The sequence below is a fragment of the Dermacentor andersoni genome, chromosome 4 (genome assembly GCF_023375885.2).
Source record: "Dermacentor andersoni chromosome 4, qqDerAnde1_hic_scaffold, whole genome shotgun sequence".
NCBI classification, from domain to species: Eukaryota; Metazoa; Arthropoda; class Arachnida; order Ixodida; family Ixodidae; genus Dermacentor; species Dermacentor andersoni.
The window spans coordinates 173,840,627-173,912,715 of NC_092817.1; the positions used below are offsets into that span (position 1 = coordinate 173,840,627).

Consider the following 72,089-nt stretch of genomic DNA (forward strand, 5'->3'; position numbering starts at 1 on the left):
GGGGTGGAGGAAACGTCCCCAGGTGTTCGACAATCAAGGTCCTGGGCATAGTCATTGGGGCTTACAGCAATGACAGCGCGGAAGCACTAAAACGCATCAAAAAGAGCACCCTCAACTTCACCATGGTCATATCACGGGTCACCAGCGCAAGGAACGGTCTGAAAGAGGACAACCTCATCAAAGCATTTCACGCCTTCCTAATCAACCACGTAACCTACACCGCCCCCTTCCTCAACTGGAGTAAGACGGCCGGAGCTGAACCAAATCGACACATTAATCAGAACGGGATTAGAAAAGGTCCTAAGCCTCCCTAGAAACACTGGCACGGAACGACTCCTCCAACTGGGGCTGCACAACACGGCAACCGAACTCTTTTTGGCACAGAGAAACGCCCAAATTAGTCGGCTCTCACTCCCAAGGGCGGGCACCGAGATCTTACTAGAAGAAGGCATACAGCCCCTCTTCATGCCACCAGAGAAGTCGCAACTATGCAGAAACGCCAAAAGGGCAATAACAGTTGATTCAATCTCAAGCAACATGCACACGACCCCCAACTAAGGGCGGGGAGAAGCGAGAGCCAAGGTAATCCTCGACAACATCAAACGTAAGAAAACGCAAGTCCCCTTCGTCTACGCAGCCAGACACTGGAATCGAGGCGCCTATGCGATCTCCGTGGTGGACACCTATGGCTCGCTCGTCAACGCAGCCACGGTAGTTACCAACTTCACTCATGAAGCAGAAGAAATGTCGATCGCGGTGGCCCTTCGAAGCTGCAAAGGCGTCTCTGTCATTTACTCGGACTCAAGAACAGCCATTAGAACATTCTCGGCGGCCTTCGTCTCTTGGAAAGCAGCTACGGTTGTCAATGAGTTCTTCTTCCAAGAAACGGAAGATAACAATCTCGTGTCCCCACACATCACATGATTCCCGGCAAACATGGGCAACATTTCCGCACGTCCTGACTGTATTCTGAACGAGCGGGCACACCAACTGGCGCGAAAACTCGAATTCCGCGTCTGTGGTCCGCCCCCTCGCTTCGACCCAGCCTGGAGGGAACTAGACAACAAAGAGCCCCTCCTGTCATACCACGAAATCACTTCAAACCATAGGTTAGGACGAAGAATGTTTCCTCCTCCTCACCCAAAGCTCAAAGAAGCACAGGCCGTCACTTAGAGACAGTTGCAGACTAGAACATACATAATACCAACGACATTAAGCAGGATCAATCTAGACCTTCCTACTGAATGCCCACACTGCGGCCACGAATACAACTTCGAACACATGCTCTGGCTGTGCCCTGCCAACGCGGGCATGGACTTGTCTGACCGGTCGTGCTGGGACTCAGCGCTCAGAAGCACAGAGCTCATCGCTCAGCTCAAGGCTGTTCGAGTCCGGCCGTCGCCGGACTCTGTCTACCGGCCACGACCTGGGTGGAGCCGCCGGATCGATTTAATTTTCTCCTCAGGACCTAAATAAAGTTCACACTCACTCACTCTTTCGTTTGGTATAATCACGCATAATCAGTGTGCGCATATCATTATGCAAAAAAGAAGTGAGGCGTACAGACAGGACACAAGAGTAGATAAGTGGACAACACGACCGCCGACTATCAACTGAAGGGAGCACTGAGGTGAAAAAAAAGAAAGACAAAAAACTCATCTGCGCAGATGAGTTTTGTGTCTTCTTTCTTTTTTTTAACTTGTGCGGTTCAAGACTTGTGCGGTTAACTTGAACCGCACAAGATTTGCAGCTAACAACTATTTCTTATTGCCATTAATACATACTAATTTTGAAAAACAAACTGGATATTTCACAGCATTATCCACTTGGAACAGCCTCCCACTAGATGTCAAGCGCTCTTCGTCTTTGGGTGTCTTCAAGAAAACGTTATTCACTTTTCTACTTGATAGCCAAAATAATCCACATATCTAAGCTATTCACTTCACTCCTGCTCATTTCGTTTCCGTTTTTCCTTTTTTCTTAGTTCTTTTTTCTGATTTGTAGCCTTTATAAGTATATTTGGTTTGTTCTGTTGCAAATGCCTTTAACTACTGTTTTAATTCTACGACTACCTATTGATTTTATATTATTTTGCAGTTCACTACATTTACTTTGTATAATCTTCCACTTATTGACTACTGTATTGCTGTTTTATGCTGTGTATTTCCTCTAATAAAGAAAGCAACAAAATCCCTATAAAGAAAGGCGTCAGGCAGGGAGATACGATCTATCCGATGCTATTCACAGCGTGTTTACAGGAGGTATTCAGAGACCTAGAGTGGGAAGAATTGGGGATAAGAGTAAATGGAGAATACCTTAGTAACTTGCGATTCGCTGATGATATTGCCTTGCTTAGTAACTCAGGGGACCAACTGCAATGCATGCTCACTGAACTGGAAAGGCAAAGCCGAAGGGTGGGTCTAAAAATTAATCTGCAGAAAACTAAAGTAATGTTTAACAGTCTCGGAAGGGAACAGCAGTTTACCATAGGTAGTGAGGCAATGGAAGTGGTAAGGGAATACATATACTTAGGACAGGTAGTGACTGCGGATCCGGATCATGAGACTGAAATAATCAGAAGAATAAGAATGGCCTGGGGTGCGTTCGGCAGGCATTCTCAGATCATGAACAGCAGGTTGCCATTATCCCTCAAGAGAAAAGTTTATAACAGCTGTGTCTTACCAGTACTCACGTACGGGGCAGAAACTTGGAGGCTTACGAAAAGGGTTCTACTTAAATTGAGGACGACGCAACGAGCTATGGAAAGAAGAATGATTGGTATAACGTTAAGGGACAAGAAAAGAGCAGATTGGGTGAGGGAACAAGCGTGAGTTAATGTTATCTTAGTTGAAACCAAGAAAAAGAAATGGGCATTGGCAGGACACGTAATGAGGAGGGAGGATAACCGATGGTCATTAAGAGTTACGGAATGGATTCCAAGGGAAGGAGAGTAGCAGAGGGCGGCAGAAAGTTAGGTGGGCGGATGAGATTAAGAAGTTTGCAGGGACAACATGGCCACAATTAGTACATGACCGGGGTAGTTGGAGAAGTATGGGAGAGGCCTTTGCCCTGCAGTGGGCATAACCAGGCTGATGATGATGATGATTTCCTCTAATGTGTATATTTTCTGACAGGAGGTCCCCTTTCAGCCACATGCTCTGGGCCCTCCTTCTGTATACTTGTGTCAGCATGTATGTCTCCTCCTTATTATAGAAATAAACTGAAACTAAAAAAAAAGTTGGCGTCTACTTGCCTTTCTTGTCGATTTACAGCCAACCAGACTGCGCGTGGCTCAAGTTTCTGGGAAACGTGCTCTTGAAGACGCAAAAGTGACCTATTTCTCTGCGTTGCCCGAGAGAGTGAAAATTTGGAGGACGCAGAGTGGAACGCAATACCGTTATCGCACCCCGTTCGCACCGCCTACTCAAACGCGCTACGCCAGCCAAACGTCGCGATCGGCACAGATAGCCGGGCCCCGACGCGCCATGAAGGCGGACGTGATCATGGGGCGAGTGGCGCGCCACGCGTCGGGGCAGCGCCGTACATTGCGAGGAGGGAGTCTTCTGTGCTTGCCGCAAGATGGCTCTGCGTGTGCGCAGAGCGCAGAAGAAATGTAGCGGAAACGTACTTCGCTACATGGTCATAATTACCGATATATACCGCAGTATAACTTTATATGGCACGTTTCTAAGGCAACACCGCATTCACTAGAGGCGATTTTGTCCCGTTTTGATGGAGCGAACTCGTGGCTGAGTTCCTTCCTTTCAAAAGGACAGCCAGTAACACACCATATGATTTGTTTATGTTATTAGGACTTTATTCATTATGGAGAAGTCGAATGATCGACAGACATGCCGAGCCACCTCGCTCCGCAAGGTCTATCTTCCGAGAAGAGACTGCTCAAGTCCGTATTGTGGTGGCTACATATGATCCCGTCCCTGATTGGATTTCACGTCTGGACGCTTGTGTTTGTTTGCCAGAATTTTGAACTGTCATTGGACTGTATACTATCTGTGAATTTGTTTTTTATCTGTTCATATGTAATGTAACTGCATTGGTTTGACAGTACCGATAATTCCATGCAACAAAGAAAGTAAAAGAACTCGTGGCTGAGTGGTAGCGTCTCCGTTTCACACTCCGGAGACCCTGGTTCGATTCCCACCAGCCCATCTTGCAAGATAGTTTTTTATTTATGAAGTGCCTTCTGGTATTTATCGCTCACGGCCAACGCCGCCGACGCCGACGACACTGGCTTTTCTGCGACACGAGCTCCTTAACGCTTTCGCGTTAAACGTAAGCGGAAGGGACCGTGAGCGACGCTAAGCTAGAAAATAAATTATGGCGTCTCGTGCGCCAAAACCACGATCTGTTAATGAGGCACGCCGTAGTGGGGGACTGCGGAGTAATTTTGGTCACCCGGGGTTCTTTAACGTGCACCTAAATCTAAATACGCAGGCGTTCTTGCATTTCGCCCCCATAGAAATGCGGTTGGCGTGGCCGGGATTTCATCCCGCGACCTTGTGCTTAGCAGCGCAACACCAAAGCAACTAAGCAACCACGGTGGATGCTAAGTTAGTCTAATAACAGCATTCAGAACAGTCGTCACGAAAAAAAGTAGGAAGAAAAGCGCGCTTTTTCATCATTGCTCGCAGGTTTTATATGTGCCGGTCGCCTTCTGGTGGTCCCGCTTCTGCTGAGCCTCCAACGTCTTTTTCCGCTCCAGGTCTCGCAGCAAGCAAAGCAGTTCATGATTTCTTTCACGCCCAACCGACGCACACAGGGAACGTAGCAGGAAGCCATTTTCTTGTACTTGAAATACCACGTTCCACCAAGTAAGTCTCTCTTTGAGGCGTTCACGTGACAGAGAGAGACAGACAGACATACTGCTGCACACTGAATTAGGTTGGGCTTGCACTGCAAGTCCAGCAGTGAAGCTGCAGGCCTCCGCATTCGTCAAATCGCCTCATCTGCCAAGAGACGGCGAGAATAAATATCGGGCAGGGCAATTAAAAAATAAACGAAAAATCAGGTATAGGTAAAGCAAGGACAATACTTGAAGAATTGTGTGTTACCTTTTAGGAAGCGCCCGACTGTATTGTTGAGCGGGCACATGTATATGTGCCGCATTAGCTCAGTGGCAGGAACAATATGGTCAGCCGAGAATGGGGATTGCTTCAAACTCTTCTCGGGGTGGGCCTGTGGGAGAGGCAAAATTGGCTTCACTAAAGGCGTAGAAAAGTCTTACTAAAAATATACAAATTCTCAGCAGGGTCTCTTGTTCAAGTCACACAAGTTTCTGCAGGCACTTTCAAGCCCCTGATAAAGCATCTTGAATGACGAAAGCAACGTCTCGTACATCAGGTTGAAATCAACACTCATAACAAGGAGCAGACATTTCTCTCAGCGTGACAAAAAGGAGATGCATGAAAACATACTACGGTAGTATGCAAGAGATCTATATACCGATGTAGGTGCCAAAACCACTTTCTGATTTTGAGGCACGCCATAGTGGAGGACTCCTGAAATTTCGACCACCTGGGGATCTTTAACGTGCACCTAAATCTAAGTACGCGGGTGTTTTCGCATTTCGCCCCCATCGAAATGCGGCCGCCATGGCCGGGATTCGATCCCGCGACATCGTGCTCAGCAGCCCAACACCATAGCCACTGTGCAACCACGACGGGTTGCGAGGTTTCTCTTCGTGAACTACGCTTGGCGAGGGCATGTTGGCTCAAGACAGTATGCGAGGTAACTGCTACTGCGGGCCAGAAACAGCACCCTGACAGCTACGAGGCGCCTCACGATGATGGCATGAATAATATTGTCACCGATACTGCAGGAGTCTCGATGATGCACGAGTAAGAGAGGGCGAGTATTGATTTTTGGGGTCGAACCGAATATAGAGTACTTCTCGAATAACAAACAGCCGTTTCGCCCCATTATTAGAAAACGGTGTTCACAATGTTAAAAAGTGTCTGTCTTTGTATCATATTGCACGTCGTGATGTGTTATTTATTAAAATTTAGAAAAAGAAATTTCGAAATAGTCAGCGAAGGAAAATGAATGGGCGAAGAGACAAATTGTCACACGTTGGAGCAAAACCTACATCCTCCGAATTACGTGTGACGGGGCTTTACGTTGTTACATCATCATCATCATCATCATCATCATCATCATCATCATACTGGTTACGCCCACTGCAGGGCGAAGGCCTCTCCCATACTTCTCCAACTGCCCCGGTCATGTACTAATTGTGGCCATGTTGACCCTCCAAACTTCCTAATCTCATCTGCCCACCTAACTTTCTGTCGCCCCCTGCTACGCTTCCCTTACCTCGGAATCCAGTCCGTAACCCTTAATGACCATCGGTTATCTTCCCTCCTCACCGATGGTCATTAAGGGTTACGGACGTTGTTACGTTGTTACATAGCGAGGGCCTAGACACTGGCAACCTTCATGTCATGGGGTTCAAGCCTACGGGGGTTTATTGGCCCGTTTCCGGCTCCTAAGCTCCCAGTATACGTGACACCGGTGGTTAACAAAAACGTCCCACATCTTCTGGCATGGCGGTGAGCGGATCTTTCTTTAAGGGTGCATTGTCCTGGAAACGGAACCCGTGCCATGCAAATCCCGTCGAACCCTGTCGGTGCAAAAAAAACCCGAAAAAAAGTGGGTGTGGGCTGCTGCCATGGTAGCAATTTACTACGAGGCGTCCCAATACTCCTATTAGGTACACGCTCCTTCGGGTTGGCGAGGAGGACCGCTTTCTAAATATTGAGATCCCATAATGACCGAGAATCTCGCAGGGAACGCGCTTGTGTACCTGCTCTACCCGTATACGTACCCAGTGGTTGCACTCGTGTGCCCCTTACAGTCGCGGCGCATGCTCTACCAGAATGCCATCTGCGCTTGAACAAGGGACGCCCAGAGACCACGCCTGTAAATCGGTATAGGAATCCCTATTGAGATGCGAGCTCCATCAAGTAGCCGCACACCAGGCCGGGGGACATCTCTGCCCATCACAAAAACCCCTGGGATTTGAGGTGACATTGGGATTCGAACCCAGATAAGTAACTCCCGCATACGAGGCGGATGCTCTACTATTTCACTGCCGCTGCGGTCCCAGGGTTAAGAGGAAGCTTAAGCTCGGGGCCAACTTCGCTTTTCCTATACATATACGTATGTAAAACGCAGAAATGCTTTTATGAGACACTCACTGGGTCGAGTTGACTGAAGTTTGCTGCATTTGAGAGAAGTGTATATATTCTAGTGACTCTATAGTAAATGAAATTTCAATGTAAGGCCGGGAATTTCGCACAGAAATTGCCGAAAATTGGTGAATAAAAAAAATTGAAGCACGACGTTTACAAATCCGTAACTATTCACTAAAAATCAGATATAACAGTTCTATAAACTGCAACTGTTGGAGCATCTTAAGAGGACTATTTTGATATATACATATACAGCTTAAGTAAATTAATTACAATGTTTGTAGTGGTTTTGCAAAAAGTTCTGCTTAGAAATTAGGGATACACTTCAGAGGTGTGCACAAAGCATCAACTTTGTTCTCGTATCATAATCAATCATCTATTATATAATCGATCTTCATCTACTGTTAAGTGCGGCTTACAGAATATTGTGATACCGTTCTTTTACTGCTGAGTTATGTGGTTGTAACCTTGATAGTTTTGTTTTTCTATTGTGATATTGAACTATATTTGTATAAAATTTACGGCTTAAACAACAAACTTTGTGACGATCACTTGATTTTACCGTTTTCTTTTTAATGCAACAAAGCTCAACAAATTTGGCGCAGTGGTTGCAGAGAAAAACATATCTATCCGTTCCCATGTATTTTGATAACATCTCCCGAACTAAAGCTTTCTCTTAGCATCGCACTCATACGCATACACCCAAAAGAGGCAGTAAGACAGCCTCCGTGGTAGTTGAATTGGTAAAGTAGAGCACGCATTATGCAGAAGATCTAGGTTCGGATTCCACCTCCAGAAAATTAGAATTTCGTCCACTGTAGTTTCTATTTCCCCTTGTAACATTCTACAGTGAAATTAAATGTAACTGTTAATTTCTCACGTGCTTTCTCTGGCTTCACCATTTCCTGTATATGGGTAAAAGCGGTAAGCATATGACAGGGAAATATGTGGATGTGGCATCGGTTATTTTTCGAGTGCACACAGTTGTGCAGGTAGCTGATATAGGGCTGAAGGCTATGATTGCGTGTTCTTTATGACCAGGAATGTAAACCCTTAAAGATAATAAAATACTACAGCCGAATAAAATAATTCAATGAGAAATATTAAAGATTGTTTTAATATTCAAGGTGTGCACGTTTTAAGAAAAAAAAATATATAACAGACGGTTCTGAGGAGACGCTGCGAAAGGCTGTGTAATCAATAGTTTCAGCTAAAATTATCTGGGTCGCATGCGAAAATATTCGTGAAGTTCGTGTAACGGTGCCCGCAATTATGAACGGCGTTAGGCACCAACCAGTTCAGCGCATTCAGTGGCGGTGTTACTGGCAAATCCTAATGATCACTGGATCGGAAAAATTAGCCGCCAACTGACAATTCCATCTTCAGAAAGCAGTATTGCCCCAAACTGGCCTCAAACAAGAGAAAATCGTAAAATGTTTGTTACGATAATCGTCAGTGCGCTGTAAAAATTAGGTATTTAAAAAAAAAACCCGTCAAGCTTGCAAGATAAGATACACGATAGTTTCTTTCATTTATTTTGTTTATTGGTTTATTTATTTGAATACCTTCAGGGCCCATATGGCATTACAGAAGGGAGTGGTAAGAATAAATAGAAAAAAAAAACAAGGCAAATAATACGTAACACATTAAAGCGCATTATTAAAGTCATTGGGTTCCGTAATAGATACAATGGAGGTGGGCAAGCAGTTCCAATCCTTACAAGTTTGAGGAAAGAAAGAATGAAAGCGTTGGTTAGTGTGACAACGAGGAACAAACACTTTATAACGATGGTCAATACGAGATCATATGAATAAAGGGTGGGAAAGTAATTCCTGCTTAAGATGACGAGGGTTATGGTAATACATCTTATGCGACAAAGAGGAAAGGGACGGATGCCGTAACGCTGTTTTCGTAGATGAAACCCTGGAAAGACGGAAGTAGTTGGAAAAAATGAAGCGTGCGCTACGATTCTGCACAACTTTAAGCTGATTAACAAGACTTTCAGTAAATGGATCCCACACAGCTGATGCATATTCTAGTTTTGAACGAGCAAAAGTTTTATAAAGAAGGAGTTTAAGAGAAGAAGGGGCCATTGAAAAATTACGGCGCAGGTACCCAAGCATGCAGTTAGCATTACTGACAATATAATTAAAGCGTGGTTGCCAGGACAGGTTAGAAGTGATGTGGACCCCTAAGTATTTGTAAGTAGTCCCTTCTTCGAGAGGGGAACCATGTATCGCTTACAAAATTATTTATAGAAAGTCTATAGACAGTATATAGGCTTCTATAGACTGTCTATAGACTTTCTATAAACACTTTTGTAAGAGTTGTTATGCTTACAAGGGTTAGTGGAAAGCTTAGAAGAAATTTTCATAAGTTTGCAGTTCGCCGCGTTGAGTTTCATTTTCCATGTGTTACACCAATCAGAAATATTGTCGAGGTGAGTCTGTAGTAGTGATGTGCCATTATCAGAGAAAATCACGCGTTGTACAACACAGTCATCTGCAAAAAGCCTAACAGAGGAGTTAATACGATCAGGTAAATCATTTACGTAAATTAGAAAACGAAGGGGCCAAAGGACTGAACGTTGGGGCACTCCTGAAAGGACAGGACAGAGAGAAGAATCGTAGCCATTAGCAGTTACAGATTGCTGTTGGTTTAACGAAAAGTTTTTTATTCAAGCAAGAATTTTAGGGTCAAGATTTAGTTTACTGAGCTTAAGATAAAGTAGTTCATGGCAGACAAGGTCAAAAGCTTTAGAGAAATCTAAGAATACACAATCAATATAAAATTCGAAGTCTAGAGCTAATAATAGTTCACTAGTAAATGAAATTATTTGCGTTTCGCAGGAGAATGTCTTCCTGAAACCATGCTGGATGTCAAAAAGAATTAGCTTCAAGAAAGTTAACCATGTAAGCGTAAATGACATCTTCAAAGATCTTACAAGGGACACTGGTCAATGATATTGGACTATAATTTAGCGCACAATGTGTGTCACCAGATTTACAAACAACGGCACCACTTTGCCCAGCTTCCAATTACAAGGCGACACAAACTGAATTTAAGCCCTGAGCGAAAAAGTTCACACAGAAAAATGGACGAGTAAGCAACGGTACTTTTCAAAACCTTTTCGTTTAAACCATCGACGCCGCATGATGACGAGACGTGTAACTTGTTAATAGGGCCAACGATACCATCCCAATCAATTACTACAGGAACCATTGTAGGAAAGTTCGCGTCACAAAATTCTGGCAGGCACTCAGCACGCGCATCTAAAAATGCTTTCGAAGATACTTCGTTGAATATGTAACAACATTGCGAACGAGAAACGTTCACGCCACTGTCGTCAGTTATTGACAATAGGTTTTCACGTGCACCCTTAACAACACTCCAGAACTTTTTGGGGTCGTCTTTTAACAAAGCGGGTAAAGTTGTGCCAAAGAAAGTCTGTTTGGCGACTTTAACCGCGCATTTTATATTTGCGGTCGATCCGTTGATATGCGGTCCAGTCATCGTGACCATTCCTGAACTTTATTTTTCGGAAGAAGCGTTTTTTTTTTTTTCTGATTCTGAAGGCGCTTTAAGGACACATTAAACTAAGGTGACCTTCGCTTGTGAGTACGGCCCGCAGATGTACATATTTGCTTGTTAGACAGTTAACTTTCTTTTTAAACATTGACCAGTTTTCTTCGACAGTGCGCTCATAAAAGCTGGGCATGCAGCCTTCCAAGTAGGCTGCCAAGAAGGCTGCTAGCTCACTATTATTAACTGAAAAATCAGCCTTTTTATAATCCCTGACGGATTTCGGTTCACTGGTGGGGTTTTCAGAGTTGCCTTAATTGAAAAGTTAATAATGCCGTGGTCGCTCAGTCCCGGAAAAAAAAAGAAAAAAGGGAATGCAGGAAATCAAGAGCCATTGCTAGAATAAGATCAAGTACACTAGCACTGGACGAAGTAGTTCTCGTTGGAGTAGTGACTAATTGAGTGAAGTTGAAATCACAGCATAACTTCACGAAGGAGGCACTTTCACTTGAGGGCTCGTTCAGAACAGTAAAAGGACAGGATCAATCTATGTTAGGGAAATTAAGGTCACCTAAAATAAATATGGCTGCGTGAGGGAACGTAATGATAATAAGATTCACAACTTCATGTAAATCAGAAGAAAAATTATGCCCAGCAAACGCAAAAAATTATATCGCAGTGGGTAATGCGCACGCATGCGCAAACAATTTTAAAGGTGACTCAGCGAGAACATGATAAGAGACAATGTGATGGGAAACAGCTATCGGAACTCCTCCTCCTGATCTAGAGCCACGATGAAAGCGGTAAAACTTGGACCCCTTTTTACACTCAAATATTTCGCTATCACGCCCTTTGGACGACAACAATGTCTCCGTAAGTACGACGACGTCAGTACTACACGTGCCAATTAGATGAGAAAGGTCATCACGCTTGTTAACAACACTGCGATCATTGGAAAAAAAAAAAGAAAATTAATATCACTAGATTAACTATTTGGCCTATATAGATGATAGCTACGACAAACGAGTGTTACTTGAAGCAGGTGTGTACACGTCACGGATCTGCGCATCAGGGGAACCACCGTTCGAAGATATGTCACACACGCTATCCGTTGATGCGACGTAGGACTTGTTCTTCGAAAACAACCTAATGTGACGAATTGAATATGGTTCTCCGGTTTTTTTTTTTTGCAAATTCCAGCAGCCGTTTGCGGGATGTGAGTGTAGCAAGGCACAAACCCTCATTAATACTAATACCGGTTTGTTTAAATTTCTTGCGTGCTGAAGAAATGGCCTCTTTGACCTTAGCGCTTAAAAACTTCACAATAATTATTCCCAATCCACAACGTGTACGCAACACTGTCATGGTATGATGCACGATAGTGTGTTTGAACATATGCACGCAACGCTGGCATGCTTTTGTAATCAAGGAGCAAGCAGTTACTGCCCAGCTGCTGCAGGCTGGCACCCACCGTTCGGCACTTGGCTACGTGTATCTGGAAGCGGCTCCTCTTTATCATGTGATCAGGGTTGTAGGGACAGGTCAGCAGTGCTTCGTCCCGAGCCTTGTTGCTTGCCATAGTCCTCAACTAAACGAAGAAATGTCTGAATAGTAAATACTTAAATTTCTGATTTATCGACTGATTAGAATCCCGAATAAACACAAATGCTATAGTAGACAGTCTAGGGAGGAATGTGGTTTAATTTCGACTACCTTCTTTTTTTACCGTGCATAAAATGCTTGTCACATGAAAATCTTCCCGGTTTGTTCAAGTTGCAATGCAGCCGTGGCAGTCTGAAATCAAACATGCGAACATATCGTTCATCAAACATGTTGGTAGCACATAGCAGAAATGGTTTCCAGCAGAGCGTACTGACACGGAAAGAAAGGGCCAGCGTGCCATCTTCTCTTTCTGTTCGTGTCAGTACTTTCTGCTTGCAACTATTTGTGTCAATAATGTCACGTGGTGGTGACGTTGAAGAACACAGTAGCAAATACTGTGAAAGACAAAACTAACTTTTATTGGGCGAACCTGTGCCCACAAAAACAGGCTACACTTATAGCACAACGATAGCGGCGAACACGGTCGGCGATCGTCGAAAATCTGATCAGTGGGCCAAGCGCGTCGGCTTTTATACAGCAGTCGTCGAATGTTCCAGACTAATCGTTGGGACCCGCGTGCCTTCCACAAAGTTCTACACTATTCGCGTCACGCGATGAAATCTGATAATACAAGGTTCGGCGACAACAGACAGCCGGATAGAAGCATCGATAACTTTCCAGAAACTTCGGATGCATGCAGGCGCGTCCCACGCTGTGCGATAACATTTGTTAGGCGGCGAAACGTGGTAGCCCGATAAAGATAAGTACACGTGTCAATAAGATAATCTGAAGAGAAAAAAGGGGAAGTAGAATGCAGTAATAATGAAACATAGAGCACTTTGGGGACACGATAGAGTTGTGCGTGCAATCTGGAAAGGAGTCATGGTGCCAGCGCTAACCTTCGCAAGTGCCGCTCTGTGCCTAAAATGGGATATATGGTCGGGGTTAGAAGTTAACCAAAAATCGGTGGGCCGGTTGGCTTTGGGAGCTCACGGCAAAACCGCAAATTAGGCAGTGCAAGGGGACATGGGTTGCGCCTCGTTTGAAGTAAGAGAAGCGCAGCGCAAAATTAGTTTTGAAGAAGGACTCAGCAACATGGATCGAAATAAATGGGCAGCTAAATTTCACAAGTATCTGTACCAAAAAGCGTAGACACAGAATGCAGGAATAAGTCAAGAAAGTTGACAACCGAGTACAGGGTAGTTGAAAGTTTAGATACACAACCAAGAGTAATCAGAAAGAAAGTGAGAGAAATAGAGACTGCGAATTGAAGGGGAACGAAAAAGATCACGGAGATTTACAAGAATGAGTATCAACCGGTCAGCAGTCGAAATAAAAAATATACGTTTAGAGAACTGGTGGAAAAAGGCTGAGAACAGACGGATACGTCGGGTCCATTACTGGCGTAGGCAGCGGTACAAGGTAGATAGCGAAAATTAAAGAGACGTATACAAGAATGCTAGGAGGAAAAGCATTGATGCCATACATGAGTAACTCGAGCCGGCTAGGTGACGACTTGTCCCCACCCCGTTTCAAAGGGGATGCCAATAAATCATCATGGTCATCATAATCATCATCACTGAACAATCTGACGCGCCAGATGGCCGGCCTGCGCGATCACGCAAGTCATTCAGCAGGAAAGGCACCTCTCCCACATTTAATTAGCATGTTTGTAGAGCGAACATGCAGCGGGAGTTCTCGTCAAAATATTTTATGTGCGATGAGTTTGTGATTAAATATACGCGGCACCGTTTTATAACTGATGTCGCCCCCCTCCCCCCTATAAGCCTTCCTTAGTTAGTTAGCTAGTTGGATAAGTCAGTTGTATTTGGTTAGCTGGTTCAGTGTGTTATTTATTAGTTGATTAGTTAATAAGTTAATTATATTTGCTTAGTTATTAAAGTTAGATAGCTTGCTAGTGAATAATTGTGTTACTTTAGTTAGATAACGTAGTTAATCAGTCGGTTAGCTATGTTAGTTTGATTAGTTAGATTTCTTAGTTACCTTATTTGTTAGTTGGTGTATTACTTGGTTATTGTGTAAATAATTTATTGGTTGAGTTGGTTTTGTTACAGTTTTTTACGTTAATTATTGAGTTTAGTTGGCTAATGTGGTTCTTAGATTAGTTAGTTATTAGTTCGAAATGCAATTGAGTAATTACCTATTTCATTGGTTAGTTAATCAGTTGGCTGGCTTTGTTAGTTCAATAACTTCTTTAGTAATAATTAGTAATAATTTCGTTATATTTTAGTAATTTAGCAATAATTTAGTAATAGATAGATAGATAGATAGATAGATAGATAGATAGATAGCATGTTCATGTAATCTTGAATATCTTTTGAATATGTTTAGTAATTGTGTAATTAATTTAGTAATTAGTTTAGTAATCAGCTGATTAGCTTTGTTTGAAACACAGGTATCTTTACACGCAATTACACAAGAGTGTGACGTAAACTTGCTCTGTAGCGGTTTCGAACGATGGAGTAGTCGAAGTGTAGAGTTTGAATTATGAATTAAGCACCTGTTGCGAACGCAGTTGAACCTGGAAATGAAACAAGGCGTTGTAGTTGTATCTAAACTGTTCGAGTTTGAGTTTCTGAACACTGCACAGAAACAGGGCGGCCATTTACAGGTTGTGTCGACAATATTCACGCGCCGATACAGGCAGTCGACGTTTGCGCAACAGCGAGCGCACGCACAGAACGCCTGGGGCGTCCGTTCGGCGTCTGCCTCTCTCCGCCTTCTACTAGTGTTCCTGTATATGTTACTCGAGTGATAAGATTGTCTCCCCAAGACTTATATTGGTTAGTATCTTTATTTGTTGCAATTAAAAACAGCCGGCATATTGATAGTGCAGTAGGCTTCCTATGAAGCAAGCGTGAAAGCATGGAGAGGCTTTCTTGGCGCAAGAGTGGGGCTCCACAGAGACCCTAAAGGGCTGCGAAAGATAGCGCCTCTTCCTCTTCACAATCACACACTCTCTCACACACTCCCGGAGGGAGCAGAGTTGCGCGTGACTTTTCCGGCGCCGCTCGCATTGCTATTCGCCGAACGCTATCACGTGCCGCAAAATGACGTCAAATGTGCAACTGCGCCGCTGCGAAGCCAACTTTACGCGCGCTACACCGACTCGTCTCCCTCATTGCCATCGACATTGCAATCAGCGCACCGTCGAGCGTGCGCTTCATTCATCGGCTGCGGGTCGCAGCTACGGTATTGGACGAGATTAAGTCAAGGACATTGGTGAAGTGATACGAAACACATCATATTGACACTTGTATTCCAGCATGACGGGGTGCAGCGCACCAAAGCGCACCAAACCGCACGGAAAGTGGCAAAGCTTTTTACGCGGTGCCGTGCGAACGGACATATGAGCGGTGGTGACTGGTACGGCTACTACGCGTGGGCCGAGATCGGCCGGCTCCGATAGGGACCAGGAAATTCGAGGTGCGTTCGCCTTGTTTACACTAAAGTAACATTTATCCCGTGTAACACCGCTCTTAACGCTGAGATGCGTACGCCTGGCATGAGAGGTAGGTCGCTTTTTGAACCATTTTTGGCGTATATATGTGCAGCGCGACGCAGACACGGGAAAAAAAACGTCCGTGTCGCACTTAGCATATACGCTAATAATGCTAACTTACCTCCTTGCCCAATCAGCTGTGTTGCTTGTACGATCGTTCTGACTATGCGGGTCTCCAATAGCGTGTTCGAAACAGCGTAAATACTAGCACGTACAATTTGCCCACTGCACGCTGGTTTTTCTCTCTTCTGTTCTCTATTTAATTTCTGTAGTCGTAATTTTCATGTACCGTTGATTGATGTCCTAGTGTTAATTTTTGCGTAGTAAGCGAAAACTTCGTGCGCTCCCGCTTATTAGACAGCTGTGATGGCTTCAGCATTTACCGCCCGGAATATCTTGCTCGTGAGATCGGCCTTAGTCGACATGAGGAATGTAAAATTCTGCCTGTATGTTTAGTAAGCGCTGTGTTGCAGTAAATTGACCGGAGTAGTACGAAGAGATCAAGAAAAACGTATGCTCATATTGCACTTTGCAATGTGTGAATAATTACTTTAGAAGTTTGCTATCTTGGTGTAATTAGAGCAGTAAAAATAAGCTGTTGTTGCTCTTGATAGCTTGTTGCCTTTGCAGTTGCTTTGAATTCTGCCTCCCAAGGGTCCAAAAACCAGCACTCTTGCCCTGCTGCCAGGAGCCATTGGTCGTCGATTCCCTTGTAAGAAATAAATTTGGAAACTCCTGCATCTTGGATCTTTTTCCCCTTGCAGATTTGCTGCTACGAAGCAGCTGTTTAGTCTGCGGTGTGAATGAATCGTAAAAATAAGCTATGCATAAACTATGCGCATGTGAACGTTTAAAATGCGTGTAGCCCTACGTGTCTGCACCGCATACATCGAAAAGGTGCAGCTTCTGTGAACGACGGTTAGTGAGGTTAGTGATAAATGACGCTCTGTTAACAGTCACTGGCATAACTGCAGTAACGATAGTTCTCTTGGCGACTATCATTATTCGTCTGGTTTCGGCAGCCAAAATGTGCTCACATAATTGTCCACCACACGTGTGCAGTTTTCTTTAAAGACCCTTTAAATCATTTCTTGCCTTCGGGCCTCCGCGGTAAAACTTCATATGCATGTGAAAAAACATTGCACCCGTTTTTGTTGCAAGGTAATGCGCGTTCGCACGCGAACTTTTGAGCTGTTTGAGCCACGGGCGTAGTCGGGATTTTATTTCGGGGATTGAAAGGGGTCCTGACCCCTATATGCATGTTAAATTATGGGCTTTTACATGCCAAAACCACTTTTTGGTTATGAGGCACGCCGTAGTGGAGGTCTCCGGAAATTTTGACCACCTGGGGTTCTTTAACGTGTCCCTAAATCGGAGCTCGTGCTCACATAAACACGTGTGTTTTCGCATTTAGTCCCCATCGACATGCGGCCACCGTGGCCGGGATTCGATCCCGTGACCTTGGGATCAGCAGCCCAACACCATAGCCGCCGAGCAACCACGGCGGGTCTATATGCACGCTCGTGCGTGTGTTTGTATATGTGCATGTATATATGTACATACAAACTAAAAAATTTCGAGGGGTTGGAACACTACTTCCCTCCGGCTACGCCAATGGTTCGAGAGCAGCCTGCATTAAAAAGTGTCCTCTTGCTTAGCACTTGCGAACAATGCTGCATGTAGCTCGCGACCAGCCGACAAAAAAGGAAATGAAAGACCGCGCTGCACTTGCCTCCTCCGCTCGCAAGGAGTGGCTTCGCTGCATAGCTGGAACATAATGCCGGGCCTATGCGCAACTCTGCTCCCCGCGGGAGCATCACATACACTACCTTCTACTTGCGCCAGCACCGTGCGTCCACTGCGGGCGCTGTATGAAGCTCTCCCAAGCGTTACGCGGAGGTTTCGTGACTAGATGAACACTATTGAAGGAGCGTGGTAGAAGTCAGCCAGGTTGTGCTCGTCTCCTTGCACCACTTGGAAGTCGGCTAACTTATGTCAAATTCCAATGACAGAGTAGCAGTGGCAGGCCGATCGACTCCACGAGCGAGCACGCCACTACGGCGTAGAGGGGCGCCTCTAAATTCGCAATTGGAACACAAGCCCTAAAGCCAGAGCAAGGGTATGGCTTAGTACGGCAAGGGGGCGCTCGGGCACACCACGCAACCGGACATGCAGCTACTCGGTGTCCCTCGCGTGCCGGAGGTGATTATCGTCGGCTGTCTGCGCCAGCACCAGACACAGAGGCAGCGCTGTCTTAAGTGTGTCTTCTTTTTTCCACGTCCTTATTCAGTCGTGCTTACACAATATATCATGGATTAAAACCAACTAGTCCGTCAGCGTGTCTTGACTAGATTAACCAGCATGGTTCACGCACGCACACGTAAACATGGACACAATTCGCTCGATGACACCAACAAACTGTCTGTGAAAACGCTTGAGTTAGGAATCGTTGGCAGCAGCCACGAGCCAATTGACCTCCACGCATCTGTCGCTTCGAAGCGAACGAAATGTCGAAAGCACAGAGCATACGAAGGTATACCGGCACTACGCGCACTCTGCAAACATCCAAGATCGCTTTGAAGATGAGGCCCGCGCGGGCGCGCGCTTTGGCCATGTCGCAGATCGCTCTCAGGACACACGAGTTCCGACAACGCGTCCCTACGGCGTCCGCCAATGGCGTGTACTACGGCGTCCGCGATTCGCGTGACCAACGCCAAAGTAGACGCCGCGGACGCTGTTGTCTCCACTGCGTACGGTGCGGCGGGTGAGGAGGACATCGAGGCACCCTAGCAGCCACCGGAGAAGAACGCCCTTTTTCCCTCGTCTGAACCCCCCCCCCCCCCCCCCCCCCCCACCGCCTTGCTCGCCACAGAAGCAGGCACGCATCCGGGCCGCATTCCTCGCTCGCGCACGCGAGGTTGAACCGCGTTCGCAGGCTCTCTCTCACCTGCCCTCATACGCTTTCCCTCATACGGAACCTCACAGCTACGCCGACGGAAGAAATGCGCCTGGAGTGTCCATATGATTGCTGTCCCAATAAAAGCTCAAACGAAATAGCATACTTTTACGAATTGTGACTTTCGCGTAGCGGCGTCTGCGAAGGCCAGGAGACGCTCTCGAAGTTAGCATGTAGAGAGACAATTGAAGCTACTATGTACTAGAAGCTTTGTGAAGCGCACTGTGCGTCCCCTTGTGCATTGCGCAAGCGACTCGAAGCTATCGCGCTGCGCGAGCAAGAGCGCGTGGCACAATATGGTGGCGTGTTATGTGTGACTGCGTGACATCCCGTGACTGCGTAAAAACAGGAAATGCGTTAGCCGGGAGTTGCGGTCCGTTTAGCACAGCGGTTTCGGCTGCTCCGGCGAGTGACCTCGCCTCCGCGAGTGCTCTCAATCTGCCATTGGAACACTGTCGCTCCGAAAAGGGCAGTAAATCCTGTTCCGCAAGTGCTCCGAACCTGCCATTGGAATTCGCTACGATAGCGAATAATAGCGAACCCTTATAGCAATAACATGGCACCGCAGTTGGATGGAAGGCATCTCGTAGGGCACGCACTGCAATATGGAAGGAACGCGGCGCGTGCCTGTGTGTCGTTATATTTTAATTTGCTTCGTGCAACCTTCCGTACCTGCCACGTCGTAGCCGCAACTAGAATTTCGGCAAATCGGCAGTTTGACGTCGCTAGAAAGCAGCACCACGGAAGGCTTGAAAAGGCAGCCCTCAAACGTGACTTAAAATTGACTTTGTCGATAAAACGAATTCGCGACGGCACTAGAGAAACCAAAGCCACCTTTCACTTTGTCTTCGTATGCTGCGGCCAGTGCAAAACGCGAGCTCCAAGGCCGAGCACAAGAAAGTTCGCAGCGTTCATGGTGTCGAGCTAAAGCACGTAACTGCCTCGCACCCACATGCTCACAGAACCGAGGAAATAGCAACAGGACCGGAAAGTGGATCGAGCAAATCACTTACGCCACCGAAAGTGAAGAGCCGGCACTTCGAAGAGTGATTGGCAAGGCGAAATCAGGAGCTGCTTCTGCTGCTGCCCAGCCGCGTGCTACTTGCCATTGACAGAAGAGAAGACGATGATGATTATGATGACGATCATGTTGATGATGAGGATCTCTTCAAGAATGGCACAAACCCACTGTGTGAAATAGGCCACGAACCAGCTGCCATTATGATAAAAAAATGCGAACGAACTTTTGAAAGAAAGCGGCCATAAAATAAGTAAAATGGTGTGTAAGAAAGCTATAGCCACGCATAAATAAGAGTAAATATAAAGAACTTCGAAATAAAACTAAGGCCGATGCCACGCACTGTATAAATCGATGTAAGCGAAGCTTTCTGAGCTGTTTGTATTGATGGACGATAATTGGTGGTGATGTTGACGGCGAATATTGAAGTTCTTCATTTTTTGCAATACCAGAGTGGTGAGTTGATTCTAAAATGTCATTTTCCACGTATCACTTGTATCTGTTTACCCATCATAGAAAACACACAGTGAGACGTGTTGGCTTGGGGCGTTGTTGTACGCCATTGTTGACAACCTCCGAGAAGGTTAGCACTGTCCCTTCCTCACACGGCGCATAGCATTGCGGCAGAAGCGTTAAACATTATTTGAATTACGGAGCTGTACGTGTCAAAAACATAATCCGATTATGGTGGGTGACTCCGGATCAATTTTCACCACCGGGGATTACTTAATTTGCACATAAATTGAAGTAGACGAGTGTTCTTGCATTTCGCCCCTTCGTCTGTCGTCTAGACGATGCGGTGATTTAATGCGGCTTGGAGTCTGCACGCCCCGTGTCGCTTGTCCACTTCACAAAGTTGCGTGGTGTTTATTTTTTCCAGAAACAGCGGAGACGTAGCACACCGTTCCTTAAAATGCAATTGATCTAGTGCCCAAGTGCCGCCCTGTCTAGTAGTAGCGTTTTCTTGCTTTATTACGTCGCCTTTACCCTACGGTGTAAGTGTGTTGCCACGAGAGAAGAGTGGCAAGGCTGTTATTTACTAGTTTCGTGACAGCGTTGGTTCTACCCTCGTCCTCTCTTTACCGTCTCTGTACCGTTCTATCTGCCTCCCCTCTTGACTGTTGTGCGTTAGTACAAAGGTAAGCGCTGCAGCTTCTGCAATGCATTTGTGGGGGGCTCACGGATAATTACAGTCGAGAGGGTATTGTGGCGACAAACAGGGAGCTCCAGAGGGCATTGTCCAAACGAGTTTCTCGCGTCAACTGTCCTCTCTGCCGCGCTCTTGCCATGCATATACACGCTGCGAACCCCTCCCCGACGCGTCAACTACTACAACAACAATAACAGCAGCAGCGGAAAAGTCGAAGGAGGAGGCAAAGAAAGCTTCGCCTTAAAAATTATGTTGTGGGAAAACGCGACGTTAACTGCATCCCAAATATTTATTGAATCACTGTCCGGATGGAACCGACAATCAGCTGGCGCGCTGTTGGCGCTGCTGCCGAGCTGCCCGGATTGTTCGCTCGTGGGCCACCTTCGAGAGCGGAAAGCATGCGGAGGCCAAAGAGGTTGTAAAGCCTCCATGAACTGCGCGGAGGTACAATTGCGTCTTAGTCGATCTGGCACTCAACGCTCATAATAGGTCGCTTCCCCCCCCCACCCCCTCTAGCGTGGGAGCCGCAGTAGGGCGCCTGCTTACCCGTGCGACATACACGTGCGGCTTGTACAGAATTGATTAAAGTAGCCTGCCGATGTATGTACATAATATTCCTACCAGGTGACTGGCCTCCTACACTTCACACACATATACGCTTTTCGACTTTGACAAGTCTATAGACGCTGACGCGCACAAAAGGACAGCAGATTTGTGCGATCCTGCTAATCAACTTAATTTCCCACGAAACTGTTTTACAACGAAGCTGTTAAGGGCTAGTTCCCGCAGGATCGTGTCCGTGTGCAGGCACAAAACTCCCCGTACGTGGGCCTATCTCGAAGACAGTGCAACGCCTGGCTGAACCGTGGTGGAGGTGCAGTTCGCCATTAAGGGGCCCACATGCACAGCTTCTCTGGTCATCCTTCTTTACAGAGTGGAAGGGCAGCGTGTTGTTTGTCGAGCAGTTGGTATAACAATTTCAGTTGCTTGCAATTAAATAACATACTTCGAAACGTTGCCCGTATTTGAATGGTTCGTTTGAAACCTACCCCGCTATACCGCTTTTGAGTACTTATTGAGGAAATTTTACCAAGGAAGTAATTTATCCTCACATATTTCACTTCGCCAGGACATTGGTCATATGTACGTCCGCTCTTTTTTCTGCTAGTTTGATCCCGCTTGCCTTTATAGTCTCCCAAGGAAGTAGCGTTCCCTCAATTTTTACGTGTTTTACAATACATGTAGTTGCTTTTTACCCTTTCTCTTCGGTTAACTATGCGGTACACGATGTTTGTATTTTCTTGAAGTAGGAAGCATGTTGTCACTTAGGATAAATATTTAATATGTGCAAGCTAATTACAGCCTTTGTAGAAAGCTACTTATGTCAACGGCCCAAAGTGTCATACTGCCGTTATTCGCAGTGCTTTACAGACTTCCAAAAAGAACTGCACACTGTGCCAATTTCAGTTTAGGTTAAAATAGGAACAATTTTAAGTTTAATGTGTAATGAAACTTCCACGAAGTTGGCTTAAATAGAAGCGTTGGAAATAATTACTGAACCCTCGTTCCTTACTTTACTTTCATGTGTCATACGAGGTTTGTAGTTTGTTTCCCGGTGTTCTGGGTGAACTAGACAATGCACCAAAACTAAGAGACGGGTTATGGATAATGTGCGTCAAAATTTGATAACGTCTGTGCTATTAGCGGGTTTTGCAATTAATTACGCTTGCAAATGCTCCGGAGAGTTGGGTGTGTGTTACGAGTGGTGCAAAATTTTCTCCACTCTCCTGGCATGACTACAAATGGCACCAAGAATAAGCTCAGCCAACTTGGGAGCAACTCTAGCAAAAACTAGCATGGGAAGTTAAACACTCCTTTAATAAATACAACTTCTGTGAAAAGAAAAATCCTTTAGGAAGTGCTAAAAATGCCCCCTCCCCCCTGACGCTTTTTGCTAGGTTTCTCAGTGCCCTGAAATACCTCTGCATTACTCATGGCTCATATTCAGTAGAAATTCGTGGCATAGCAAGTGCAATATGTAAAAAAAATTTAACATTCCTGGTATAATTATGAACATACTTATATGTAATTACATGGAATTACATGGAATTAGATGGAATCACTGAACCCTCGTTTTTGCGGTTATTTTCATGCGGGATAGAGGGTTCGCCTGATACCCTCGGTGAGATAAGTAAGGCCCCTTCTTTGTGTTTGGTGACAGTAAGGGCCAGGTTATGGGTGATGTATACGCAAATATGAAGCTACGTGGAATGTAGTTCTGGCCTTGACAGTAAATTACTAATTCAAGAGGTCTGGAGCGTTCTCAGTTTGTTCTACGAAGGGCGCACAATTTAGCGCTTTGCGGTGGCAGTACTACAAACACCACCATGACAAAATATGGCGAAAATGTGCAGAACGCTATGACAAATCTCTGAGCGAAAGTAAATGCGCGCGTGGAGAATGCAGCTTTTCCGAATATTGTGCACGCTGTATCAGAGAGGGAGAGGCGATGAGATACGTTTGCGAAATGTCTCGTGTGTGTTGCAGAAGGTGTATGAGCACTGGGGTACAGAAATGAACGTAGACGAATGTGCAAGGTAAATTTATTCACGCATTGGAAAGCTGACATGCCTCTCGTGTGCTACACTTTGTGGGAGTCTTACGTTCTACTTTTACAATCGTGATCGCTCATTCTGTCTCGCAGTCCGAGTCTCTTTACGCCATTTATGTGTCGAACGCCGGGGGCCATAGCCGAGCAAGCGCGACCTACCTAGAATAAACTGCACACTTGTGGCACTTCTAACTCCCGATGGGGACGAGTTTGTGTTTGGTAAGCTTCACTTGCTATGCTACGGTGAGCTCTCTAAAACGCGACCGCTCCCGCTCGGGTGGACAAACGTACTGCCGAGCCGTGCGTCCCTGAACATTGAGTGAGAGGCTAAATTAAGCTCCGATTGCGTCGTGCGCGGTGCAACAATCGCGCCATCTGCGGACCCGACACATGGATGATCGAGCAATGAGATTTTTTCCTCTACACAAGGATACCAAAGTAAGATACGTGGGTTGTAGAGTTGCAGAGATATCATCGATAATAGTGTAACTTGTTTTCGTTACATGCGATTTCGTCAAGCGAACCCCGATGCCCCAGTTTAAAGACGTTCTACACCACAAGAAAGCAAAGTACAAGAGAAATAGAGCACAAAAGCGCATTCGCGTCACGAAGAAACGGAACCAAAAGGTCACATGTGTGTTGGCAAAAAAGTGTATTTTAGCTTTGCTAGGAATTCACCATGATTTAGTTTGGAATGCCACCCTAGCGACGTTTGACGTCTTTGAAGGACCGTAAGTGTAAGGTAAATTGTTTTGGTAATGAAGCTTCGAAAGTTGAACGTAGCCACCCTAGAACGTGAGTTGTCTATATGTCGTCTATTGTATCGGCTGAAAATTAAAATGTGTTTAACATGCGGTTTGAGCAAGCGATGCCCAGCCTCTTCTTTCTCTACTCCCTTTCTATCGTTCTCCCTACCTACCTCCTCCCTTGACTGTCGTTGCTGTTGCGCGTGAGCACGGGGTCACGGCTAATTAGGGCGTCGCTTTCTTGAGTCTCTCAGGGCGTGTCAGAGGTCACTGTGGCCCCGCTCTACCGAAATGTCGTTGACGTCTCCTATCTCGTACCATGCACCCCTGCCGAGAGCTCTCAACCAGTCCCCAACGCGACGTGCAAGGCCGCAGCAGCAGCAGCAGCAGTGGGACAGTTGAAGGAAGCGGCAAAGAAAGCTTTGCTTCAAAAATAGTGGACATATGACAACGAATGGGACTACGAGGTTTCAATTATTGTAACTTCATAGCGTTCCGATACTTATCAAATGATACTTAAGTGACATATTATATTTATTGGGAGTGTGCCCCCCCCCCCCTTCATGTCTAGAAATGAAGGTCAACAAGTTGTAATCTTATTTGCCATGGAATTATGTTTGGGCTTTGCGGGGTTAAACATACCATGCAGACGCTCACAGGCTTACTTTGTGAGAATGCCTCACAGATGTCCTTGTGGTCCGTACATTTCGATCATATCAGTGCAGGCATACTGCTACTATAGGCAAGGACGCTTAAACATCGACGCTTAATATCTTAAAATTTTGGGATCCAAAATACTGTTATTACCTTCAGTAAAAATAGATGTGTTGCGCTTCTTTCTGTCATGGTGGTATTCTAGTATTAATACTGGGTTCCTACAGTTATCACCAGCGTGCCCAAGTACTGCACTATACACAATCTATATTTCCTGATCGACTCAGTTGTTTGTCGCCGAAGTTTGTTTGATTTTTCTTTCATTTGCGTTCATTTTACGTTGTTTGTATTTCGGACGCTATTATTCCGAGCTATTTGCGAAAAAAAAGCGGTTTGCGTTTTTTTGTAGAAATAAGGAAGAGGAAGCCCCTGTAGGAAAGCTGTGACAATTACCATGCGACGCCATAACGAGCGCTGCAATATATTGGCGTATGCAGCATACTGGTGTGAATGTCCACTGCTTGTTTTCTCTTCAGCAACAAACAATGTGCGAATGCTTTGAGCTCAGCACTGTCTTGCCACAGTTCAAGCCACAAATGCAACGCGCCCGTGCTGTGCGTACCGTCAAAATTCCGCACGGAAACAGCGCATAAAATGCAGCAGCGCGCTTGGCAGCCGGAGCATAAGCTTTCGTTCGGGGCGACGGCCGACCAACGGGCCTCTCAGCGGCAGTGCCCCACATCCGGCGGGGCCAACGCCACCGCGTTGTCCCACTTACGTAATCCTGACCCACATGGCAATAAGCAGGGGCCAACCCTCGCCCTCGGCTCCTTTAAGAGCGAAAGTCGGTCCGTCGTCACACTTTCTCCCACTTGAATTGTTCGCCGGCCAAGCGACGAAGCCGCCGTCGTTCACATCTTCCGTGCGGTAAATCAGACGGACAGCACCCGTAGCCATGGCCTCGCTTAGGATCGACTACGTGGACCAGCTACGTCAGTGGCTGTACACCAAGGCTGACCCTAGGACGCGTGACTGGTATCCCGTGGGAGATCCCGTCTTCATCACGGTCATAGTGTCGAGCTACTTGCTCTTCATCTACGTCCTCGGACCACAGCTGATGGCGTCACGCAAGCCCCTGCCCATCAAAAGGCTAATCAATGTCTACAACGTGTTCATGGTAGTGTCCAATGCCTTCTTCTGCTGGAAGTTCCTGGCCAACTCCTACCTCTACGGCGGCTACAATCTCTTCTGTCAGGGAATGAACTACTCGACGGACGAGCACTCGCTCAACATCATGTACTACGGCTACTTCTACTTGTTCGTGCGCGTCGCCGACTTCCTGGATACGGTGTTCTTCGTGCTGCGCAAGAAGTACGACCACATCACGCGCCAGCACGTGATGCACCATTCCCTGGTGGTGGTCAACGGCTGGCTCTTCTTCACGTTGGGCGGCGATGGGCAGACTCTGTTCGGCCTCATCATGAACTGCGCCATCCACGTGGTCATGTACAGCTACTACTTCCTTGCCGCCTGTGGGCCCGAGTACCGGCGTTACGTGTGGTGGAAGAAGCACCTCACCACCGCTCAGATCGTGCAGCACGTGCTCATAATCGCTCACGGCTTCATCACTATCTTCTACGACTGCGGGTATCCCCGGTACTTGCTCTTGGTGGCGATGCCTCAGGGGATGCTGGGACTGGCGCTCTTCATCAACTTCTACTTCTTCGAGTACAAGCGTAAGACGTTCTCTGAGGCACTCACCGACGGCGTGTGCATGCTCAAGAGAGACTAGTCGTGAGTTCATCTATCCTTGGTCATCGGACGGGAAGGACTACGGGTGCCTGTAGTCAGGCGGCATGCGGCAGTTCTTCCTTCATTGCCTGCACTTCAGCACCACGTGCAACATATGAGGACTGCGGATTTCGTTGTCTGTAACGCACCGAGCCCGTTCTTCCGTCCGTATAATCAAAGCACCACTACAGTGCTCCGTGCTTCAAGTGAGCCACAGTTACAACAAATGGCGATGAAATCTGACCGTATGCAGCCTGACAAAGTGCGCAGCTATTCTGCTGAAAGTGTATTCCTCCGCCACGTGACTCATGCAAGCCATCAACGTCCTGTAAGCGAGCCTTGGTACAAGCTGTTTCTTAATTGTGTTCGTGAAAACTCTACAAGCGACACGAAATGTCCGCAGTGCTCCACTTTTTTGGGAGAAGAGCGGGTTATGCTTGCGGAATATTTTGTTCAGGAGCTCAGAGGCAGTCGTTCCCTACTGCGAAGATTGTAGCGACCATCGCTTGTCTTGGCAAATTCACACCATCAAGTGTCGTAGCAGGACTTTCTCAAAGAAGGGCGTGTAGGGTATTATTGAAATATTAGGTCCCTGACGGTTGGCTTTATACCTAGAAATATGTAAAATTCCCGTTAGGACAGAATCTATCAGACTCCTGATGCCCGTCAAAGAAGCTAAAACAATAAATAGCCGTGATTTATAGGAGTGGAGCTTTCTGTGAAAAAAAGAAGATGCATATGTTGGTGGCTTCATGAAGGAGAATTAGGTTCCGCTAGGAAAACCTCAGATTGACGTCTTCTTGCCTAATCAATCGTGAGTTCTCAAAAGCTGCGCTAGCTTCTCGGGATTGTTGGCGCGCACTATAGTGCGTAGTTTGCTGCGCATGCTGTGAGCTGCTAAAGTAGAAACAGGCACGCAACTTAACCTTTCTCTCTGCCCTCAGTCGATCTCTCTAAATGAGAGACGAAATAGAGGGATATCCGTTTTTCCAAAGCAGGGAGAACTGAAGGAGCTTGCTTAATTTGAGTGTGTTTCATCATGCGTGTCGTAAAGATACTGGCAAGCTTTTAGGCCTCAGTGTAAGGGCAAAATTATCTATATTTCTAATGTAACCGACCAGCCCAAAGCCAAAGTAACCAATCATATATGAATTTGACTAAATTAAGTGGCAACTACATATGTATGAGTGGTGGCACAATTTCACCATCACAACTGTTGTAAAAAGTGGAGACGTAATTCAATTGTGCATTTCAGCAGGGCGAGCTTACTATGCACTGTACTATAGCAGTGTGAATGTGAAAGAGTAGGATAGGCTCGAACAATGAGCACACTTCCAAAGGACGTGCAAAAAAGAGAACAGCCAAAAGCAAAACACTTTAGCTGCAATTCCGCATTCGAGCTTGTCGAGACGATGTCATAAAATTAGATATAAATAATTTGCCATGGCTGGTTCATAGTTATTTCTGCATCAACAGCAGCAGACAATTTTAGGAGAGCTTTAGTTTTACCAGGGTCCTTCGTATTGAAGGACCATAGTTTTACCGTGCACGCATCCAAACCTTTGCTAGTATTCGACCAAAGAGCGCCGCCCTTGGCTTGGGCACCAGTATGCTTCACGGTATCAGGGGTAATAGGGAGTTATATAAGTATTGGCGGGCACCAAAAACATGGTAAAGTGTTTTGTAACAGTTAAGACAGTTTATCCGGTATTTTGTACTTATAACTTCAAAATTATGCTCTTACTCGATTAAAAGCTGTCAAAAGTGATTGCATCTAAGTTGTTTCAAGGCATAGGAAGTATAGCATTAAATAAAATAAGCGAGGGCCTTTATTAGGAGCTGAAAAGCCAGAAATCATAAACTCTGCAGTATGTGGCGTTTGCACACCCCCATCGCTCCTTGTTATAAATCCCCTAGCCCGCGCTTTACCGATCAGCATCTGATGACGTACACACCTGTAATGTCTAAGTGTCTTAAAATCAATAGTGCACTTAGGCATTGTGAAAATTCCCAATCTGCGGTTTTTTCATCACTTAGGACGTTTCGACGTGCCAGGATGTAGCCTCCGAGCAAAAAAAAAAAAAAAAAAAAAAAAAAAAATTAGGAACATCATATATGGCCGGCATTCTACGATGATATTCCTCCATTCTTGTTGTTCTGAGTTTGTGAGAACATCAAATTGGACTTATTACGCGCTCTGCACGTAGCTCAGTCTAACGAGTGTCATTTCACGGCATGGCCGAAAATATGCAGGCCCGCATGATGACCACGGTGGGGCCCTTTCGTTATCATAGCACGCAAGTTGGCAACAGCGTTTACTGCGCCATTCGAACGGGAGATTTAAAAATCACACCAGTTGAGGTCATGCTGTCCCATATTTTTGCCCTCACTGAGCCCACACTAAAGATCTACGTTCCCATCAGCTGTGACTCGTCTGCCGAGTGGCGTAAACCACAACAACTGATACCTCATCGTGTCAGTGCCATTGCCGTGGGTTCAATGCTTAGATCGCACGACAAGACAAGGCGCGAATATGCGTGGCGGATATTTCATTGCCAGGCCGGAAAGTGTCTTGGTGTGACGGTGACCCGGTTTTCGTCCAGCAGCTCCCCGCGCGTGCGGTCAGGTCGGGCCGGCCGCGCCGGTGTATGTGGGACGCGGTTGTGCAAGTGATTCAAGCAGCGTGCGTCTGGCCACTCGGCTCGCTTTCTTTCACAATGCATTTGGCTCGAGCCGCGATTGAAGACGATAGGCCTTTCCTCACTCTGCAGCGGCTTTAGATCGCAACCTTAGCGCTGCTCCGGTATCTCCAAATGAGTTGCTCTCAATTGCTCTGCATTATGCTGTCGACGGTGCCCTAATTATCTCGCCGTAAATTTAGTTTTGACACTTTGTCACATGCCCCTCTGTTTTCTGCTTTAGACATTGAGGAAGTGATAAATAAATTGGCAAATTGTCTAATCATCTAGCGTCCGACCAAAGAAAAGCTCGAGACCAATTCCAAAAGTGATGAGACAGAACAACAGTTGTGATCGAAAAACACCTTGAGTATCAAACAGCTGCACAGATTGCATCTTCACGCAGATTTAGACTACGTTTCTTGAGAGTCGGCATCGACCGGCTTCGTGGTTTGAGGTTTCCGAAAGGCGCTGATGGTATAAGTGGCAATGCCCACTGCGTCATATCGCTGCTGCTCCTCGTTGGGTAGACGAGAAAAAGAGCGGTGCGCTAAGTTGGTAGGCACGGAAACGATTTTCTGCATGTAGAATCTCGCACGTTAAATCTTATTTTGCAAGCAGGATTGTTTTAGTCTAAGTTTCAGACATGCCGGAGCCTTTCATTGCCGCCAGCGACAACGGAGTATTACTTTCAGCATTGTTTCTGTCGCTTTTAATTATCTCTTCCAACGTTTTAGAGCGGTAAATTCACACTCCACTTGGAGGCAAGTAATTCTCTGTGCCTACTCATATGAAATGTATCGCGGAAAGCGAGGCACCACTTGTGTTCACACTGTCATGAGGAGCGATGTTTACGCACATGTGAGGAAGCCTGCGTTCACTTCTTTATGCAATGAATGTCAAAACATGTTTTAATGAAGTTAAGAAAAAACATTCGGCAGATACACTCAAGACTGCTTACGTGTGGGCATGCGAAAGGATTATATTCCCATTGGTGCAACATATCTTCTTTCTGCGCTTTCCTCGTCCACGCTAGCTCTCGCCTACATTCTAACTGCGACTGGGTAAGGCCAAATCGAAGAGCGCAAAGCGTCTCAACGTGCTCGCTTGGCCGCGAGGAGTTCACAACTCGAAAGACACCCGCCGTGGTTGCTCAGTGGCTATGGTGTTGGGCTGCTGAGCACGAGGTCGCGGGATCGAATCCCGGCCACGGCGGCCGCATTTCGATGGGGGCGAAATGCGAAAACACCCGTGTGCTTAGACTTAGGTGCACGTTAAAGAACCCCAGGTGGTCGAAATTTCCGGAGTCCTCCACTACGGCGTCCCTCATAATCAGAAAGTGGTTTTGGCACCTAAAACCCGACTATCTAATTTTTTTTAACTCGGAAGACCGCTCAGCGCCGTCCAACTGAACATTAATGTTTTTTATTTTATGCACTCCCTTTATAAGCTCATGACGTAGCGCCACTTCGTCCCCATTGGCTGCGCCATCACGTGTGCAATGACGTACGCACTAGGCCCACTTTTAGTCAACGAGAGCCGTGGAGCCGCCGTGGTGTCGGCGAGGCATGCTCGTTTCGCACCCTAGAGGACCGGACTCGGTTCCCACCCAGACCGAAATTTACCAAATTTTGTTTTCAAAGCTATCAGTTTACTTAGCTTACAGAAGCCGCCGTGAGAAATTTGACGTCAATCCGTGCATTTTGTGACGTGTTCTTGTGGTTCCTACCGTCGGCTATCTTTGGTACCATCTTTCGATCACGTCGACTACGCCGACGGGTTTTCGCGTAATGGGGCGTATAATGCTTTCGCATTAATAAAGACTACCGCTGGTCAGCAGGTGCTTTGTAGGCAGTGACATCACACCTGCTCATAGGGACGTTGTATGTACCGCGAGCGCGAATTCATCAGAAATTTATTATCCACCTTTTCCATTTTCTCAGGTACTCATCGCTTAGTTATACGAGATGTAAACGTAACTGCAAACACTGTGTAATGCGACTTCAAATCCGCGCTTGCCAGTACGAGGCGCCGTCAGCCTGGCGTAAGTAGTGGCATATTCTTGCTAACGCATTACCATGAGGGCATGTAAATACGTCAGAATACAGCTTTTTTTTGCTTGTTCATTTGTGTTCATCACTCTTCTTTCTTGCTTTTGCCGTTACTATTTGCAAGCTTCTTCTCTTGTTTGAGTGTTGGAAAACCAGAAGTTTGCCGGGAAGCATGTGCAGATTTCAATATGTCGTGTTTATTAAGGTTACTTAAAATGCCCGTGGCAGTTTAGTTACATCGCTAAGTCAGTCGAAGCCATGAAGCACAAACACACATACTGGTGCAGCTATTTTCCGTGCGTGTAGCGTTGAACTGCAGCCCGCAGATTCAGTGAGTGAGTGCCTTAGCAATACCGAACTTGGAATGTTGTACACCCTATTACAGTGGCTATCAGCAGGATAGCCAGAATGCTCGGATGTCTGAGTGTAACCGCACTCATTCATTGTAACCTGACCTGTTTCAACACTTGACGATGCCCATGCGATGATGACAGACAGTCGCCATCCTGTGTGCCGGTAATTTAATGCAGCAACTGCAATGAATTCATTTCAGTCGCTGCGGCAATGCGGAATCTACGCAGTAGTGTCTCACCGCGACATTCATGAAAAACCCGTCTGAAACGCGTCCTATGCGGTTGGTGCTTGAGAGCAGTGCTAAAGGCTAAAAGCTTAGCTAGTTGGAAATTGAACATGTGAGATATTTCCAACGCATAGGGGGAAATGAAACATCTTTAAAAATGGCGTGGTTTGACGCTTTTGGATGCTGTAGTTTGGCAATCTCAAAAGGGTTTAGGTTTTTACAAGTCTGACCTGCGTTGACACCAGTCTACTTTGACGGCTGCGAAAATAGTTTGGGTCCCAAGTACTAGAGCATATTTGGAACATGTTTCTGAAGCTTGAATGCAGCTAAAGTCACCAGAAAAAGATATCATTGCTTAACCCTTGATACCTTGATTCTGATAGGATAAGAAAACACGGCGTGAACAGCTTTAAACTTACATAAAATGTCGCTATCTTTTCTTACGCGCAGATTCCAGACTGCCTAGTCAGCCGCAATCTTGTTCGGACACCAAAGTAACCTATATTGTTCTTCTTTGTTGTGCGTTGTTCCGGACGTTCTTTGCTGATTTAGTCGGGAATCAGAACGAGGCTTAATATTGCTACTCTCGCCATTGCTCGCCGTCTGCGGCGAGCATTGAAATATAGCCTTGAAGTTGCCACTGTGATTGTCAAGTTGGCTGCGCAAGAGCCTTCGATAGTGCGACGTGGTCACCATTCACCTTGCATAGCTCTCTGCCTTCCACGTTTCTGGTTGTCGAACCGAGGTAATTTTTATTGATTTTTTTTTCTTACTGCTTCGTTCGACCACATGTTCGTGGTCTGTGCTTACGGTATGAAAGAAGAATGGTTTTGTTCAATTCCTGACTTCTTCCATTTTACTCGTCCTCTTTTCAGGCCAATTCGTCCATGCCAACGCGTGGTAGCAAACAAATAATTTTGAATTGTGCGCGCAAATTGAATAGTTGCTTTCGCATGTTGCCAGACTACAAGACAAAAAGTTCACGCAGAAACTCCTCTGGTAGATGCCTAAGTATGCATAAGCATTGTGCCACTTGCTCATCTGCATGCATCCCGGCGTCATTATCAATGTTATGGGACTTGATCCGACCAGCATAAACCCTTATCAGCCCTCATCGGTCGTTCGCTGATCATGTTCGCTATCGAACATGATAAGGTAGGTTTAGTCAAGATAGGATGCACTTCGGCACTCGAACCCACGACCACTGCTCCTAATTAAGGTAAAGTTAATTAGCCAAAGTTAATTAACGCACTCGTATCCACGACCTCTGGTGAGAGTCTAACGCACGACCTTTGGTGTTAATTAAAGTAAGGTGAATTAAGGTTAATTTAGGGAATGCTTTGAAAACGACCACTATATTTGCTGAGGGGGCATGCAATTCTTTGCTAATGGTTCGGATGTTCTTTACTGAAACGTATGCTGTTCGGTATTGAATGGACAATTTAAATGAATGTGTGCCCTGTTCCTTTCGTTTTGCTGAGCGCTTGTAGCCTCTGCCTTACGTAGATATGAGCTATTGCATCTTTTGCTTGCTCACACGGGTACGAGCCATTCATTGTTGTACTTGACGGACAAATTCCTCGTTGGGCAGGCTTAGAAATGCCTACGCATTTAAATGCTCTTTGGCGTATTAGATGGTGCCTCATGTGTTGAAGCCGATTGCTTTTGAAGGTAGCGCATCTTTCAGCAGTACTTGTAGATAAAGGCACTTTTGTGTAACATGTCATATAAACATAAATAAATCTGAATGAGCACTCCCGTAAATAATTCGGCTCGCGTCGAGAACTATAGTGTACAGAATGTACTTCGCCCGCCTTTCTGTCACTAACCTTCATCTTTTAATTGTTACGAAAGTCACAGATAGTTTGTAAAATATTTCTACTTCATGTTGAAGTAGAAATATTTACTATATTACTAAATATTTACTCAAGTAGAAACTTTAGCAAAAGCTAATCCGGTGTTACGGGGTTTTATATTTTTGCCGCTTTTGACGAATGGTTAAAGATAGTTAGTGCTTGAATGGAGCAAACGGTATGCGTGAGAGCGTCCTGCAGTGTATTGTTTGTTAACCGATATTGTCGTGTTTGTCCCTAGCTGTTTGCTTGTTTTGTTACAAAAAAGAATAAAATATTCGAGGAGGCCTTCTTGCGACGGCACTTCGAAAGAGCAGAGCTACCTGCACTCTGCGGCACTACATGTTGTTGAGTTTTGAAATAAACGACACGCCTTGTCAAACTTCGTTGTTCTTCCATTGCAATTTGTCATACCTGTCACAGGTTAGTAGTGCTATTTGCTTTCAATGCGATTAGAATTATTTGGCAACGTCACCCAGTTTTCAACATGAATCTAGGTATCTAACCTCCTTCACGCCAACTTCCCTCATTGCATGGGTAGGTTCTACAGGGTACGTGCCCGAAAACATAACTTGGGGATATAGAACTTGATGCATTGGATATGCGGGATAGGACATCATCAGGTAACATCATCAAATATGTGGAGCTCGACGATATGTAGAACTGGACGTGATCAGGTGACACATCACTTTACGAAGACGTCATCGCATGACGTTACTTTTGACGTGATGACATCATCAGATTATGTCGCCAGACAATATCGTCTCGTGGCGATTCCGTTACCGCGTAACGTAACGTTTGACGGATGATGTCCTCACGCAACCTTTGGTGTGAACACCTTATACACGCGACGTTCAACGTGTTGACGTAATCACGTTTCGTCATCGCGTCGAACATGACGTCGTCACTTCGTCGCATGGATTTTGGTTTCGTCGGATGTTAACGCCAGATTTTTCGCTTCATGAGCCATATAATGATGTATATATAAAAGATACCCCCCCCCCCCCCCCCCCCACCCCCTCAGCAGTTTTAGTGGCGGTTTGCACAGCTTCGCTGGATATCCGCTTTCGCATGGCCGGGATGGCGAGTGATATTCTCTTCCTTGTTTACTTTTCTTGTTTAAATTTTTTTTCTGCCTTGTTTACTTTTTCTGTTTGCCTGCTTTTTGCTCGGTAATATATCCATTACGGGGGAATGCACCGAAAGCCAGCGGCTATGGAGTTGTGGATGGGGAAGCGCATTAGTTGCGGCCTTCGCAATAGATTGCTTATGCAAGTGCTCCGAAGCATTAAGACTGCGTTTTGAGAGCGACGTAGAATCTACCAGATGCTCTGTCACAACTACAAATGTACGGAGTAGAGCATTGCACGGTCCCCGGTTGACTCGAAAGACCGGGCCCTGCCCGGTCCTTGTACTGGGCTCGCACCGGGTACGCAGCTCGTGCCCAGACCGGATTTGGGCCTAGGAGCTTCGGGCTCAGATGTGATCCGGGCCTCAGTCGGGCCTGAATTAGGCCCGGCCATGCTATTTGCAACTCCGCAAAACTGACGACCATAAAAACTGCGGCCCTGAGAAAATATTACATTCGTGGTACCAGTCAGTTCCTGGGAGAGCCGGGACAGATGGGCCGTGGCACAGCAGCGATACGATGCACGGATTAATATTGACTGACGACGCTCTTCAGTTACTGGGAAAGCAGGTACCAGTGCTCATCCGTGCCCACTCTATGACTCGCTTTTCAATGCCATTAGCATTCTTCGCACACCAGACACTTTCTACAGCGAAGCTGTTTACCTCTAGCGCCTGTATGCATCCCCCGCATGCGTTCCCAAGGGGGGCACCCTGGCCGGCTTGCGTCCGTATCACGAGATGGTGCAATACAGGGCCGACCTGCTGCGGAGATGGAGCAGGCTTCAAGCACTCCGCCAACTTCCGAAAATCGGTTGAATATGTTTGGTCCAAATAGAACCACATCAATACGGCGTTGTAACAGAAAAACCTTCCATTATATATATATATATATATATATATATATATATATATATATATATATATATATATATATATAGATATATATATATATATATATATATCATAGGAAGCCAACAAGCTCAACAAGGACAACATAGGGGAAATTACTTGTGCTCAATAAATTAAATAATGAAACTTTAAATTAATGGAAATGAAAGTGGGTGAAAAAGCAACTTCCCGCAGGTGGGGAACAATCCCACAACTTTCGCTGTGTGGGAGATTAGCCAGCTGGCACTGGCTAACACTCCCAGGGTTCTACTAGGAAACGTAAATGCCCAAGAAAGTAGATGCCGAAACGGCGCCACGGTAGCTCAATTGGTAGAGTATCGCACGCGTAATGCGAAGGTTGTGGGATCGTTTCCCACCTGTGGCAAGTTGTATTTCCATCGACTTTCATTTCCCTTAATTTATCGTTTGTTTATTTCATTTATTGAGCGCAAGTAATTTCCCGTATGTTGTCTCCTTGGTGTAAGTGTTTTGTTGGCGTCTCATGATATGACTAATAAATATCTGGCACCCTCGGTTAACCCCCTTTCTTCTCATATATATATATATATATATATATATATATATATATATATATATATATATATATATATATATATATATATATATATATATATATACATTAGAAAGTGCTCTTACTGTACCAAGTTGGCCCTTCATGCGCTTTATTTTATTGTTTTGATTTCTGTTTGACAAATAATGAGAGGTGGAAAGGGTGTAGCGCTTCTCACGCGCGTCGGAGGTGACTGCACGGCTGCAGCAGCGATTACGGCATATGCACTGGAGGTGCGGTGACTTGCGGCGGTTGTTGTGTCGGCGTAGTGTGCTGCCGTATTAAATACCAATGTATGATTTCATAATGAATGCAGCCTTAACGAGGCGGTACACTGCGCTGCACGCGACGTAATTGACCGTCGCGGAACACCGCTCGAGGTTGACGCAGACAAGGACAGGCTAACAGCTATGCAATGAAATAACTAAGGCTTTCCATCTGGCGCGACGAAGTTTTCCTCTGCCTAACAGCAAGTTATGCAGAGCCCAAGCGACCATCTGGCGCCAACTACAGACTTATATACTTATCCAAACCCGCTAGCATGTCATAGATTCTTCCCATAGATCTATCACGACAGCACCTGCAAGGTCTGCGGTTTAGAACTTGCTACACTAAAACACATGTTCTGGGAATATGAGACAAAGACTAAATGCATTAATCGCGATTTTCTCTCGGCGAGATGGGCCGATGCCCTGCACAGCTCCATGCTCGCTGACCAAATCTGGGCAATCCAGGAGGCCCGCGAAACGGCGACTAGGCAAAGACTGGATGTCCCGACGTGGAAGACCTGAGCCCCGGTAATCAATCTTCGGGACACTCAATAAACATTTTTACAATCATATAATCATACAGAAAGCATACATTAAAATAAAACAAAAAAGTGAAGCGATTTTATCGAACAACTGCTGCTAGAGACAGATGTAACAGCCACGGCGTCGTAATGAGGGGCTTGGTGTGCACGATTTTTTTTATCCATCCATCCATCCGTTCATCCGTCCACCCGTCCGTCCGTCCTCTTCATGTGACCCAAGTTGTCTCAACTGGAGCCATTACGTATGTCCTCAGGATCGGGATGCCATCGCGCTCATTCCATCGTCATCATGCAGCCATGGTTATACCGTTGTAGTCATGTCGTTCCCGTGACGCTATCGCACCATCGTCATCACTTGAGAACTGTCATCAAATTGTCGACATACTTCCATCGTTTCATCGACATTATTCCATCTTAATCATGTTGTCGCCATTCAATCGTGGTGATGCCACCGTTCTCATGATATCATCATAACTGTGTCGTCCTAATACATTCGTTGTCACACCACCGTCGTTATGTCGTCGCGATCGTTCCATTGTCGTCGTAATCCGATTCTCGTTATACCCTCGTCGTACACTCGTCGCTATTTTCGTCATACACTCATCATCATCATCTCATTGTCCTCTTGCCGTATACGTCACGCTGTCGACATTTATGACACTATCGTCGTGCTATTGTCACATCATCGTCGTTCTATCGACGTCATTTTTTCATAATTCCATCGTTGTGATTGCAGGCGCCATTGGCATACAGTCATCGTCCTGCCGTAATGGTGCTGGACGACCCTGGCGAGCTAGGATCATAGCAAAACGGGCCTATCACGTAGGCAGTGTATGTCGCAATATATTCGAAGCACTTGAAATCTCAGGAGCACCGCAGTTTCTAAATAAAGATACCTTAGAGAACTTCAGGGTTACTACGTGGTTGCTAGATTGCTTGAATGCTAATCGCAACCGCTTAACCTTCGGTTAAGGGAGGATCATCATCTGATATTTTCTTGCACTGTCGAGACTGTAAATGTACCGCAAATTTAGATGAATGCGCTGTTTTGTAAAGGCACAAGAACGAAGAAATGCGTCTAATGGTCGATGTCTGGCATATCAATAGTAGTGGAAGCTAATGCGTGAGCCAGCCTTCGATTAACTTGCATAAAGAAGAAATGAGATGCCTAAACAGTTATCTCTCGCGTAGGTCCGCACGTCTGCCTGATTGACAGGTGGCGCTACCATACATGAGCATGCGCAGATAAGTTTTGTGGCGACTTTCTTTTGCGCCACATTCCCCCCTTCAGTTGATATTCGGCGTTGCTGTTGTTGGTTCTCTTGTGTCCGTGTCTGCACGCTTACCGTCAATCACGGCAGCATCCTTTGCCTACTTCAGGCGTTTTGAATCTATCTATCTATCTATCTATCTATCTATCTATCTATCTATCTATCTATCTATCTATCTATCTATCTATCTATCTATCTATCTATCTATCTATCTATCTATCTATCTATCTATCTATCTATCTATCTATCTATCTATCTATCTATCTATCTATCTATCTATCTATCTATCTATCTATCTATCTATCTATCTATCTATCTATCTATCTATCTATCTATCTATCTATCTATCTATCTATCTATCTATCTATCTATCTATCTATCTATCTATCTATCTATCTATCTATCTATCTATCTATCTATCTATCTATCTATCTATCTATCTATCTATCTATCTATCTATCTATCTATCTATCTATCTATCTATCTATCTATCTATCTATCTATCTATCTATCTATCTATCTATCTATCTATCTATCTATCTATCTATCTATCTATCTATCTATCTATCTATCTATCTATCTATCTATCTATCTATCTATCTATCTATCTATCTATCTATCTATCTATCTATCTATCTATCTATCTATCTATCTATCTATCTATCTATCTATCTATCTATCTATCTATCTATCTATCTATCCTCTTAAGCACACCCAGTGGCTTGAGTTATGTGCCAGCTTGGACTCCTAGGTAAGTTTTCGCGGTTGTTCCATCGTCGTCATTCCAACCTCGCCGTCCGACTTTCGTCATGATATCGTCGTCACGTCTTCTACGCCGAACCAGAGACCCAGTTTTCTAACAGTTTAGGCCACCATCGTGGTAATTTCATTATCATCATTCCAGCTTTGTCATCCAACTGTCGCCATGCCATCGTCGTCACGCCATTATCGCCATAATCTTCGTAATAGAGTTATTGCCATACAATCAATCAATCAATCAATCAATCAATCAATCAATCAATCAATCAATCAATCAATCAATCAATCAATCAATCAATCAATCAATCAATCATTTTATTTCCTTAAAGAAGGAGGAGTACAGGACTAAAAGCTTGGACAGCTTGACGAGGTCCCGACCCCTTGTAAGTTGGCTTAACAGCAAGATGACAGCCAGTCATACACAAGAGATGAAAAAAAGCATCACAATGTAACGGGTAATACAGAGTGAAACAAGACGGCAAGAAATAATCAACACTCATAAATAACAGTGGGGAACAAAATTAGGAGAATAAGAAGGCATGGTCTAGTCTTGCAAATAAATAAGTTGACAAAAACGTTTAATGCGAGAGTTTCGGTTTCTGGAGGCATCAAACTTTTGTCGGTCTAATAGGTTTAAAAGCGAAGGTAATGCATGAGATAAAGGTTGCTCATCATAGGAGGTTCTTGGGGTGGGTACGAACCACATTTCTTTATGTCGGGTCTGTCGAATATTTGTATTTTCTCAAAGTTTTGCCAAATGAATTGTATCATCAATGCCAAATTTTACGAAATTTTTGTAGCACAACATCAACCTATAATTGTAAAAACAAAATACAGGAAGAATTTCATATTTAGAAATAAGTGGTTCTGTGGAGTGCGTATAATGAACATCAGCTATGTAACGCACAACTCTTTTTTGTAGCAAATGTAGTTTGTGCAAGTTTGTTACACCAGTTGTACCCCACACCATGACGCAGTACTGCATGACAGATACCACCCGAGCATTATTTTTACCTTGGTCGGGAGTAAGCGACGCAGACGAGCAATAACACCAATGGCAGATGACAATTTAGATTGGAGATGATCAACATGCTTATTCCAGGTAAGGTGCTTTGTAAAACGCACCCCAAGGATATTAACGGTATCCACTATCTCTAACTGCTCACTGCCCAGACACAAATTCATATTAGTTGTCAACAACTTTCCTCTAGGCGCGTACAAGATAACTTTTGTTTTCTTAGGGTTGATTTTTAAGCAGTTTATCACGGACCACCGTTCTAAGTCAGACAGCGTCTTATGTCAGACAACGTTGCCTGTAATAAAAACAGTTATGTCATCGGCATGTCCAGGAATTCTGGACATTCTCCTTGGGAACTTCACAGCAACGCACAAGTGTAACTCAATGGGAAAATCTTTTTTGGCGATTATATTTCAGAATATCGGCTGAGGGTCAAAAAGTTTCAACCGACTACAACAAGAGGGTAGCCCCTTCTAACAACATATGTATTTTGGCACTTAGTCAGAAGATTGGTGGTGCGTTAAAGCAGTTAAAACGGGTCAACAGGGGCGGTGAAGTCCCACTACAGGAAGAAATCGTTTTGCACCCTCCCGCCAGAGGGCTTAATGACTTGAAAAAGCGCCAAATTTAAACCATAAGGCGGGTTATTACAGTTGGCATTGAGAAGGTAATGATAATTCAATTAAGGGGTTTTACATTCCAAAACCACTTTCTGATTATGAGGCACGCCGTAGTGGGGGACTCCGGAGATTTGGACCACCTGGGGTTTTTTAACGTGTACCTAAATCTAAGTACACGGGTGTTTTCGCATTTCACCCCCGTCGAAATGCGGCCGCCGTGGCCAAGGTAATGGTAGAGGGAGTGCTATGCAGCCTGTTAGCACGCGCCGGTTTTTGAGAAGCAGCCGAGATGGTACAGAGTGGTTATGCGTGTGCATGTCTTGAGCGCGCCTGGGTATGGTTGTATGCGCCTGTGCGCTCTGTGTATGATTGTGCGGGCGTGTGCCTCCGTATTTGCGTTTGCATGCGCGCGAGTGCGTGTATGCGTGTGTGAGCCTTCGCGGCGTGTGTGCGTGCGCTTGCGGTGCATGCGTGGCCGCGTGTGAACGTGTACGCGTGTCAACGTGTTTTCGAATTTCAGCATGCACGATTGCTAACAAATCTGTGCGTGTTTGTGCGCGCATGGATGCCTGTTTGTGCGTATAGTGTGTGTGTGTGTGTGTGGGCGTGTGTGCGTATGACGGATGGAGAGAGAGTACGTGCGTGTGAGGGAGAGTGAGTTTGTGTGCGGGGGAGACAGAAAGTGTGTGTGTGTGTGTGTGTGCGAGAGAGAAATTGCCTGTGTATGCGCGAGGGAGAGAGAGACTGTGCGTGTGTGTGCGTGCGAGGGGAGAGTGTGTGCGCGTGCTAGTGCCTCCGTATTTGCATATGCTTGCACGCGAGTATGCGTGTGTGAGCGTTCGCGGTGTGTGTGCGTGCCTGCATCTGCGTGTTAGTGCATGTGTGCGTGCGCTTGCGTGCTTGCGGCGCATGCATGACGCCGTGTGAATGTGCACGGGTGCTACCGTGCGTATTCGTCTTTCAGCATGCATGCCTGCGGACAAAAGTGCGTGTTCGTGTGCGCATGGATATGTGTGCGTGCGATGGAGAGAGCGTGTGAGTGCTTGTGAGGAAGAGAGTGTGGGCTCGTGCGAGGGAGAGAGAGTGCGTATGTGTGCGTGCGAGGGTGTTTGTGTTTTTTCGTGTGTGAGTGAACATTTTCCTGCTTACACCTACTCTTGGAAACAAACGCGGTGTGGAGAGCATTAAAACCCGTGTTTAAATCCTCGAGACAAGAACGAATGACACTGCATTTGTAGCATTATCTCCTTCTTGAAGCGAATCCGATAAAAAAATGCGCCTGTGACGTCAGTATTGCCGCCTTTGGCCGGCACGGCCCCGTAAGAAGCTGCCAAGCAGTCCAACTTCGTTATCTTGCTTCCGTTGGCGGCAGCGCAATGCCTTGAGATCAATGACGCGCTAAATCTGCACTATCATTCAATCGTGCATCGTTTCTGTGACCAAGCACGTTTTCGGCACCGCACGTTCGTTGCTACATTGACATTTCAACTTTAAACGGCTTGCCTTCGGAAAAACGATGTGAATAAATATCGACAGTCGTCTGGCCGCAAGGAACATGCTCACGGAGCCGTGCCATTCGTCGCACTATCTCGAAAGGCTGGAAGCGGTCAGGTCGATGTTACCCACGATCTTTTTCTGCGTCAGTTAGGCTTTCAGGGAACGCTTAATTACAAAATATTTGTTCTTAGCTCTTACAGAAGCATGATTAATAAGCATATATTCGCTCAACTACAATATGTCGAAGACAGGCTCCAGTCTGCTAATTTGCTTTAGCCACCCAAAAACAATTATTTAAATGATAATTAACATACATTCCTAAATTGCGCACACAACTGCTCAACTTGCTCCGTATCCGGAGGTTACCATCTGAACACTCGAATGATAACAATAATGTCAGGAAGATTTACATTGATCTATTCCTTAATATTTGGTGCCGTTAAAGAAGACCGCCTGTATATTGATGGCGCAGCAGGCACCTTATAAAGCAGGTGCGAATACTCGGACAGGTTTCCTTGACGCAATTCAAGTTGATGAACTTAGAACAGCTGCACCCAACCGTGCACCTCTGTCTTTACAATGTATTCTCCTACATTGTACGAGAAACGCCTCAGCGCCACGGTACATGAAAATGCTGTGCGGGAGCATTATTTGCTCTAATAGATTTCTGAGCATTCGTGGCATCAGGCTTGGTTTCCTTGCGTCATCAGGAATGAAAGGAGCACATACCTAGGGGACGGACGGACGGACGGACGGACGGACGGACGGACGGACGGACAGACAGACAGACAGACAGACAGACAGACAGACAGACAGACAGACAGACAGGTTCGAAATGTCGGAATAAAGGCAAATAATGCTATTTACCTTAATAACAAATGTCTGGGGGAAAGCATTGGATAATGTTTTTCCGTAATTCGTAACAGATGGGGCAGTGCGGACCCGATAAGATCTGGGTTGGGACGGAAAATATCGGAAATTTAGGACGAGTGCTTTGCTGCGAATAGATTGATTGTTTAAGGTGAATTATAATAAATCCTTCGGTTTTACGAGCAAAAACGACGATATAATTATCACGCACGTCGTAGTGAAAGACTCCCGATTAATTTTGACTACCTGGGCGTTCTTCCAACTTCCACACAATGCATGGTACGCTACACTTATTGCGTTTCGTCGCCGTGGAAATGCGCCCACCTCGGCTGGCATTCCAACCCACACCCTCTGGCTTAGCGGCGCAACGCCCAAGTCACAGCTTTAGGGTGGCTAGAAATGGACGGCGTGAAAACCGGTCTCTCCAAGCTTGTCGCGATGCGCGATCACTTCAAAGTGGCACTGTTGTCGGGGGGGGGGGGGGGGGGGGGCGACTGTAAAATAGTTAATTAGGGTCTTATTTATCTTGCATGAGTAATAGACAAATCGCGCAACAGAAGGTCCCCGGACTGATGTATGACGACGACATCCTGCCACTAGCGGACAACGCACGTGATTTAGACACTTGCGAATATTTATGGCAAGGCAGCGACAAACCTAGACCTTAAGTTTAGCACAGAGAAATCGGGACTCATGATCTTTAATGAGGGGACGAATAATTACATGGTGTCAATTCAACAGCAAGTCATACGCATAGTCAAACAATGTATATACCTATGCGTATATACAGGGTGTCCCACGTAACTTGAGCCAAACTTTAAAAATATGGAAATACAACGTAGCTGAACACACTGAAGGTAATGTTTGCCATCGCTTGGAGATACTCAGATAAATCTTTTATTCGGCTTAATTAAATAACTAGCCCTAATTAATTATTCTACTTCTGAAATATTATAATTCGATGAAAAGTGTCAATGAGAAAATAGTATAGCAACACGAAAACTCCCAATCAAACAAAAAATCCAATGCCTCATAGCCCCGTCAGACAGAGGCTTCAAGCCCTCAGCAAAGCCAAGCGAACAGTGCTTAAATTCTTTCTAATCACGCATACAACATACAAAACAGCATGTCGAAAAATGTCATCATCAATGGCTCGTACCCCAGTAAGCAAGCAAAAAATGCAATGACTCATAGTCCGTAAGTTTCATGGCTACACACTTTGCGTGAATTAGCTGCGATGACACTACCTCATTGTCGTTGTCGGTGATTTCAATGTGTATGTGTGGGTGTCGAAAAGGGAGCGGTTTACGCGTTCCATGTTGCAGACATATCCCTTGCGATGCCACAATGATCCGGCCCAACCGTACATCCAGCGGCGTACGTGCACCGATTTGACATTCTCAAAGAATGTGATTGCAGTTGCGAGTGCAATAATGACGACCCGCAAGACAATAAATGAGTTTGTACCTTTTGTTCAAAATTATGTGTCACCTCCGAGTCATGTGCTAAACAGCTTCGCTGGTCAACCACCTTCACGGAGTGAAATGGCTCATGATTTTTTTTTACTTTTTCTCTGTCTTTCTTTCTTCGTTTCTTTCTTCCTTTCTTTCTTTCTTTGTTCTGTCTTTCATTCTTTTGTTTCTTCTTTCTTTCCTTCGTTCTTTCTTCCTTTCGTTTCTTCATTCATATTCAGCCATTGCATCTGTGTTTGCTTACGAGGGTACGAGCCATTCCTGATTATGTCGTTCTTTTTTCGGGAAGGAGCCATTGCTGCTGGTATTTTTTGTACCATTCCTCTACTTTTCTTGTATCACTCTTCTGCTTCGTATCACTGGACTAGACACCGCTTACTGGGGGGGTTATGAGCCATTTCTACGAGCCACTTGAGCCCTTCGCCTTAATAAACCGTGTGCCAATGTAGCCGTGCGGTTTGGGGCTGCTTCCACCTCGGGCACTAGGTCGGAACTCATGTTTTCCTGGACTGCATACGTAAATCACCATTAATTCTAAAAAAATCCGGTATCTTTTTCTTTATGTGTTAACAATAGACAGTTAAAATATATTCCGCAAAGAACTCCACCCCAATACTTCAGTACTTTTTGTTCTAACACACACGTGCGCGCTACTCTATTTGATACAATGTACTAAAGAAATTATCCTTTACTTTCCGCCCGGCAGCTGTTTTTATTCTTAATGACGCCAGGAAACCGACCCTGATGCCACCAACGCTCATATTGATACGTGTACTTATCTTTATCGGGCGACCACGTTTCGCCGCTTAACAAATGCAATCGCACAGCGCGGGACGCGCCTGCATGTATCCGACGTTTCTGGAAGGTTATCGATGCTTCTACCCGGCTGTCTGTTGTCGCCGAACCTTGTGTTATCTGATTTCATCGCGTAGCGCGAATGGTGTAGAACTTTGTGGAAAGCACGCGGGTCCAAACGATTAGTCTGGAACATTCGACGACTGCTCTATAAAAGCCGACGCGCTTGACCCGCTGAGCAGATTTTCGACGATCGCCGAGCGTGTTCGCCGCTATCGTTGCGCTATAAGTGTAGCCTGTTTTGTGGGCACAGGTTCGCCCAATAAAAGTTAGTTTTCTTGTTCACAGTATTGCTACTGTGTTCTTTCTTCAACGTCACCACCACGTGACATCTGGTGGAGGTGCTTGTGCGTTCATGTACCGAACGCCCCCGCAAAGCCGCGATCCAAGCCCGAAGCCCGAGGACAAAACCGACACCGCCCAAGACCAGCGTGCTAGCCGCAGACTGCAAGGCCTGCCCCCAGAGCACGGACTTCTACCTGAAGCGACAAAGAAGATCGTGGTCAAAACAACCCCAATGGCTGCCCCAGCGTCCCCCGTTATCCTACAACAACCTCGGGACCCACCGACCTTCCATGGAGCAGCGACTGAAGACCCAGAATCCTGGCTGGAGACCTACGAGCGAATCGCGACTTTTAACAACTGGGACTCGGACGACAAGCTGCGGCATGTATACTTTGCCTTAGAAGATGCCGCCAGAACGTGGTTTGAGAACCGCGAGTTGACCTTGACGACATGGGACCTCTTCCGTACCGGCTTCTTGCGCACCTTTACGAGCGTCGTGCGCAAGGAAAGGGCCGAAGCCATGCTGGACGCTCGAGTGCAGCTACCTAACGAGAACGCTGCCATCTTCACGGAAGAAATGACCCGTCTGTTCCGCCACGCCGACCCGGATATGGCCGAGGAAAAGAAAGTTCGCCTACTCATGCGTGGTGTGAAGGAGGAACTTTTCGCCGGGATGGTAAGAAGCCCACCGAAGACCGTCGAAGAGTTTCTTCGTGAGGCGACGAACATCGAGAAGACACTCGAAATGCGGAACCGGCAATTCAACCGCCGTACAAGCTCTACCCCCTACGCAGGAATTCAATCACTGGCCACGGACGATCTGCGCGAGACCATCAGGGCCATTGTGCGCGAAGAACTGCGCAAGGTCTTGCCTTCGTCGCAGCCTCAAGTGGCTTCGATCGCCGACATCGTAAAAGAAGAGGTGCACCGATCGCTTGGAGTTCCTGAGGTGCAACCAGAACCACCGCAGCCTCAGCCGCAAGCGATGAGCTACGCCGCCGTCGCCCGCCGTCAAGGTCCCTTTCCACTACCGCGCCAGGGCCCCGTAACGCCGCAATTCCGTCGACCACCACCGCCGCCGCCAGCACGCCCACCCGTTGCCCAGCGCAGCTACCCGAGGAAGACTGACGTTTGGCGCGCTCCTGACCACCGCCCGCTCTGCTACCACTGCGGAGAGGCAGGTCACGTCTACCGACGATGCCCATACCGAGAGATGGGACTGCGAGGTTTCGCCGTTAACGCGCCGCGTCCACAGCTTGGAGAGCGCCCACGCGACATCGCCGACTACCTCGCCGCTACTCAATGGAGCTCTCGACGACCGTCGCGTTCGCCATCACCAGGCCGCTACCTGTCGCCGCAGCGCCGACCATACAGTGGCCCAGCCCGGGGCCGGTCAGCGAGCCCATATCCGGAAAACTAAAAGCAGCAACCGATGGAGGTGCGGTTGCTGTTCGTCGAACTGACGAAGATCCTCCGCCGCCGACGAAAGCACCGAAGAAACCATCTCGACGACATAATGACGACGCGCCACCGTCCCGAGGAAGTCAGGAAGCCAAGACCGCACCGACGAAAGACGACTTCACGACGCGACGTACTAGCTTCAATTCAACACGACGCAGCCGTGATCCGACGCCAAGACCCAACTGCAACGCAAGACAAAGAACCACCGACCTCGACGTGCTTCTAGACGGCCACGCAGTCACCGCCTTAATCGACACAGGCGCCGATTTCTCAGTCATGAGTGGACACATCGCCGTTCAGATGAAGAAGGTTAAGACTGCATGGGAAGGCCCTCAAATTCGGACCGCTGGAGGACACCTGATTACGCCGACAGGAATGTGCACGGCAAGAATTACCATTCACGACCGGACTTACCCTGTCACCTTCGTTATCCTCCAACAGTGTTCACGAGACGTCATTCTCGGTATGGACTTCCTGGACCAACACGGCGCAATCATCAACCTGAAGTCGAAGTCAATAACGCTGTCGGAAGATAAAGCGATACCGCCGGAGAGCCCTCGTTGTCACCACGCCTTGAATGTGCTCGAAGACCAAGTGAGCATCCCGCCCCGCTCCAGCATTGTTATTTCGGTCGGCACCGAAATACCCGCTGACGTAGAAGGCGTCATCGAAGGCGACCAACGTCTACTGCTAGACCGTGAAATTTGCGTCGCAAGAGGGATCGCTCGACTGCATGGAGGGAAAACTGAAGTGTTGCTGACAAACTTCAGCCAGGAGTTCAAGCACCTCAACAAGGGCACGACGATCGCGTACATCGAGGAAATTCTGGAAACAAGTAATGCGTTTGTCCCCTCGGATTCCGCCGCCTCTACCCCGACGACCATGGTTCCCGAACCAGACTACGACATTAATCCAAGTCTCCCAGTGATTAAGCAACAGCAGCTCAGAAGTCTGCTCCGACGATACAAAAGCTGCTTTTCGACGACATCGAGGATTCGACAAACACCAGTCGCCAAGCATCGCATAATCACCGAGGAGTACGCTCGACCACTCCGCCAAAGCCCTTACCGAGTTTCGCCGCGAGAACGCGAAGCTATAAGAGAACAAGTCGACGAAATGCTGCGCGACAACATCATCCAGCCGTCGAAAAGCCCATGGGCATCCCCTGTTGTCCTGGTGAAGAAAAAGGACGGAACCCTACGTTTCTGCGTCGATTATCGTCGTCTGAACAAGATCACGAAGAAGGACGTATACCCCCTTCCACGGATAGACGACGCATTGGATCGGCTCTGCAACGCTAAGTACTTCTCCTCGATGGACCTCAAGTCTGGCTATTGGCAAATAGAAGTCGACGAAAGAGATCGCGAAAAGACCGCCTTCATCACCCCAGACGGCCTCTACGAGTTCAAGGTTATGCCATTTGGACTGTGCTCGGCGCCTGCAACGTTCCAGCGCGTGATGGACACGGTTTTAGCGGGATTGAAATGGCAGACCTGTCTCGTTTACTTGGATGACGTCGTTGTATTCGCCGGAAATTTCGACGATCACCTTAGGCGGCTTGCCACAGTACTAGAGGCCATCAAGTCATCAGGGCTCACTCTGAAGCCAGAAAAATGCCGCTTCGCTTACGACGAGCTTCTGTTCCTAGGCCACGTCATCAGTAAATCCGGAGTACGCCCCGACCCCCAGAAAACAGCTGCCATCGCAAAGTTCCCGCAGCCCACCGACAAGAAGGCAGTGCGTAGATTCCTTGGCATGTGTGCCTACTACAGGCGCTTTGTCAAGGACTTTTCACGTATCGCCGAGCCGTTGACACGTCTAACTAAATGTGATGTTGAGTTCAAGTGGGAAACGCCGCAGGCCGACGCATTTGAAGAACTCAAACGACTCATGCAGTCGCCGCCGGTACTTGCGCACTTCGACGAGTACGCCGATACAGAAATCCATACTGACGCCAGTAGCCTAGGCCTCGGTGCCGTTCTAGTCCAGAGGAGAAACGGAGTCGAACAGGTGATAGCTTACGCTAGCCGGTCGCTGTCAAAAGCGGAAGGCAACTATTCTACAACCGAAAAGGAATGCCTCGCCATCGTTTGGGCTACAGCTAAATTTCGCCCTTATCTTTATGGCAGGCCATTCAAAGTCGTCAGTGACCATCACGCGTTGTGTTGGCTAGCGAGTATAAAGGATCCTTCAGGACGACTGGCACGGTGGAGCCTCAGACTACAAGAATACGACATCACTGTAACCTACAAGTCAGGACGAAAACACTCCGATGCCGATTGCCTATCACGCGCCCCCATTGACCCGCCGCCGCAAGATGACGAAGATGACGCCTTCCTTGGCATGATAAGCGCGGAAGACTTCGCTGAACAGCAACGGGCAGACCCGGAGCTAAAAGGCCTGGTGGAATATTTGGAAGGGCACACCGACGTTGTCCCCAGGGCATTTAAGCGCGGATTATCTTCCTTCACGCTTCAAAACAATCTCCTCGTGAAGAAGAACTTTTCACCAGTCCGCGCCAACTACCTTCTTGTTGTCCCGTCAGGACTTCGTCCAGAAGTATTGCACGCCCTACATGACGATCCGACCGCTGGACACCTCGGTTTTTCCCGGACACTATCGAGGATACAAGAAAAGTATTATTGGCCGCGTCTGACCGCCGACGTCGCCCGTTATGTCAGAACATGCCGAGACTGTCAGCGACGCAAGACACCGCCGACAAGGCCAGCCGGATTACTACAGCCAATCGAGCCTCCTTGCCGACCATTCCAGCAGATCGGGATGGACTTGCTGGGACCCTTTCCGACGTCAACAACCGGAAATAAGTGGATCGTCGTGGCGACAGACTACCTCACCCGCTTCGCTGAAACTAAAGCACTGCCGAAAGGTAGCGCAGCCGAAGTGGCGAAATTCTTTGTCGAAAACATCCTGCTTCGACATGGCGCCCCAGAAGTCCTCATCACCGACAGAGGAACGGCCTTTACAGCGGAGCTCACCCAAGCCATTCTGAAATACAGTCAGACAAGGCACAGGAGAACCACGGCCTACCACCCGCAGACGAATGGTCTTACGGAGCGGCTGAATAAGACCCTCGCCGACATGCTAGCGATGTACGTCGACGTCGAACACAAGACCTGGGATGCCGTCCTGCCGTACGTAACATTCGCTTACAACACGGCGGTGCAAGAAACAACACAGATCACGCCGTTTAAGCTGGTTTACGGCAGGAACCCGACGACGACGCTCGACGCCATGCTGCCGCACGTCACTGACGAGGAGAATCTTGACGTCGCTACCTATCTCCAGCGCGCCGAAGAAGCCCGACAGCTCGCCCGCCTACGGATCAAGAACCAACAGAGGACCGACAGCCGACACTACAACCTCCGACGACGCTTTGTTGAGTACCAGCCCGGCGACCGTGTTTGGGTTTGGACCCCGATACGCCGACGAGGACTCAGTGAGAAACTACTCCGACGCTATTTCGGACCCTACAAGGTCATCCGACGTATTGGCGCTCTGGACTATGAGGTCGTGCCAGACGGCATTTCGCATTCACAGCGGCGCCGCGCACGATCTGAAGTGGTCCACGTGGTGCGCCTTAAACCCTTTTACGGACGCTGACGAACTTCGTCATTTTGTTCTTTTCTTTGCTACGAGTGCTTTTGTTTATTACCTTCGTTTGTTTGCAGCATCGGGTCGATGCTTTTTAAGAGGGGGGTATTGATACGTGTACTTATCTTTATCGGGCGACCACGTTTCGCCGCTTAACAAATGCAATCGCACAGCGCGGGACGCGCCTGCATGTATCCGACGTTTCTGGAAGGTTATCGATGCTTCTACCCGGCTGTCTGTTGTCGCCGAACCTTGTGTTATCTGATTTCATCGCGTAGCGCGAATGGTGTAGAACTTTGTGGAAAGCACGCGGGTCCAAACGATTAGTCTGGAACATTCGACGACTGCTCTATAAAAGCCGACGCGCTTGACCCGCTGAGCAGATTTTCGACGATCGCCGAGCGTGTTCGCCGCTATCGTTGCGCTATAAGTGTAGCCTGTTTTGTGGGCACAGGTTCGCCCAATAAAAGTTAGTTTTCTTGTTCACAGTATTGCTACTGTGTTCTTTCTTCAACGTCACCACCACGTGACAATATAGTAACCGGGAGCGCGCACAATGTTCTCGCACACCTTGTGTGATATACCGTAGCGCTGAAGTGTTTCTTGTATAGCGCAAGAGAGTCTGTCGTAAAAGCAGAAGTGCACTGTTGGGCACATGTGCTTAAGAGGAAGCTTTAGCGCGGGCCCAACTCCGACGCGGCCTATTCAAATACATGTAAAACGCAAGAACGTTTTTATGAGATAACCCCTGGACCGATTTTAATGAAATTTGTTGCATTTGAAAGAGAAAGTTAAATTCTAGTGACTGTTGGAAGCGGAATTTCTATTTAAGGCTTGAATTTTCTTAAAACGATCTTCAAATATATGACCGTTTGAAAAGAATAGAAGCACGAAGTTTTTAAATTCATATCTCTGCATCAAGAACTGATATCGCGGTTCTGTAAAGGGCATCCATTAGATCATTCAAAGCGGACAAATTCAATATGTCATTTTACATATTACGTGAATTGGTTACGTTGGTTACAAGAGTTTTGCAAAAGTGTTATTTCCCTATGAATAAATTTGCGGTATATTCATGTGTAACGCATCAATTTTGTCCGCTTTAGATGCACTATTTGATACAATTCACAGAATTGTATTACCATTTTTCGTTGTTGAGTTACAGAGTTGTAAACTTGATAGTATCGTTTTTTGAAAATTTTCAGTTTTTGCAAATTTTTAATAAAATATTGACGACCTAACTCGAAAATTCGATACCAACAGTCACTAGATCTTAAGTTTTTTTTTTTAAATGCAGCAAACCTCGTCAAATTTGGTGCAGTGGTTGCCGAGAAATACGAATTCTCCTTTTACATGTATTTGGATAGGAGCACCCGAGCTAAAGCTTCCTCTTAAGTTGATGAACTTGAATTGCGCCAAGAAAACCCGTCGAAGCAACCGCACCTGCTTTTCAAGTAGCCTACTGCACCATGAATATTCAGGCATTTATTTTTAATGGTGCCAAAGTTTATTAGAGCAATATAAATCTTGCTGACATTATTGTTATCATTCGAGTGTTGAAATTGCTAGCCTCTAGATACGCAGTAAGTTGATTAGTTGTTTGCGTAATAAACGAAGGTACGATAATTAAATTGTCAATATTTGATCTTAGGCAGCTAACGGACATGAGTAGCTTGGAGCCAGTCCTCGAGATTATCTAGCTGAGCGAATAATTATTAAACATGCTTCTGTATTCCACAAATGTTTTTCATGTAACCTCTTTGAGAGCATAACTGATGCTGAAAAAGAACGTTTATAAGGGCGACCTGACCGAGCCCAGTCTCTTGTGATAATGTGATCAATGAGTACTTTACATACAGCTCCGTCAGTACTGTACACACATTCCTTGCGGCCGGTCCGCTTTCGATGGACACATTCGTTTTTTTCGAAATCAAGCAGTTTAAAGCTTTAATGTCACTACAACAGCGAACGTGTGCCGCCGAAAACTTGCTTGGTCGAAGGAGGGATGCACGACGCAATGATGGTGCAGATTTAGCGCGTCATCGCCGTCGAGAGGCAAGGGAGATAACGAATGCGAACCGCTAGCAGCTCCTCGCGGTACCGTGCCGATGGTGATAGTGCCGTCGAGACAAAATACGGAGCGGCAATACTGACTGCACAGGCGCTTTCACAGCGAAGCTGTGTACCTCTGGCCCGAAATGCATTTGTCGTGTCAGGGAGCGAAAATGCCGGCCGATCCCGGAGGTTGCGGAGTATCGGACTGTCATGCGGCGGAGGTGAAGCAGGCTTCGAGTGCTCCGCCAATAATAATAATAATAATAATAATAATAATAATAATAATAATAATAATAATAATAATATTTATTTATGCACCACAAGAAAAAAAATACATAGTAAGCGGGCCTGTCGAAGCCTAAATGGCTTGTGTGACTAGGCCCGGCAGTGCCGGCAACAGCGATGAGGTCAGTGTATGTACATACATGCGTAACCTTAGTGCCGACCAAATATTGTGCATAAATGAAAAATAAATACATGTCAATACAATGTAGCGTGAACATATTTTCACGCTTATATAGATGAAAAACAGAAATTTTTGATACATGGTAGTCCAACATAGTGAACATTTTTTTTATGCTTACATAGAACAAAAAACAAAAGTTAAAAACAAGTTATGGCAACGTAATGAACATTTTTGTAAGCTCATAAAGATATACAGGTTAATACAACCAAATTACTTCAAACAAACACATACCCATACATAAAAGAAAACTCAAATGGAAGATAACATCTTCTTTAAAACCTTTTTTGATTGAACCGAGAAAAATTCTACAGGTAGATCATTAAAGATTTTGGGCACATAGACGCATCGCCGTGCCTCGCCATACCGATTTGACGAACGAGGAACATTGAAACTAATATTGACTAACTACATTGAAACTACATTGAAAACTACATTGAAACTAACATTATAATAATAATAATAATAATGATGATGAAGATGCATTGTTTCCCGTCGATGGGTATGCTGGAATCGCACACGGCCTCACGCGCAGAAGGCATTGCCATATACGCAGAGGAGGAAATGTATGTATACTACCATACAACCTTAACTCGTAAAGGAGAGGGGCACCGACTGTGGGGTTGTGTGCTATACAAACGAAAGACGGAATTATGATATCCACTGCCTATATATATTCAGGCACACCCAACAGCAGCTCCTCGGTACTTAGAAGTGGTATTAAGTGGTATTATAAGTGGTATTAAGAAGTTCATGACCACGCACTTTGCATTGGTTAGCCGCGATGACACTACCCTTGTGATCACCTTTGGATGCTTCAATGTGGGCATTTCAAAACCAGAAAAGAAATGGTTCACTAAGCTTGTGCAAGAAGAATTTGGTTTGAAGTGCTAGACCAATCGAAGTAACTCAATAAGTAACAACGGTCGTGCATAGATTCTACTTTGGCCAAGATTCTGTCTAAGGTTGTAACCGGGCCAACCCGTATATGTCACAGTAATCACAAGGCTATCGTCACTACCATTACCAAATGGGGAAAATAAATACATGACCCCTTGTGTAATCCTGTCTGATGTGCTACAGCATAGCTTGTCATCCACCTTCACAGAGTGGAATGGCTCCTAATATATATATATATATATATATTTATTTTTGCGTCGGTTTCGCGTTCAGAAAGTTATAATGGTAGCAGTACCATTCAACCTTGTCTCTGTGGTTATAAATAAGATTCAAGTAAACTCTAGATCCGCGCCGTGCTTGCTTAGTGTCTGTGGCGTTGGGCTGCTAAGCACGAGGTCGCGGGATCAGATCCCGGCCACGGCGGCAGCATTTCGATGGGGACGGAATGCGAAAACATCCGTATACTTAGATTTAGGTGCAAGTTAAAGAGTCGAAAATATTCCGGAGTCTCCCATTACCATGAGCCTCATAATCAGATTGTGAGCTTGACACGTAAAAAGCCCATAATGTTAACGTCGATATTTCATTTGCATGCGAGAATAGGTACAAGTAAGGAAATGCTAGCTTCTCACACACACCTATACCTAAAAACATATTTTCGCCACACACACTCTCTCTCTCTCTCTCTCAAGCACACAGACGTAAAGATAACTGGCATCTTCACCTCCACGCACATTTAGACGCGCCCACGCATGTACACACACAGAAAAATGTGCGCACGCACGCACCGACACTGAAATGCGCGAGTACACAAATGCGCGTATGCACACAGACGCATAAACGCGCTCGTTCGCACGCAGATTCAAATACGGAGACACAAGCGCGGGCGAACACACAAACTCAAGTACACGCGCATGCACACTCAAGACGTGCACACGCATATACACTCCCTCTCCCTCCCTGCTGCCTCTCAATACGCTACTGCGTGCAGAGTGAATCACACCTGCACTGCAATTGCAGTTCCAACACCAGCTCTAATAAATCACCTTACAGTTTAAATTTCGTGCTTCATGAAGTCAATAGGGCTATGTTTTTATATATACTGACTACGAAAGTGTAGTTAGTGTAGGAAGTCGCCATTTTTTACTTGGCTTAGAAAAGTTTATCTCCGCCTACCTACCTGTCCTGACGCTCCTGAGGAAGTTCCCAGCAGGCTCTGCTTCGCTGAGCACTATCGAGTAGTCCCACAAGCCATCACCAGAGTCCTGCTTTATACATCTACACCTGTGCCTTATGGTGACTGTGTTGTGTCTCCTCTCGCGCAAGTCCTCCTTGTTCATCACGTTGCTCTTCAGCAAACCATCGTCAGTATCACCAACAACTCTACCAGCCTTCAGCTCGTCAACTTAGGCATCCGTGACCACGTCCTACCACAAGGCATAGCCTTATGTACGCTGTCTTCCTCCCAAGTTTGCCTATTTTCAGCCTCAGCTGCTTATATTACGTCGTCTCCAGTTGACTCTTCTTCTTTGCCGGCTGTTCTTTCTCAGCTCACAAACGTTATTGCTCCCGAACTTCCGCCTCACCACGCCAACTATATGCTCTCCGCGTTCAGCGACATTTCTGACCTGGGCCGCCCTTTTGGCCTGACCTCTCTCACGACACACCATACTGACATGGGTGACGCACACCCTATTCACAGGCGACCATACTGTCGGTCCTTGCACGAACGACAAGTCCTTCCAACGGAGGTCGAGAAGATTCTCTCTCGATGAATCGTTGAACCATCATCCAGTCCTTGGGCGTCCCCTGTCGTTCTAGTTAAAAAGGACGCCAGCTGGTGTTTCTGCGTGGATTATCGGCACCTCAACAAGATCACCAATAAAGACGTTTATCTCCTATCACGCGTTGATCACGCCCTCGACTGCCTCCATGGCGCGAAGTACTTTTCTCCCATCGACCTTGGTTCCGCTTACTGGCAGACTGCGTCGACGACATGGACCGAGAGAAAACCGCCTTTATAACACTCGATGGCCTATACAAGTTCAAATTTATATCATTCGGCTTATGTAATGCTCCATCTACTTTTGAATGCATGATGGACACACTCCTGCATAACCTCAAGTGGTTCATCTGTATTTGCTACTTAGATGATGCCGTTGTTTTTGTTCCTACATTTTCCACGCACCCGGAGTGCCTCTCGCTCGTTCTTTCTGCTTTTCTCAATGCTGGCCTTCAACTTAATTCGTCTAAATGTCACTTCGGACGGCGCTAAATTACTATGCGCGGTCATATTTTTCATTCATCTGGTGTGCGCCCAGACCCGGGAAAAGCTCGTGCCGTACAGAAGTTTCCCGTGCCAACATGTGCTAAATATGTCCGGAGCTTCGTGGGCCTGTTCTCGTACTTCCGCCGCTTCATGCACAATTTTTCGGAGGTCACTCGTCCTCTGCTCTTCTGAAGACAGATGCTTCATTTTCTTGGGGACCTGAACAAGCAACTGCCTTCTCGAAGCTTATCTCTCTCCTTACATCTCCATTTCTCCTTGCGCACTTCGATCAGACTACTTCAAGAGAAGTCAGCACTGATGCCAGCGGTCATGGAATCGGTGCCATTTTTTGCCAACGTCAACGACGCCACGACCGCGTCATTGCCTACGCCAGCCGTCTGCTTTCTCCAGCTGAGCGCAATTATTTCACTACTGAACGTGAGTGTCTTACACTTCTCTAGGCAGTGGCGAAATCGCGCCCTTACCTATGTGGTCGGCCCTTTACATTCACCACAGACCACCATGCGCTCTGCTGGCTTTCGTCCCTCAAAGACCTTACCGATCGCCTAGGTCACGGCGCTACGCCTACAGGAATACTCGTACACAGTTGCTTACAAGTCAGATCGTTTATACCAAGATGCCGACTGCTTGTACCGCCACCCAGACGATGTTCCTGCGACCTATGCTTCTGCTCCGTATTTTCTCTATTTGCTTAGCTGACCTTGCTACCGAACAGCGCCGAGATCCAAGCATACGTGGTATCATGGAAAAGTTCCCATCTAGGTCATGTGACCTTTCTCTTGGTATGTCCCTACTCAAAGACGGCATTTTATATCGGCTTAGCATGTACCCCAGTGGATTAGATGGTGCTGGTCATTACGCGGCATGTTCGCACTGCTATTCTGTCCAAGCTGCACGATCTACCAACTTTTGGTCACCTCGGGGAATCAGTACGCACGACCGTGTCCGGCGACGATTCTTTTGGCCTGGTATGCACGGATCTGGCCGCCGCTACGTCGTTTCTTGTGAGTTATGTCAGCGCCAGAAGAAACCATCTGAGCTCACTGTTGGTTTACTCCTGCCTCTTGGCGTTCCTACCGAACCCTTCTATCGCGTTGGTGTAGATCTCTTGGTACCTTTCCCCAGATCTGGCTGATGCAACAACTGTATTGCCGTCGCAGCACATTATACAACTTGGTTCGCGTTCCCCAGAGCCCTTCCAACTGACGTAATTTAATTATGGGGTTTAACATGCCAAAACCACTTTCTGATTGTGAGGCACGCCGTAGTGGAACACTCCGTAAATTTCGACCACCTGGGGATCTTTAACGTGCACCTAAATCTAAGTACACGGGTGTTTTCGCATTTCGCCCCCATCGAAATGCGGCCGCCGTGGCCGGGATTCGATGCCGCGACCTCGTGCTCAGCAGCCCAACACCATAGCCACTGAGCAACCACGGCGGGTAAACTTCCAACTAGCGTAGCCTACTTACTGTTGTAATGCATAACGTCATTGTTCGCCCCGGCGCTCCTCGTCAACTTCTTACCGACAGGGGTCGCTCCTTTCTCTTTACCTCGGAGGACCTCGTCCTCCGAGGTATGTGGAAAGGTGTAATGGTTTCAGGACTTACTTTTGAAAAGGTGGTTGTTTACTCTAAATCAGGGGTACAATCAGGACTCGATGGTGTTATGATTGGGGGTTCAATCCTATCGCTCGTGATCCGTTGTCAAAATTCGAGTCGGGCATGAATTAGAAGATAGCTGGCCCATGCCGTCGTCCAACTTACCCACGCTGAAGACGTTGATGAAGGGAAGGACTGCTTCTCATCGAGAACGAGGAATATGGGTTTATTTACAGTATTTATATCAGGCTAACATGACTGTTTGAGAAAGTACATCAGTCTAACATGACTGCTTGAGAGAGAGTGTCCTGAGCAGCCGCACAACAACGGTTTTTAAACACTCGGTCCTCCCCTGATACCCAGGTGATGGAAACGGCCGTCCAAGCACCGCAGGCGAGTTGACCAGGCACCGTAGGGGAGACGAAGCACCATAGCGGAGACGACCCGGCACCGTAGGGGCATTTATTTCCCGAACTGCAGTGCACCCGCCGGCCGCCCATTGTCTGGCGTCTTGGTCGGCGCGTGGGAAGGGGTGTCAGTAGACGTTCCCGCGGCTCAGTAACAATAGTTGGTCCGCCGAGCCGGTTTAGTTGCAATGGCGACTTCATCAAACTCGGCTCCAGCGATGGAGAGTCGAGGACGCACGTATTGTTCACACACAGTCGACTTAGTCACGCCGTAGCTAGAGGTGTGCGGCGACGCTCCCGGAATGTTGCCTCCACAGTCGCAACTGGTTGGCAAAACTTGCACTGCAGCTGGCCGTTCTTAACAATGGGAACCAAAGATCAGTGGGTCGCCTCGCATTGGGCGCTCAAGGGAAGACTACAAATGAAGCTGTGCAGGGTGATATGGGTTGAACTAGTTTTGAAGTGAGGGAAGCTCGCAGTAAAATTGAGTATGAAGAACGGCTGAGGAATATGGAAGAAAGTAAATGGGCTGGGAGAGTGTTGAGATATCTGCACAGGAAAAACGTTGATTCGCAGTGGAGGAAAAGAAATAGGAAACTTACCAGCAAGTATGCGGCCTGTAGGGTGGGCAACACAGCAACAAAGAACGTCAAGCTGAAAGTCAGAGAGGCTGAAATAATCTCATGGGTTGCGGCAATGGAAAAGAAACCTGCCATGGGTAACTACTTAAGAGGAAAAAACGAAATCAGGAAAGAAACCATTTATGATAACTCAAACGGAAGCTCATTACTTTTCGAAGCGAGATCGGGATGCCTTAGAACACGTTAGTATAAAGCCTGATATAAGAAGGAAGAAGAAGCATGTGCTAGCTGCGGTAAAGCTAGAGAAACTATGGAGCATGGTTTATTAGAATGTGAAGACGTCTACCCAGCCGTTGATTTAGGCATCACCGGCCTGCTTGAAGCCCTAGGGTTAAGCGGGAGCAGTGGAAAAGTAAACATGTCCGCAATAGGCATTAGTAAGAGGCGATTGGAGGATTGGTGGAAGAAAAGTAGGGAAACGACAAAAAACGGAGACGTACAAAAGCACAGTTCACAATGGGGGATCAGGAATTTTGGGTGTGGTAGTCCATAGTGTTTTTTTATTGTTTAACCTAGGTAGGACATTAGGCAGTATAATAGCAAGAGCTTGGTGGCGCAACCCACCGCCCCATTCCAAAGGGGATGCTCATAACATCCATCCATCCATCCAGCTGTGGGCGACTCCCTCCGTCCTTATTCAACCAAGCACAAATTTACTAATGTATGTCATCCGCAGACCAATGGTCTTACGGAGCAGCTTCATCGAATATTAACAGACATGTTCTTCATATATGTTTCTGATGACCATCGTGACCGGGATACTGCTCGCCCGTTTGTCATATTAGCGTACAATTCATCACGCCACGACACTGCACGTTACTCGCCATTTTATTTGTTGTGCGGCCGAGATTCAGTATTGCTTTTTAATACAATACTGCCTACCCTTCAAGAGTCCGTGTCTCAGTACACAAGCGATGTCATTGCTCGATCTCAAGAAACACACCAAGTTGCTCACCGTCGCCTTTGTGCTTCTCAGAACAAGAGTAAAAGCATTTGTAGCAGTAGTCACCGGGACGCCCATTATATTCTCGGGGATCTTGTCCCTCTTCGATGTCCCGCCCGCCGTTTCGGCCTCTCGGAAAAACTGATATCCCGCTACTCCGGCGCTTACCGGGTCCTCTGTCAGGTAACCTACGTAACCTACGATATGTCTCCGGTCACACCTACTACTCGCTCCATCCAGACTTCCCATGACGTCGTTCAGGTCAGCCGCCTAAAACGCTACCAGTCCTTTTCTGCCTAAAAAGCAGCGGGACGGCGCTTCCACGCCAAGTGGAAATATGTTGCGCAGCTCTGCACAAAGCTGAGGAAGATGAGCACGACCTTAGGTCTGAAGAAGTGAACGCTTTAATGACTAACCTGCTGTAGGCTTGGCGTTGTCAATTACTGCAAATTACTGTACATTCTGTAAATAAAAAAAAAATAGGGGGTTTTATGTGACAAGACCACGATCTTATTATGAGGCGTGGCGTAGTTGGGAAATCTGGAAAATTTCGACCACCTGGGCATCTTTAACGTACACCTAAATCTAAGTACACGTGTGTCTTCGCATTTCGCCCCCATCCAACTGCGGCCGCCATAATGTATACGCACTACTCGTCTTGCTTCTTCTCTCAGCAGAATTATTAGTCTAAACCTAACTTAACGGGAAGCTTTAGCTCCTACCTGGGAAATCATCAATCCTTTCTTCTTACAACCACTGCAGCGCAATTCATGAGTTATGTTGAACTTAAAAGAAACAGTTAAAATTAGATTTCAGAAAGCCAATTTTTATTTAGCTTCCACTTTTCTAAATTCTAAAAAAAATGCGGGATCTCAAGAAACAATACTCAAAGTATACCACTCTGTACCTCACCAACTAAAAACGATATCGGAATTCTCTAAGCTGCACCTAATATTTCATTTAATGCAGACAAAAATGATATATCATATGCCACCCTGAAATACACCACTAACACTTGAATATGGTATTCGCAAAATCTTAACACGCATTGTAACTTCACATAAGTTATAAATTCAAACATCGAATTTGTCCGATTGAGATGCTCTAAGGGATGCAGTTTAGAGGGATGCGATATCAGTTTTTATCCGAACTAACGGATTTGTAAACTTCGTACTTCTTTTTCAAATTTGCCGATTTCCGATAATTCTTGTCAATAATTGCATGGCCTAGATCAAAGTTATTATTGCAGCGATCACTGCGATCTAACGTTCTCTCTTGAATGCAACAATTGTCATTCATATCGGTTGAGCGATTTTCTCATAAAATAATTTATGCCTTTTACATGTATTTGAGCAGCCGACATCGAAGAAGGGCCCGAGCTAAAGCTTCCTCTTATTGAATCACACTGGTTCTTAGAAAAACACAAGAAAACGCTGACTATACGGAAGCCCGCGGCCGCAGTTGTGCACAAATAAACAGAAAAAACCAGGAAGAAAGGGAACCCAACGCAAGCTTTGCGGGAGCTGTTACCTCGGCCAGACATCTCACCCGGAATGCCGACGAGCTGTTCGGCAAGGTGTCTAGCAAAATCGTCGATTCATTGCAAGTCGAGCAAGTGGCAGGTTGTCTTCAAGATAAGGCTGATACGCGCTCGTTTCCAAGTGCCGAGGGGAAGCGACAGTCTCAGGGTGTGCTTCTTTTTATTGTGTTTTCTTTAGTAGTGCGTCATGGCTTACGTCACGGCGCGAATTTCAAATCTTTAAGGTCGATACGCCACGTGGTGGCGAAAAAAGAAACTAAACGCCTGTCCGGAATTCCTGGGTATGCATACGAAACGAATGTAGCGTTATCTGTACAGCGTACAATGTCGTTTATATAAATCAAAAATAAAAGTGGGCCCAAAATGCTTCCTTGCGGCACACAAGTGATAACTGGCTTCCTTGAAGATATTGAGTTACTGGCATCTACGAACTGTGATCTGTGGGACAGATAAGATGTCATAAGCGAGTGGGCGGTTCCACGTACACCATATATTTCTAATTTGTTAAGAAGGATGGAATGATTAATTAAATCAAAAGCCTTAGTGAAATCTATGTATATGCCTAGTGCCATATGCTTCCGGCTGAATGCATCTAAAATTATTTCTTTTTGGCTCAGGAGGGCTGTTTCCGTAGAGCGGTGCTTTCTAAAACCATGTTGAAAGTCGGCAATCAAATGGTGACGGTTAAAGAATGAGAGTAATCGCGCATGCATTATTTTCTCAATGCCCTTAGAAAATACTGGAATTATTGATATAGGCCGATAATTATTTAATGCTGTTTTATCACCGCGCTTGAAGACGGGAAAAACGCGGGTAATTTGCATTCTCTTAGGAAAGGCACCTGTTGATAATATTAAGTTATAAACATGGGCTAGAATAGGGCTTATAATATCGAGCACATACTTTATAGGGCGAATCTGGATATCGTCGGCGTCTAGTGACTTGCTGTTGCTTGTAGCTCTAATAGACGAAAAAACTTCAGGAGAAGTAGTTGGAGCAAGGAAAAGCGATGCTCCATTCCTGTTTACTGGTAGAAACTGAGCGTAGTTAGTTAGGCTATGTTCTAGGTCCCGTTGCGGTGCTAGAGTAAACACTTCATTAAATGCATTTGGTACTGCATCTCCAGAAATTTGTTGCCCATCATGTTTCAATATATCAGGAATAGCTGAGTAAGAATTAGGCTGTAACAAGGCATTCAATTTGCGCCAAAGTACATCACTTCGCTGGTTAGCAGGGTCACTAAATATTCCTAAAAAATAAGCATCTTTGGCAGTTCTAAGTTTATTTGTTATACTGTTTCTGTATTTCTTAAACACCTTAAGCAAGGCTTCATTCCTAGATTTCACAAATTTGGCATATAAAACATGTTTTTGTTTAATCATGTCAAGAAGCTCAGGGGTCAGCCAAGGTTTCCGCGCTTTAGGTGGCCTCGTAATTTTTTTGCATGGAAAATGCGTATCCTACAACGGTTTAAAAATATTAATAAAAGCGAAATATGCAGAGTCGCTGTCTTGTGCACAATAAACGTTGTCCCAAGTTTGCTGAGCAATGGCATGGCGAAAAGCCTCCAGATTTGATGGCGTAATTGACTGAATATAAACTGGTTCCTTAGTTTTCTGAGTCACATGATTGATTTTACTCACTAGCAGAATAATGCCTAGATGGTTACTGATATCAGTGTACAGAACGTCGGCCTCTAATGAATGAATATTTATATTTGATATGAACACATCTAATAAGGAGGCGCTGTCAACAGTTATGCGTCGTCGTCATCCCATTGCAATAATACTGTGTCATGTCATCGTCGCCATTAAGCCTTCGTTGTACAGTCGTCGTCATTACGCCGTCGTCATACAGTATTCGAGATGCATTCGTTGCCATAAGTCGTCGTGGTGCCGTCGTGGTCGTTAAATCGTCATTCAGACTTCAACATCCCACACTAGTCATCCAATTGCCATCGTGCCGTCGTCGTCATAGTGCCTTGCTCATTACATTGACGTCATTCCTTCGCTGTGATTTTATCGTAATCATGCTGTTCATATTAAATCGGAATTACGACGCTATCGTAATGCCATCATTGTCTTTGCGTCGCCAGAGTCGTTATCATGCATTGATTACCATACCGACATTGTCACGCTGCCGTGGTTGTACCATCGTCTTCATTCCAACATGGTCATTCGGTTGTCTTCATACCATCGTCCTCATGCCATCGTTGTCATCCCATTGTCTTCATGCCGTCGATGTCATGGTGTCGACGTTATACAATCGTCACGTCATCACCGTCATGCTGCCGTCATGACACCGCCTTTGTCGTTCCATCGATGTCATTCCTTCTCCGTCGTTCTACGGTCGTCACTGCGTACTCGTCATTTAGTCATAGCCCCGCCGTCAAGCTCATGGGCGACCTTGGCCTTTGGAAAGCTACTGTGATACCAAGGTGGGCCAATATTGGTGAAAGTGCATGTCACATATAGTAGCGGAAGCAATGGAAGTCTCGGAATGACCTCTACAAATTTTTAATAAACGTGACTGCAGAAATACGGTGTTCTGCTACATGGCTTAAATGCTAATGGCATTACCACCGACAGTCACGGTGTAATGGGTTCTACCGTATGCTTTTTGGCCTTCGCAACACTAAGAAACTCTGGCAAACATTGTTCCAAGGTTATTGAGATCCCGTATTCCTAAAAGAGGTCGTGCTCAGGCGAGAGACGGACGAACCAACGTTTCAGTTTCAGTTTCAGTTTATTATTCGTTCATAACAATTTGTTACACAATATGGTATACAGACAAGGGTCCCAAAGTCAGAGACTGCACCGGGACCCTTGGATTAGAAGTTATACAAAAAAATAAAGCGGAATACAGAGCAGAGAAACAAATCATGAAATAAGCAAAATATAACCAAGAAACTGAGTGACGACACACATAAAAAACAAAAGGAAGAGGAAAGATGCACAACGAATGGTAATTCCACAGCGTCTAAATAGCAAAATAACATTGTAGGAAATTAATCAGACAGAAAATAATTCTTGAGTTCATATTTGAAAGAGTACAAGGTAGTTGACAACTTAATGGAATATGGAAGACTGTTCCAAAGTTTAAGCGCACAAAAAGAGGAAGCCATCTTTCCGTAATTAGTATGACATAAAGGCAACAAGAAATTTCCTTGTGCTGCAAACCTTGTGTTATTGGGATTAAAAAGGAGATCAGAACTAACAAAGTTGTAAGAAACTTGTTGAGTCAGTAATTTGAAAAATAATATCGCTAAATGATAGTTAAACAAATCAGTAACTTGAAGAATGCGGTTTGTACGCAGTTGTGAAGAGGCGTTAGAGAAAAAATGGCTTCGCGTTATAATGCGGATAGCCTGATTTTGAATGTGCTGAATAGAGGAAAGATGACAATGATAAGTATTACCCCAAGAAGCGATACCATAAATGATATGACTATGAATGAAAGCGAAGTATAACGATAATAATGCTTCTTTGGAAAAAAATTCACGTGATTTGAGTAGTGCTCTAATGCCAAATGCTGTTTTTTGTTTGATGTGTGCAATGTGGTTAGTAAACTTAAGGTGGGGATCTAATTTGATGCCAAGGAAAGAAACACAAGTGGAGGCAAGAATGTCATGCCCATTCAGAGTTATGGTCGGAGAGTAAGGTAAATGTCTCTGTGATGACCTAAATAACATGAATTGCGTTTTCGTAGGGTTTATAACTAGAAAATTGGCGTTACACCATTCAGTAATTTTTGACAGATCACTGTTTAGTTTCAATGTTAGCGAAAGTAATGATTTATCCGAGAGGGCAACAGTCGTATCGTCGGCGTATAATATAGGTAGGGTATAGTTAAGGCAGTCAGGTAGATCATTTATATAAATGGAAAATAATAGTGGACCTAAAATCGAGCCCTGAGGCACTCCTTGGTTAATAATTTTGCTTTCAGCGAAAGCCCCGCCTGCGTACACTGTTAGTTCACGATTAAACAGATAACTTTTTAATAAATTAAGAGCTGGACCAGAAATGCCGACAGACTCCAGTTTAGTAAACAAAACTTTGTGGTTTATTGTATCAAAGGCTTTAGTAAAGTCTAAAAAGTCCGAGCCAACAAAGTATCCGAGATCAAGTGAATGTCGAATATAATCAGTTAATGCTAGCAAAGCCAAGTTAGTCGAGCTACCTGAACGAAAACCGAACTGACAGGGTTTCAGCAAGCTAAATTTGTTAAGGTAAATGTTAATACGACGAAGTATTAATTTTTCTACAACTTTACTAATTGAAGGTAAAATACATATGGGACGATAGTTCGCGACTTGAGCTTTGTCACCCTTTTTATGAACAGGAATGACTTTAGCTTTTTTTAGACTTCTAGGGAATATACCGGTCTTGAACATAAGGTTAATCAAGTTACTGAGAGCATCAGAAACAGTCGGAGACAATCAACGAGTGGAAGTGTCGCTGTGAGTTTTGACAGCGGCTCCGCCTGCCAAAAGCGGAAGCGAATTAAGGTTGTTGGGAGTGGCGACGAAGGACGACTTTCAAGAGTGTCATGACCTCCCAGAGTCGTATCAAAATGACGAACAGTTAGGAAGATATATTTATCGCAATGGGCGTTGAAAAGATGCGAAACTCTGAATGGTTGCAAAATCGAAGCAAAGAGTTGCTCTCCGTATGGTCTTCAGTTTCCCAAGGTAGCCTTCATATAGCAGCCACAAAACCAGTCAATGAAAAGAACTTCAGTCCAAGTGGTTAATTTCTTTTTAGTGTAGAAGACGTGCTTAACGACAGAGTCGTTTACAACATTCTGTTCCTCCACAAGAATATGTATATTTTCAGGAATCATTGAAGTCCCCCTTTGCACTGCCTTTGTGCCTAATGATTTCAATAGAGAAACAAAATAAACTGCAAAGCAGTTCTTATAGTATTAAAACAAAGTGGTTGCAGAAGAATCCTGGGATATTCATCCATAAATTAATTTGAGTGTGAAGGCATAGTGCAACTTGTTAGTAGTTTCTTCAACCGTTTCAACCAATGTTTCTTCGACCGAGTACAATGCCTGGCCGTAATATCGCATATTTAGTATAACTAATTAGATTTAGGCTTTCAACTGTCCACTGTTACTTCAACTGTCCAAGTACTTTAAGCCTACGCGGATTCTGCAAAACCTTGCAGCATTGGTGAAAGGGATGGGAAAAAAAAGCAGAGGGCTGCAATAGCCCGCCGTGGTGGCGTAGTGGCTTCGCCGTTGCGCTGCTAAGCCCGAGAACGCGGGTTTTAATTCCGGCCACGGCGGCGGCATTTCTAGAGCCCGAATGCTAAAACGCCCGGGTACCTTGCATTGGGTGCATATTTAAGAACTACAGGTGGCCAAATTAGTCCGGAATCCCCCACTACGGCGTGTCTCCTAATCATATATTCACATATTTAGGTTCTGGCACCTAAAACACCAGCATTTAGTCAATTAAGTAGAACACATAGGATTTTATTCTCTCAATGCATTTTTCCTTTGAATTATATTTCCACACGTCAAATGGCTCAACCCTCGTGTTCACTGCCTTTTGTATGTTTTTCTAGTGCTAGGCGGTTTCTCAGATAATCTGCTGATTGACGTGAACAAACAAACATATCATATCCCACTATAATGAGAGAGAGACAATCAACTTTTATTTACACCAGCAATCATAAGGAGGACGCAGCCTCCCCCCACCTAGAAGATGGTCGAGATCCCCTGGGTCTCGGCGGCTGGCTCAACCAGTTGGACGGCCCAGACATGGTGTCGCGGATCTTAGCTGAGCAGCAGGATCTCCCACTGCTCCCGGTCTTGAATTTTGCGTCTCTCGAAAGAAGCGGCCTTGGAACATTCCGATAGGATAAGCGGCCGATCCGCCCTATCCTTACATAATTTGCATTGATCGTCGTATTGCCCTGGGTAGAACCTGCTGCAGGCCCCCGAGTTCGGATACATGTTTGTTTGCAGGAAGCGCGAGGCCACCGCCTGTTTCTTGGTTAGATTGGTATGAGGGAACCAAGAAACAAAAAATTGGGCCTTTCCCCGCCAGTGGTGATGGACGATTTCTCTGTAGCTCACCATGCGGTCTCCTCTCGTCCCCGGCTGTTCCGGTTCACTTGCTGGGGGAGTAAGTCTTCGGGCCACGTTGTGAGCGGCTTCGTTGCCGGGGACACAGGAGCGCGTGGGAGCCCAAATAGTTTGAATCGTCGCGCGATGTTGGTCGCTGTTAGTATATAGAAGTTCGGGCACCTTCGACAAGATGCGCCCTTTCGGAAAATTATGAACTGTGATCTTTGAGTCTCTACTAGCTTTTGTAGCGGCCACCGTTAATGCCCATGGCTGCATCTTCCACTACTTCGGGGTCGTCAGTTTTCACGGCTCCGCTCGCCAGGGGTTCTGCCTCCACGTCTACAGCTGCGACGGACATCGCCTTGCGTCCTCTACATTTCGCGGTGTCTACGTAGGCCACGCCGTCTATACGCCTCGGTATTTGCGCTCAGTGTTGCGCGACTTTGCCTCCTGTCGTTCCTTGTGGTGTTCCGGGCCCATTTTCTTGAGCAGTGGAGGGACGCTAAAGTTCTTCCTCGTCTCTGGTGGGATGCTGTGTTTCGTGCCATAAGATGGCTTGTAGTCCTGTTCATCTGTACGACGCGTCGGGGATTTGATGTTTGACTTGGAGCAGGAGACGTCCTGCGTGGAGAGTTTTGTCCTGGACCCAATAATCGTGAGCGGATACAGACCTGTGTCATCCATGTAGTTGTTTAATCTAGTGAAAACGACGTGGTACATCAGTTTTCCCGCGCACGAGGTCGGAGAGATGGGCCTGGAGCTTTCAATAAGTGATTTCTTGCCGGGTTTGGGATCATCACCAAGAGTGCAGTTTTTCACTACCCTGGTATTTCGACTCCCAGCACTCGATCGTTCATGCAGTTTATGATTGCATGCCTATGTTCTTTAGTTGGCATGCCTATATATATGATACCCATGGTGAAGAAAGAAAAAGAAATTCTGAAATTGATGAGACATTTAGAAAAATAAAATAAAAAACAAGATAACATTTGTCTCCTCTATTTAAAACGAAAGAAGTTGAAGTAAATATTATGATGCAAAAAAAGTTGTGGAGGTTAATTTCACCATCGCTGCTTTAGTATTTCTTTCAGCGTGCTTTTCGATAGGGTACTAAAAATTTCATCTGGTAATTTGTCAAATATGCCCGGCACATATGCAGAGCGTCTGACGGCACCATACTTTGCGGCTGAACGAGGAACTACATAACGGACATGTTTTCGAAGTTCTCTTGTGGCGGCACTTTTTTGTTTGAATGCGAAATTTTAAAAATGTTTGACAACTGTTTTATAAGCAATGAATGAAAATTTGGTAGACCAAGTTAACGGAAGATATTTGCAGCTGTTACTGTTGGGGAATTGTAGGCAACATCTTCAAGAACATTTTTTTATAATCATGTCTACCCTGCATCTCCAACGATCCGAACAGAAGCCAAAGAATGTAGTGCCGTATCTATACACACTGTAACCAAGTGCATGTACAATAATCATTTTTACAGACAAGGGTGCAAAATTTTGGATATTAAACAGCCAAGCTGCTGACTTCAGTTTAGAATAAATAAGGGGCAAGTGATGTCGCCACGATAAGTTACTGTCAAAATAAATTCTTAGATATTTCACACAGTCCACGTATGGGATAGGCGCACATGTACAAGAAACACAGTCTGACTCATGTAAGTAGAGAGGCTTGTTAATTACAGTAGTCTTGAGTGGAGAGCGAAAAGAAACAAGTTGTGTTTTTTGAGCATTAACAACAATTGCATTATTAGTGACCCAAAGCATTGCCTTGTACACGTCATCTTGTAACATTTTAGGGGAAATTTCGTAAGAAAGATGTTTTGCCAGTAACATAGTGTCGTCCGCATACTGGAACACGGAACATTTGGAAATTGCCAAAGGAAAGTCATTAACAAAGATATTAAGCGACAATGGCGATAAAATATACCCCTGAGGAACTCCAGCTTTCAATGACAGCTTAGTGCTAAAAACGCCCTTATCATCGGTAGAGACCACTTGAAATCGGTTGCTAAAGTAATAATAATAATAATAATAATAATAATAATAATAATAATAATAATAATAATAATGGCAGAGTTCATCTCATGATGACTGTCACTGCTAGCGGCTGTAGCAGTCGAGCCATGTAACGACAGACCACAACAATTCTGAGGCTTTCGTTGCTTCGGCTGTAGGCAGCATACTACAATCTCGTCCCACCTTGCAATGACACTCGCTTGCCAAGGGGTCGCCCATGAGCATGGCGGCATGACGACGACGCCGTGACGATGACATCACATATCTACGGAACGACAAAGATGTATAACAACGACTACTTGGCGACAATGAGATGTCTATTTTTAAATTATGACGGTGGCATAAGAACAACAACATGACGACGACAACACGAGGACGATTAGCTGACGACGTCAATATGACGACAACCGAACGAAGCGGGAATGACGGCGATAGCACAGCCATGACCTCATGACAGCAACGGTACGACAACGGATGCATTATAGCGCATGTGTGACGATGACTCAATGACGACGATGGCGTGACAACGGCTGCATAATGAAATCACGACTGAAGGACGACAGCATGATTATGGTATAATAACGAACAAGGAATGACTACTACAGATCGACGAATGTAGTATGACTCAACGGCCTTACGACAACTGGATGACGTTATTGAAGTGATAAAGATAGTGAAACGACAGCTTGACGACGACGCAATGACGAAAGGCAGATGTCAAAGTTACGAGGATGACGATGAAATGACTGCGACGGCAGCGCGACGATGGTGTGACAACGAATGCATGACGACGTCATCGCAAGGGCATAATGACATGAGGACGACGACGAGTGTATGATGACAATCGCACGACGATGGCCGTATCATGAAACCTGTATGACGATGATGATGTGACGAGATTGAATCACGAAGCTGGAGTGACCGTAGTGGCATGACCACACCGGCATTACGGCGACGGTCTGACAATGGCAGCCTGATTGGCATGGTCTGACGATGACAGCATCACAGGGGTGGCCAAGTCACGATTGCATGACGACAGTGCAATTACGATATAATGACAAACAAAGATTTACGTCGATGGAACGACGAGGGTGGTATGAGAACGACGGAATAACAACGATTGTGTCCCAATGCTGACGTGATGACAATAGCAGGACGAGGGTCAGATGACAAAGCTGGAATGACGAAGAAGCAACGACCCCGATGGCATGATGACCCCGAACACACACCCAGTAGCCCAAGCTATTAGACAGTTTGGACCACTGGGTCGGAGTCGAAGGCGTGAGGAAAGCAGTGTGACAAGAGTCAGATCCCGAAGCTGGAATGACAAAGATTGAACGACCACGAAGGTATCACTGTGGTGGCGTGACAACGAATGCATGACGACAGTATGAAAAGAATGGCTACGACGTCGTCATGACGTGTGTCGGATGACTGTTGTGTCTTGAAGTACGCAGCAGCCTACTTACCAGGACACATGTTTATTGCAGCTTGCAATACAATGGAAAAGAACCACAAGGCACTTACGTGGCCATCTTATATAGCTATACAGAGCTACTAATCAGTGACATCCCAGACGCAGACACACACAGGCACGTGCGCTCTATCTAAGATACACAATTCAAGACTTCAGTGACGTCAGAGTGCCACTACAGGTTCTATCTAAGAGGTCATGACACAACATTCCCTCCCCCCCCCCCCCCCCCCCCCCCCGAAGTGTTCTTAGTAGCGGTCCGGCGGTCGTCTTTGCCAGGTGCTGCGTCGAAGCTCCTGTTGGGAAGATGGCGATGCGCCACCGCTGGACTCCCTGCCTGCAGACCATGGGTCCGGAGGAGTGGCCTCTTTGTTGGTAGCTACTGCCTTCTCACCTACTCGACGTCTTTTGCGCACCTTCGTCATTTACAGGGTGTGCACCTAGAGACCTGCGAGATACAATGTCTTGGCTACATGCTGGCAGTTCGGTGTTTTGAGACGGCGCCTGAACCATCTCTCGTGCTCCGCCATCGTTTACAGGGTGTGCAGCTTGAGACGTGCGAGACACAGTGTCTTGGCTACATGCTGGTGGGTTTGGAAA

The 72,089-nt window shown here is 46.0% G+C and overlaps 1 non-coding gene and 1 pseudogene across 1 annotated transcript; both read left to right on the plus strand.

Annotated features, from left to right (window-relative positions):
- Positions 1-25,903: 25,903 nt before the first annotated feature.
- Positions 25,904-34,328, plus strand: LOC126530675 (very long chain fatty acid elongase 7 pseudogene; annotated as a pseudogene).
- A 1,949-nt stretch (positions 34,329-36,277) lies between these two features.
- TRNAT-CGU (transfer RNA threonine (anticodon CGU)) lies at positions 36,278-36,350 on the plus strand. Its single transcript has one exon. It is a non-coding gene; the product is annotated as a tRNA-Thr (tRNA).
- The last annotated feature ends 35,739 nt before the right edge of the window (positions 36,351-72,089 follow it).